Below are 72089 nucleotides of genomic sequence, written 5' to 3'. Positions count from 1 at the left end.
ACAAAGCAAGTATCACAGGAGGATGAGGTTATGCTCGTATGCAGTTTGTGGAAAAAAAAAAAAACTACAACTTTGAAGTGAACTCACATTTACCTTTGTTGCATGATATTTTTTAGCATCATAAGATCAAGTCACCACTGTTTCAATTAAATGAAACCGTGCTACAAAAGCTATTGCATCAAAGTTTTATAGCAGTTACGCACGCACGCACGCACGGACGCGCGCACATACACACACACACAAACAAACAAACAAGCAAACACGGCGAGAAGTTCGAATATGCAGCGAATAAATACGTATTAAACGTGTTTCAACGTCTGAGTAGCAAAGGAAAGAAACACTAAATTCTAGAGTTTCACGAGCCAAAATCATGATCTGGATATCAGGCATGTTCGGGCCGGGTGCATTAGATTGATTTTGATCAGCTGATCTTACTTACCCTTCAAATATATATCGGTGCAACGTTGCTCTACGTGTCACCACACTCGACTTGCAACCGAGATTTCAACTCGCAATTTCATGTTTTTCTGGCATGTATGGAATAAGGAAACACGATATTGGCGCGCACCACTCCGTTTTACCCGCTACTGGATAGTCCAGTGCGGTTTTCGTCGTTGCCAAGCCATTGAAACACGATAGCAAAATCCGTGCAACTGGAACATCAGAAAGACAAGTGGCAAAGCTACGTGTGAAGCGAATAAAAGAGTTGTAGGCAGAAGCCGGCAGAACTCACCTGAAATCTATAACGACCGTAGGAGCGTCGTCCACAGGCTTCGTCTGTCGGTGCCACTGGGATCCGTCATGCGCTGCCATTCTGCTCAGGCAAGTTCACGACGAAACGAAGCTTACTGCAGGGACTTCTCCGTCCGGAGGCTGCTTTTCCCAAACACTGAGTGACACTGCTTCAGCCAGTCACGGCAAGCGTGAGCCGACGACACGATACTACGCCACGAATGCATAGCACGGAAGGAAAGTCACGCAAAACGATCAGCCAGACACGGCAAGAGCGAGCCGACGATACGATACTACGCCACGAATGCATAGCACGAAGAAAGTCACGCAAAACAATCACTTGCAATCACGCCTGACGACACAGATTATTCTGGCGGACTAAAGAACGACCACAACGAGACGGATCACGAACAATGCCGTCTCACGACGCCAGGCCAAAATGGCTGTCTCGTATTGATGGCTTCGGCTTTGGATTAAAGTAGCCTCCACGAACGCCTAAATGGTTTCGGTTTTGTTTTGGTGCTATAGAACACACATCCATGCATAGTTAAAGCTCTATTGAATAATATCAGGGTGGAGGAGGCGAAGCGTGCCCTGTGTGTGTCTGTAAGGGCTGTACGGTGGGAGGGGGCGCAGGTGAACGTGCATCCCCTGCTCTAGGGGCTAGGGAGAGTGCGGTGAGGCCTTGTGTGCGTGCCTAGCTGTGCTCAACGTTTGCTGAGCGATTTGGTGGCCCGCGCGGATTATCGTGAAGATATAGTTTAGCTGTGGCGGGCAGAAATGATGACCACGCGAGCTATAATTCTGGTAGTATTGTCGCTCCTTAGGAGACGCGGTAAAGCGTCGCCTTGATAACCGGTCTGCGCGGTTATCATGCCAGCTTTGCGGCACATGTTTTTACGGCCGTCGAGTTAGATGTGTTCCCGATCGCCAGTGCGTTCAACACCATGCACGTCCATTTCACTAATAAATGTATGTTTTCTGCCATACATGCTGTCGTAGGAATCTACAAACCTCGCTTGCAAACGTGCGAAGATTCGCAAATTTGTCAGCGCTGCCATTGTTAAACGTTGTCATAACTCTGAATGTTTCGCTTTGGGGCAAGATTTTTTAAGAACCCTGTTTACTTGTAGACGTTTTCGAAGCGCCGTTTCAGCAATATCGTAACTGAAGCCATAACACAATACGTGCGTAATTCCACATTTTACGAATCCATGTTATATATTCTCAACCAAAATTTTTCGGTATACCACAAGCCAAAGCAGCGAACTGTATCTTGGTCGCAGCCAGTGAAGCTTTCTTTTTTTAAAAAACCCACCCTGTATATGCAGAACCATCACTGACTCCCTTGGAGCAAGGGAGTCATCTATTTCATTCAGGAGCGTCGACCAGAGCATTGTGACTCCCCTTAGAAAAAAAGGTGGTCATCGGCTGCCACAAAGAGAGTCAAGCAGACGTGACTCCCTTTTGACTCTCTTTTTTTTAAGAGTGTATCATCTGTGAAAAGGAGTAGCCGGCGCTAGACAACAGTGCCGAAAAATCTCCTATATATATATATATATATATATATATATATATATATATATATATATATATATATATATATGTGTGTGTGTGTGTGTAAGATAGTATACAATCTCACTTACGTTTGAGACACAAGATATCCTCATCACTCATCATCTCTTCGTGCGGCAATCAGGGTTGCCCTGCTAATTATGACCTAACGTTTGTCCATTCCGTGATGATAGTATTTCCTCACTTGTTAGATTATTTCATAGCTTTTTTTTTTCATCATTCCTTGGTACTACTAGGTTGTGTTGCATGCCCGCAGAGGCGACGCAAGTCACGAAAAATAACCTCTTCTTTTTTTCAGAAATGCTTTTTGGAGAAGTTCAAAGCGGAACAGGACAGCGAAGAAAGAGAAATCATGTTTCCAAGGGTACCCATTATAAATGACTGAAGCTTAATTTCGTCCAGTTTCGCGATTTTGTTGAGAATCATCGGAAGTGAACTAAACTGTAACTATTATACACAACAAGTAAAACGTGGCTCTTTAATCGCTAATTGCTTTTCCGGTTGTATGCACAGTTACGTGCAAGCGAAATGCGTATAAGAGGTCACAAAGTGGAATGCGTTTGCCCAGTGGTAACTCGAGAGAACTGTTTCCCACATGCGATGGCCAAATATGGTTTGGTTCTCAACTTGAGCACGCAGGGCAAAATCATGCTGATATGACGCGCACTGGCAAAAGAACGCGCTCTATTTAACCCTAACTAATTGAGGCGGGGTTTTGTCAGGAATATTTGTTGCTCCTGAGGCTCCGACATGATGCCACGTTGGATTGTACAAAACGACATGTGTGGATCGATGCAGTTCGGATAAGACGTACGAAATGAGTTGCTACTACAGTCGGGTACACGCTCAGAAAACGTGTTTGGTTAGAAAAAGAAACAAAAAACAAAGACCCGCCGATATTCGTCTTTAAAGTGCCACTGAAGACAAATATTAAGTCGACGTTGAGTGTTGAAATAGCGTTTCAAAAACCTCGTAGTGCTTGTTTTGTGCCAAGGAAATGCTTATTTTGAACAAAAAAATCACGTTTCAATGGTCCGCACGGCGTTAGCGCACTTCAAATCACCCGCCTTAACGGGCCTTCTGACGTTAACAGTTGCCGTGCCCAACGTTGCCCGTCTTTACTACCCGGCCGCTGACGCTATAGTTTTTTTGCGCAACAGCGGCCATCAATCTTGCCAAGACGCAGCCACGGGCCACTCCGAAACTGTATAGTTCACTGCAACGGCGCTTAGCTTGGCCAGCAGCAGAAGTAGAGTATCAACAGTGCGAAAATAGCGAGAGCCAAGCACACGCAGCAGTACGCGATACCAAAACTGCCACTGAGACGCGACCGCGTGAGCGAAGCGCAACTCGACGAAAGCGAAGCGTTTGAACCACTCACGCCGCTCCCCATGGTAACTCCAAGATCAAACAGAAACGAACAAGAAGCATTTTGTTACGTCTTGTGATGGCCGGAAGGTTCTTTTTTTTATGGCAACTAATTTGATTACTAGTGGTTAATTGTACTTGGGACTCTTGACGTCATCGGGAGCATTTATGAAATGCCCCACTCGTGGCGGACATCGTGTCCTACATTTACCTTAACTTCTCAATTAGTGGAGCACTGCTGTGGATAATATTGACGTTTTAGACATCCTCGCACATTCACCTCACTCTGACATAATCTGTTATTTGTCTTTAGTGTCCCTTTAAAGTCCGCGCTCTCTGCGATAGTTTCAAGCAATCTCCGACAGATGGCGGAAGCAGTGCGGAAAGAACAAGCAGGCCGACATTTACGGCAGCCGCGTTCTATCGCTGGTGTATTGCCACGTTCGGCTTCAAACAATAAACGGTTCACACGAGTATCGACTGCAATTTAGTATACTCTTCACACATCAACAATCCTACCTGGGAAACCAATGTTGGTCTCGTGGATTGAAATACGATCGAATTATTGGGCTTCGTAAACACGGTGTGTCGCACGCGGAAAGTGAGAGCGAATGCTATGTACCTCATTTTCTTGGTTAATTCACTTCGGCAGATGAAGAAGATTGAGTGCCAAAAAAAATAATTAAAAGGCAAGAAAACAAAAAGAAACGCTGAGGGGGCACCCGGGTTTGAACCGGGGACCTCTCGATCTGCAGTCGAATGCTCTACCACTGAGCTATACCCCCGCGGTGACTCGTCCGCACTAATCCGCAGTGAGAACAGGGAGCAATTAGCGAAGCACTACGACACACAAAGACAAGTGTGCGTTGAACAAGAACATCCTCTCTAGTCCTTGCTCTTTGGAATCCTACATACAGCGTACTTCACGGCAAGTTTACTTTGTAATAGTCCGATGCCTACAGTAGGCATCGGACTGCCACCGAAAGATGTAGAGTGGGGCTTTTCCGTTAACCCTTTGAGACACTTTGTACACAGTCGTGTGCACCAATGGTTTTCGCTAGTTGTGTCGACTAATTGCTAAGAAAGCGCAAGAGACATTGAACTTTTGATTAATTTGAACATCCCGCATAATAAATTTTCTTAATTTACCTTCATTTTGCAGTGCTGTGTTGAACATAGACGCTTTGCTGAAGGCACTACTATGTTCGAAGTGCCGCCTCCGGCGAGCCACGAAAAAAAGAATAATTTTTCTTTGCTCGAAATGAACACAACCGAAAACGAATTTGCACTGTATTTCAAGCCTGAGATTTGATTCTATTTATGCAAAAAGAGAGCATGAACGACTTCAGGATAAATAGATGTTTAATTACAGTGCAATTAGATTTAATTATTAAAACACGCATAAATCAAATTATTATGACATTATTTTTATTAAGGAAGAATACCGAGTGCCTTCTAATAGCGTTGCGTCAAATTGACGTATCTACAGGCAAGTTCTACAGACAAGCGTCTGAAACGGTTATATCAGGGACAGCTCCAACTTTTAATTGAAAGCCTCCAGTTGCGACTTGAATCTATCGAAACGGCTTTATTATGCTAGAGTTTTTAGGGGTCCCGACAGTGAGCGAATTGTTCCAGGTAATATATCAAACAAGACAAGAATATCCAATCGATGCAGGGCCCTCATTTTTTTTAAGCATAGAAAACGCGTAGAGCCCTCCTCAGCCCCCCATCCCTGACTATGCCAATGGCCAGTATTGTCCCCACCAAGAAAAAAAGACATCCTTTTTAAAAGTGGATGGCAGTGTTCTGGACACGTCAAGTGATGTTACAAAATTATAAAAGCCGCATGTTGGCCAAGTGACCAAGCTGTCGCGCTTTTGAGCTAAGGGACGCGGGTTCGATTCCCGGTCTTGGCGGCCGCACTTCAGCCATGGCTATAGGAAGAAAAAAAAAAGAAAAAAGAAGCCCTCGCACGTGACAGATTTCCGTGCGCGTTAAGGAAGCGCACGTGATCAGGATTATTCCGGAGCCTCCGCTCCAGACGCGCCTCAAAATGATATCCTGGTTTTCGCAAGCAAGACCACTCAATTTATTTATTTATATGAAAAACAAGACATCTAAGAGGAAAAAAGCTTCTTTTTCGTCAAAGGACCATGCACGTACTGTAGTGACGCAGTTCAATCACGTTTATAGGCATAATCTCTAACGCTATAGTCTCTTTTTTCTCTTTGCTGTTTTTTTTATATCTACATATATAAGTTATATAACTCCTGAAAGTGCATGCGTGCTGTAGTGTAAAAACAGGCAGCAATTTCTGAAAAATGGCACCCACACGCTTTCGAAAGCCCCCGCGCTTTGGATACCTGGGCTGTTTCCGGTAGCCGCCGCTAGATGGCGACACGACTCCCGACAGAGCAGGCACTGAACGTTGTAGTTCACGATTATAACGTCCGCTTTCATATAAAGCGATATTTCTATACATTGTACAATAACCACTTGATATCAGTTCGTGCTGCTACGCATATCTGTCGGCCGAATTAAGCTGTATTCGTGGCTCGAAACGTTGAGCGACGCGGATTGTTTAGTGACATGTCGGTACGTGGAAATTAGTATCGGCGAATGTATTCGTTCTCGGTACTTCTTCGTTGTTACGGGCAATCGAGTGTTGAGTAACTCATACAAGAAATAACATTAAACAAGAAAGAAAACATTAAGAAAGAAAGAAAGAAAAAAAAGGGGACACCCGGGTTTGAACCGGGGACCTCTCGATCTGCAGTCGAATGCTCTACCACTGAGCTATACCCCCGCGCTTTGTACGCGCCAATCCACAGCGAGCAGAGGAAGCAATTAGCGAAGCACGAAAATACACAGAGAAAAGTGCGTCGATCGAGAACATCCTTTCTGGCGCTTGCTCTCTGGGCGCCTGCACACTATGAATTTTTTTTTTTTTTTTTTTTTGCGGGCATTGCTTAACTTGTAGGCCTATATTGATAAGATAGCTATATTGGAGTTTTCAAGAATTCTGGAAATCACCGAATTGCGCCAGGCAATGCATGGAATACGGGAATACGATATGTACGTCACATGGTTGCAGATAACTCACGGTTTTTAAAAGGCAGAAAAATTAACATGACACACACACACGCACACACACGTGCATATATTATATATATATATATATATATATATATATATATATATATATATATCTATATATATATATATATATTATATCTAATATATATATATATATATATATATAATTATGTGTGTGTGTGTGTGTGTGTGTGTGTGTGTGTGTGTGGTACCGCTAACAATTCTTGTGTGAACAGCACTAGTTGTGTCGACTAGGGGCTACGAAAGAGCACTATACGTATCATAGTGGTCGTGTCCTGTGCGCAAATTTTAGTGTCCCTGATTCGTTCCGCTATAAGATGTATTCAAGTTTTGATTCGATTTGTCCAAAAACAGAGCACGGGTGCCTCCAGAATAAAGAGATGTTTAATTACAGTTTGATTAGAATTAATTACTATAACAGGCATAAATTAGCGTGTTAAGACATTAGTTTTGTTGCAGTAGAACATCGAGTTCCTTGAAATAACGTCGTATCGATTTGACGCATTCATACGGACAGTTCTTCATAGGTGGCGTCTGAAAGGGTGGAGTGTCCTATCTGACGGTTCGCCAGTCGAGCAGCTAAAACGGCTCATCCGGTGTTGACTGACCAGCAGCGATAACGCGCCCTCAGCCGAGCCCGAAGAGGATCCCGATAGTACGAGGAGAGATAAGGCCGATATTGCCAGGGGCAAGAAACATGGCCCTTCTATCTTTTTTTGTTTGAAAGGAAATGTCAGTTTTCCTGGCCCGTCATATGATGTGAGTGTCAAATGATAATCTTAAAGAGCCACCGTGGTGGCCACGTGACTACGCCCTGCGCGGTTAAGCCTAGGGAAAGCTGCTTCGATTGGTGGCCGTGGCCGCATTTCGATGGGGGCGAAACACAAAAACAAAACACTCGTGAAATAATGTATGCGCGTGTTAAAGAAACCAAGATGGTCCGAATCAATCCGAAGCCCCCGACTACGGCTTGGCTCATGACAATATACTGCTTTTCGCACGTAAAATCCGATAATTTTTATTATTAAGGTGAGAGCCTTATAGGTGCCTCATCAACCGCGAAAATTCACCGTCGGCGTGATTTAAAATGATCATCAAGCGATGACGCCAGAGGTCGCCAGAATTGTATGTATGATCCCCATTCCTGCAATAGCACCAACGGGGCTGGAGTATGAAAAAAATTATAAAACTGATAAAGAAAGAAATGTACAGCTTTCGCAGCGTTTCGGCATCTTGATTGGCTCTAGATGCGGGCTGATTCGAGGAACCGCTTCTATCGCTTTCATCTTTTTCTGGAATTCGCAGAAGCACTGTTCAAGAAACACAACGTGGAGTAGGTCTATTGAGCCATGCTTTCTTTCATAAGAAGCGACAGTGGTCTCAGCGAGAATCGAGAAAGTGGTAAAAAAATGCAAATTTGTCTCGAGAAAATCTATAACGAATGAAAAGGAATTGAAATTCCTTTTCCACTTCTTAGCAAATAGATGGTCAATAAAGAACTTGAGATTCAACAGCTTGCATTGTCTGAAGGATTGCTTGATTGGTCGAGAGGCTCAGATGACGTCGCAGTTGAATGAATGAATGAATGAATGAATGAATGAATGAATGAATGAATGAATGAATGAATGAATGAATGAATGAACAGACGGGTGGGTGGATGGCCGGACGGCTTGGATTCTTCGTTCCGTATCATCGCATGAGCTCTCAATGACATCGCATAACGGGAATGAAAACCCATAATATTTCTGATCCTCCGGACTTCTTTTTCACTCATGAAAAATTGAAATAGCTTCGGAAAACATATAGTCACATATTTTTAGCCTATCTTCAGACAACATCACGTATGCTGTCCGTGCGATAATCATTTAAAATTCTTACGTACCACCGAGGCATCAAGACAAAATTAAACAGAACATACCTTATCGTAACGTAGATTACATGCAATTTTTCAAGAAAACGAAGCCGAATCGCTCTGTAGCCTCGGTTTCGGAACACGATGACGTTCTTTCTTTTTAGCGTCGATTTGGCTGCGCTTACACCTTATTAGGATGGACTCTCGTAACGCTACACGACTTCATACAGACGTTTCGCAATCTAGAAATGAGAGCAGTGTTCCGACGGCCTTCAAAGATACAGAAGGAACAGTATGAACAGGGATGAAAATTGACAGGGTCTATGAGGTGAGAACTTCAGCGCAAACCAGGACAGACTAACTACAGAGATGGGACAAGCACTGACAGCGTCAGTGCTTATCTCGTCTTTGTAATTTCATCTTTGTGTCTCATCTTTGTGATCTGTCCTGGTTTGCAGTGAAGTTCTCACCTTAAATGTTATGGACGAACTAGGTCCAATAAATCTTTTATATTGAGATGGCTGTTCATTATATCAGAGTTCTCATTAGACGAGAGCAATTTTGCAACGCCGCCTTTTCCGCCTTGTCGCAGCGAGCACCGCGAGCACGTTTATATCAAGTGAAATAACGAATCGAGCCCAAGTATCCCGAGAAAGAGATAACTAGATGAAAGAAAGAAAGAAAAAAAAAACTCCCGGGGTCCCTTATGCATCAGCCTAAAACGACTCGAACGCGAAAGCCATTTTCTTCTTTTTCTTCTCAGTCAATGCATTGTGATCCTCTGCTGCCCCCACCCGAAAGCTTTCAGCACCTAGCGTGGTTTTGCACGGCCTCCAGGACGGACCGCATTGCAAGCTTCCGCACCTCTCCTGGTTTTGCTGTGCCTTCGTAATCGGCCCACCTTTGACCATGCGACGATGTCAGGCGATGACATCATCCTGTGACGTCACTATGGCGTCATGAATATGTCGCAAATATTGGCGATCTGTGACGTCATCATGACGTCATATGGTAACGTCACCACGGGTTGATTATTTTTTGCCGCACTGGTGTCGACTCCGCCGACGCCGAATGCCGAAGCCGACGGTAGACTTTCGCGTTTCATGAGGCATCTAAGGCTTTCGCCTTAAACAAAAAAAAACGCCAGGCCTGCGCTGAAACCGCAGCACAGTCACAGCGAAAGCTGGAAGAGCGGCGTTTCTAGAGCTCGTTGTAAGCTCTCTTGGGGCTACAATACAAGTAGACTAGAAAGGTGCCCACTACGCCATAAATCACAATTTTGTGAAGTTGGGAAGCGCCTACTAAGCCATTATTAGGTCATTCTGCGGAGAAGCGAGGCACCAGCTACACGTCTGTAAGGCATTATGTGCACTTTGTTGACGCGACGACTGATGACGATGAAGAATTATGGCTCAGCCCTTTGTAATGGGTTGGAAGCTTTAAACGGCCCACCAGTTATGTAATTTGCATTGCGTGACGCCCCATCGCTATTTCCCTCTCCCGTCATGCTGTATAACATACGTTGACGTGGGAGAGAGACGGGGGTGGGGGGGCGAAGAACTTTACTGAGACCCCGAGGGAAATGGATCATGCGCTCATGGGCTTCCTTGGCAACCAATCAAGTGCACTTGCGAGGAACCACTACGCTATAAAGCATTGTAATTGTTACTGAGACCCGGAGGAAATGGATCTGCGCTTATAGGCTTCCTTGGCAACCAATACAAGTGCACTTGCGAGGAACTCACTACGCTCTAAATCATTCTAATTTTGAAAAGTAGGGCAGCAGGCACTGTGCCATTTTTCGTCATTTTACGGAGATCCGTGGTACCTGCTAAACGCATGTAAGGCATTATGCGCACTTTGTCGATGCTGTGCCTGATGACGACGAAGAATTATAGCAGAGATCTTTGTAATGGGTTGGAAGCATTTCACAAACTACTCGTTGCGGAATTCGCATTGTGTGACGCCTGGTTACAGAATTCGCGTTGTGCGACGCTTGGTGCTTATTTTACTCTTCTACCACGCTATATTGCATATGCTAATGTGGTTCCTTCCCGACATGAAGCCTGTATAGGACCTTTTTGCAAAGCAGTTTCAAGCACGGGCATGGCTCAGAGGTTGAATACTGGGCTCCCACGCAGAGGGCCCAGGTTCGAACCTCGTTCCATCCTGGATTTTTTTCTTATTTAGTTTTTTTCTTATTTCGATCGATACTGGTTACGGACACCGGCGGCGGCGGCGGCGGCGGCGGACAACTACGGCGCCAAAAACAGCCGGTGAAATGATCTCATAACAGCTTTCGCTGTAAAACGACAAGGGTGTTAACCAGCTCAAACGTACATTAACCCCCGCATTCAGAAACGCTCCTTCACTTGAACTTGACTTGCCACCGCCTTCAACGCGTTTCGAATGCGCTGCCTTTATAGGCTGTGCCAAGGCAGCGCAAACGCGTTTCGAACGCGCTGCCCAAGGCGGTGGGAAGTCAAGTTCAAGTCGAGCAGCCTTTCTGAATACGGGGGTAAGGTGCGGGGTAAGCGACTGAAAGGGCAGGAACGCAAGAGACAGTGTTCCCGAAGTGAAATCACCGTGGCCACTTTCGCTGGCGGCCATCACTCGCAAGGGTCGTTAGACCGCGTTCCTTGTGTATGCGTGCTTAATAATAATATCTGGGGTTTAACGTCCCAAAACCACGATATGATTATGAGGGACGCGGTAGTAGTGGAGGGCTCCGGAAATTTCGACAACCAGGGGTTCTTTAACGTGCACCTGAATCTAAGTACACGGGCCTCAAACATTTTCGCCTCCATCGAAAATGTAGGCGCGCCGCGGCCGGGATTTGATCCCGCGACCTTCGGGTCAGCAGTCGAGCGCCATAACCACTAGACCACCGTGGCGGGGCTGTGTATGCATGCTCAGCGACGCAATAAAAAAACGCTAAGAGATGCAAGCATGCTTATAGTCACATGCCGAGTTAACTCCGTATTTCATTTCTTGAGAAGTTATTAACTCGGTTACGCCGTTTGCGGCGGCGTCAGAACAGTTGTTCTGAAACGTGCGTTTCGTAGAAGTTTAATGAAACGGAAATTCGTGACCGCCGCGTCTATACAAGTTTTTCACAGCGCCAACTAAAATAGAAAAAAAGAAACGCTGAAGCAATTTTCTCAATGCGAACGACATCTGGCGTGATCTCGCAAGAAAAAACAGAACAAAAAAAGCATCAGTATTTCAGTTGATTTTCTTCGCCTTCTTAGCGATTATCCCGCGGCGACGGATCCCCTCGACTTTATCGAACATCCTTAAGCAAGTGATTCTTCTCCATTACATAAAGTTAGCTTGCTCACATGAGTACTGAACGTTTTACAGTCACGTGTTTTCCGAGTGCGTCGGTACGCCACGTCCCGATGCGAGTCTAGCCGACTGAGAAGACTACGACCAACGCACTACGCAATTCCACGTGTGAGCGCGGGGTTGCAGATAGTCTATCGGTCTACACAGGTGGGGTCTGAAGCGTTTGTTGAAGGCAGCTGTCCAATAAAGCGACTAAATCAAGTGGTTCCTAAAGGTGACCAATCGGAGTTGCAGGTATATTCTTAGGGGTGCGGTACAAGTGAGAACGTACTGGCTCAGCCTACGCATTCATTCAGTGCCTCAAGACAATCGACCGAAGCAAGAAGTTCCAGCCGAAAGAGCACAAACAAGCGAGTAAATACAGAAAGTGCCAGAGATACGTGGCAACGCGATAGAGTCGTCCCAAGTCTACGAAAGAAGTTGTCACCACCATGGCTGCGAATATTTCTGCTGCACGCCGTCTTAATCGGGTCGCTGCAACCTCTGCCATGAAGTTGGGCCACATGTGATGCAAAGCGACAAGCAGTTTCGCGAAGCGTGCAAAGACGGTAAGTGGTTGTATCTTAGTGTACTGATTACCATCAACAGTACGTAGGGGTTGGGTGGGGGGCTAGAACTCTAATAATAATAATAACTGCTGGAGTTTTACGTCCCAAAACCACGATATGATTATGAGAGATGCCGTAGCGAAGGGCTCCGGAAATTTCGGCCACCAGGGCGGGTTCTTTAACGTGCATTTAAATCTTAAGTGCACGGGTCTTCAGCATTTCGCCTTCATCGAGATGCGGCAGCCGCGGCCGTGACTCGACCCCGCGACCTTGAGGTCAGCCACCATAACCACCAGAGCACCGTGGCGGGTAATGAGTTCAAGCCATAGAGTTTCCTAATAATACACTGGAGGGAAATCTGGCGCTAGTGCCTATGGGAGCTGCAGCGCATGGCGCTTCAGCCAGCATGGGAATGACTGGTAGTACATAAATTTGTCTAAGCTTCATTCTTTCGGCTCCGTTTCGCCTGTTTGTCTCCGTGTGGCCTGCAGCCGCTTCTTCGCAAGACGAAGTTCACAAACATTCAGCAGTTCCACTTTACCACCTTGATCTTTTTAGACTCACCAAATCAAATATATGCTCACGAAGTTCACAACAGTCCATTCTTTATCCGAAACAAAAGCCAAAACACAACAATAAACAAAGCCACAAGTGCGTTTGAAGCCGCAAGCACGAATATTAGGCAAATCCATGTACTACATACACATCATCCAATAGTGGCTGAACGTTCGCAGCAACCAGAGATCCCTATAGTAATATTGCAGGGCACTATGCGGTTTTAAACCCTCCTGCCCTCCCCCTCCCCCTCCCCCCTGAAATTTTTCACTTGTGCATGTGCATATATTGGTCACGTTGTTGTGACGGGGAAGAAGGCTGCAGTAAAACTGGGAAATACGGAACTCTTTATTTGGGCGAACTTGTGCCCTCAAAATCCAAGACAAAGCTGCAGGCAATTAAAGCTGCACACTGATGGCGGCGAGAACAGCGTCGGCCGTGGAGTAATCTGACCATCGGGGGAACGCGTCGTCGTTTTGTACACGTATCGAACTCCCAGCGTTATCGCTGGTGCTCGCGTAAGCTCTCGATTAAACTTGACTATTGGCCTCCTGCGCGTAATGTTAACAGAACGATCTCAAACAATCGCGACGCTTCTCAAGCAGTGCTGCGCGGTTTGCGCCGAGCGTTGCCAGCACTCTGCTAACAACCACGTGACAATATAGACGCACACATATAAACACATGCACGAACATACATAAAGGATGGTTGAGCCCCTTCACCGAGCCCCCCAAAATTCCTGGCGACGCCCCGGAATCGTGCTGCCGCATAAGGAGTAGCGATCATTTCTTAGCGAACTTATGCCACTTTCAGCGTATCTATCTATCTATCTATCTATCTATCTATCTATCTATCTATCTATCTATCTATCTATCTATCTATCTATCTATCTATCTATCTATCTATCTATCTATCTATCTATCTATCTATCTATCTATCTATCTATCTATCTATCTATCTATCTGTCTGTCTGTCTGTCTGTCTGTCTGTCTGTCTGTCTGTCTGTCTGTCTGTCTATGGTAACAGGTCTGCTAACAGTGTCATAGGCGACGAAGGTTGGGAATTTCGGCAGGTAATGTAAATTATAAAACGAACACGTACGTACCCACCCGCCCACCCCACACACACACACACACACACACACACCTACATCGACTATTTCTTCCGTCGACTTCGCGTACCATCGTTCTGTCCCATAAATTATGTGACCCCGGCGGGCCTCTGACGTTGGGCGCAACCACGTTTTGGATGCGAATCGCGCGTGTACTGCGCGTCGGTTTGGTAATGTTGGGTTAAAGGGGTTTTCATCCCTGCAACACCTGCGCGCCTTTCTTATCGGTTTCGGTTATACCGCCTCGTAAGACGGCACTGGCAGACGACCCCGAAGCGCCGTAATACGCTGCGCCCGTGCCTCGGTCGGTCGTCTTATTATTGACGTATCAACGGACTCAAAAGCACAGAAATATTCACGAGTGGCGAAGAAAACGGAACCACGCATACGAGCAGACGAGCTGTCGGTGCCGCAAAAATTTTTCGAATACGTCAAGAACTCAAAATTCGAAAGTAATAATAAGTGATTATAACATCAGTGTTGCCGACAACATATTTTGCAAATTATCGAGAGAAGAGGGAGAGCTGACTTTGAGAATTTATTGTAAATTCCAGGCCGTGCGCATCGCTATAATATTTGGCTCGCGTGTTCTCGGGAGCCTCGACTACCGATTCGGCAGCGCTTTTTGAGCATGCTCGAAAGTTTTGCAGGGCCCCTTTAGGCGGAGCTCATCCGGTGGTGGTGGTGGTGGTGAGTGTGCGGCGTGACCACCCTTACGCGCATGCGCATACCCTCTCCACACACCTCCTCTCCACTCACCCTCTCCCCTCCTCTCTCCACCTTCCCTCTCCCCTCTTCTCTCCACTCCCCCCCCCTTTCCACTCTTCCTCTGAAACCGAGGGCTAGACATGCCGAATTCTCATCCTGCGCAACGCCGCGATGAGCTCGAGCGCATGCGCGTCCCCTCCGCTTCTCTCTCCTCTCCCACGCTGCCCCCCTCTGGCCTGCCTGTCGACCGCGTTCCCCGCTCGCCCTGTGAGAATTAACGGCCAGGCTAGATGGAAGATACGACGCGCGTAGCGTCCCTCTTCACGTTCCACGACGCGAGGTCGGTAGCATGCCCAACGAACGCCAACGGAACGCGATCGTGCAAGTGCGCCAGCTTCGCATCGCCTCATGGTCCCCTTTAGCGGGAGATGGTGTAATTGTTCTATTTATCGTCAACTACACTTATAGAAAGCAAAGTGGTTTGTGACCTTTTCAACGTATAGCAAACCGTAACTCGCGTGACAAGACAGATGCTCAAAAACATCACACGCGCGCAACTTTCGGGCAACTTGCTTGATATATATATAATGAAGGAAAGAAGATGACTCTTAAAGGCTTGTTTTTCTTTGTTAGACACATATTAATGAGAAACTAACAGACAATAACGCCAAGGAAAGTATAGGGGGTGTTATCTGTAGTATTAGATATAAATGTGAAGAAAGTAAAGTGGACGAAAGGATTCGGACGGCAGGTTCGGTCCCCATGGCTGCGAATGGCGCTGACTAACACTCCAAAGTTTAAATGCACATATATACCCCATAAGTGGACGGGAGCATGACCGCCGCCGTAGCTCAGTGGTAGAGCATCGGACGCGTTTATTCGAAGGTCGCAGGTTCGGTCCCTACCGGCGGCAAGTTATCCTTTCGTCCACTTACTTTCTTCACATTTATATTCTAAATACTACAGATAACACCCCCTATACTTTCCTTGGCGTTATTGTCTGTTAGTTCTTATATATATATATATATATATATATATATATATATATATATATATATATATATATCATCATCATCATCATCAGCCTGTCTACGCCCACCGCAGGCAAGGCCTCTCCCATGTTCCGCCAATCAACCCGGGTCCTGTGCTTTCTGCTGCCACGTTATACCTGCAAACTTCCTAATCTCATCTACCCACCTAATTTTTTGTCTCCCCCTCACGCGCTTGCCATCTCTTGGAATCCAGTCAGTTACCCTTAATGACCACCGGTTATCCTGCCGACGTGCTACGTGGCCGGCCCATATCCATTTCTTCTTCTTAATTTCAACTATGATATCCTTAACCCCCGTTTGTTCCCTGACCCACTCTGCTCTCTTCCTGTCTCTTAAGGTTACACCTATCATTTTCCTTTCCATCGCTCGCTGCGTCGTCCTCAATTTAAGTTGAACCCTCTTTGTAAGTCTCCAGGTTTCTGCTCCGTAGGTAAGTACCGGTATATATATATATATATATATATATTTCGATCCCTTCTTTCCTGCAGTGATTGAGTACGCCGCAACATGTGACGATGCAGTCGGGGACACAGAGACGTTCAAGATGAACAAAATGAAGTACGCTCCTCTAGTGGTAAGTGCTCGGGACTGTAGGGAGTTGTGCGTAGTTAAGTGCACGGATAGTCGCGAGCAATACGAAAGCGAACACTCAAATTACCTTTGAAAGGTCATAGCGGGTACACGTAGTTGGCAATCGTAAAACCGTTCATACACTAAATTGGTCAAGCGGAAAGGAAGTCTTGCTATTCAATACGTCATATTTATGTCGGTACATTACAAGTTATCCTTGATGAAACACGATTTCGATGTTCCTCTAATATTGCTCAGGGACAGTACTTCCTAGCCGAACATACTAAGGGAAGGTTTCGTCAGAATAAAGTGCGCGCATTTTTGAAAGCAAGCACACTGTAAGCGCTACCTTTTCATATTTTAGCCGGGCTTTTTAGCCTTAAAAAACGCGGCCCCTTGAGCAAAAACACAGAAGGCGAATGAACTGGTACAGAAACTCACGTGAGCAGCGTCACTGATCACATAATTATGCGAGGTCACCAAGATGTCATCACATGTAGTCATATGATGACTCCTTAAGGCTCTTTAAGTTATCACTTATAGTTTAAGTTATAGGGGCTCCTTAAGTTATCATCGCACGATGACGTCACCATATGACGTCATCATGACGTCACATCGCCCAACTTTGTGACGCCGCTATGACGTCATCATATGACATCGTCGTTTCGTCACAGGTGGGCCGATCACGGAGGCAGTGCAAAACCACGTTAGGTGCAGAAAGCTTCAGGAGGGGTGTCGGGGCAGGATGAATACATCGACTGACAAGAAAAAGAAAAAAAAAGGATGCTTTCGCCTTCGAGGTCGTCTAGGCGAAAGCATACGGGACCCTGTCAGTTGATTCAAAGTGCGTAGCACTTTCGGGGCCCGGCTTGTCGTCCATACAGCGTCTCGGTCGCGTGGTCACGCACTGGTCAATGCGGTCTAAACAAGGCCAACAATGCTAAAAAAACAGTGCAGAATAAACTAACAAGGTCTAAACTAACGGTACCTAGAGAAATACCAAGAGTAAGCGCAATAGTTACCTAAAAACGCGAAAAGCGCCTCTGAAACATGGAGCTGATATCCGCGCCGCGCAAGAGAGGGCGCCACCGCCGCGGCAAGGCCCGATGATTAGGCGGTGGCATGCGCCGAAGGAATCGCTGGGTTTGTCGTGCTACGCGCTTCCTCACGTTTCACGGTATGGAGCTGCGTTAAGCTCAGGATTTAGAAGTATACACCAAGACCCTACACAGGAACGGCATTAGCGCAAGGTTTCTTTTCCAAATAAGTGAATGAATGAATAAATATCTCAATAAATAATTTAGTAATTTAAATAATTATTAGCCGTGGTCGAGGGGGAGGAGTGAGTGAAAGTATAAGGCAAGGTTGGCAGCCACCACCTCTTAGAACTCTCAAAGCAGCAAGGGACACCTTCGCAAGAAGAACCCCAAATTTCCCTCTCCACCCTAACGTCTATATCCACTAATTAGATGTTATTCAATTATTTATATTGTTGCCTTAAATGAATATCTGTAGTCATCTGACGATATGTGTCGCTGCAGGAAAAAATAATTATGAAGGCAGCGAGTGACTATTCCATTTTCCTTACCGTCGAGCATATTCGGACACAATCAATCAATCAATCAATCAATCAATCAATCAATCAATCAATCAATCAATCAATCAATCAATCAATCAATCAATCAATCAAAATCTTTTATTTTCACCAATTCATACATAAGGTGAGAACCTTATTACCTTTATTAAACACATATGAAACATATGAAACACATATGAAAACCTTTATTAAAACACATATTTTCACACATGGGTTCAGGAAAAAAGTCACACTATCCTTATGCATTCGCCTAAAATGACGCGAAAGTGAAAGCCACCTTCCTCTTCTCAGTCGATATTATTGTTCCATTAAATCCCCCCCTCCCCCCAAAGCTTTCTTCACCCAACGTGGCTTTGCACTGCCTCCGAGATCAGAGGTCATTGCAGGCTTTCTGTATCTCACGCGCTTTCGCAGTGTATCTGGGATCGGCCCACCTTTGACCATGCGATGATGACGTCATCATGTGACGCCGCAAATTTTGGCAACCTGCGACATCATGATGATTTTGCATCACTCGTGTTGGCACCGACGCCCCCAACGGTCAATTTTCACGTTTGATGAGGCATCTAAGACCTCCGCCATATAAAGATGATTGTAATATACCCGTGCCAACGGGCACAGAAAATGGCATTAACAGAAAATGCCTTTAAGATTTATTGCCGTTGGCGCGGTGTCGTATGGACGCATCAAATGGCATTCGCCACCTAATGTCTTCGCTATAGAACTCATTCGAATGAGAAATGCGTACTCTCGACATCAAAGCTTGCTCACTGCAGTACACATAAAACATTAGAAATAGCGTCTATCGTGTCAAAAATACTTTATACACGGCTTTCAACAATTCTCGTGTCATTTCCTATAGTTTAACTTTAGTGAAATTCACGTCAGAATTGCAACGGTTTAGACATAAAAGACGCCATGTCGAATTCTAAGCTTCGGATTCAACATATATACAATGGCCGAAGTTGCTGTGCTCGGTTGCACTGCTGTTAAAAAAAAGAAAATAAAACAGCAACAAAGTCAAGCTAATGGCACCATAGTATGCTTACTTCTACATTGCACTAGCCTTGAATACAGATTAGCTTCGTTAAAATGCGTGTTCATATTTTATTGTTACAATGAAACTGCGTACTTCAAAAGTCGCTGTTATCGACATCATCAGGTCAAACGTCATTAAATTTAGACGTGTGGCAGCTCCGACGAAAGGCCGTTCATGAACCTAATGCCTTAAACAGCGTCGGCGGTCACTTTTGACATACGACAATGCAACTAAAGGCTTCGCCACGAATAGGTTATTGTCTAACAATATTAAACGCCCTCCCAGGGACCAGACCATGGGTGCGCACGGAGCCAAACGCATGTACGCGTTGAAACCGTGGGCTATCTGTATGGCCAGCATGGTTTCTCTGGTTGTCCTGCCATATGCTTCTAAATATTGCATTGTAATTTTGGGCATTCGCAACGTAAACAAGCGCTCCTAAAACACTCATCCACGCTTTCTTGCAGACCTTTAGCCAGGCATTACCAAATAAATAGAACACGAGTACTTGTAGATGCCACGTCGACGTACTTACTACTCTTACTTCCATAAGCGCGGTCATTCTAATGCATGGATATTTCGGCTAACAAACACAAACAAACAAACAAACGAACGAACGAACAAACAAACAAACAAACAAACAAACAAACAAACAAACAAACAAACAGGAGACTGTATCCCGTTGGCAAACGTCTGATAATGCGCAGGACTCATCGTGTTTTCCAGGCGATATATCATAATGATTATGTATATCCGGAGCCCTCCGCTACGGCGTCTCTCATAATCATATCGTGGTTTTGAGACGTTAAACCCCCGATATTATTATATTATTGTTATAATGGTTATATATACGCATACATGTTATTATATAGAAGCAGACGTACGAGACGCATACATATGATGATTATATAGACGCGTTATACGTGCGAACGAAGATGTATTTCATTCAATGTTATAACCCCCAATGTTATAACCCCTTTGGGCGCTGCCCGGCATCTGATGCATAAAAAATAAATAATAAATACGCTAATAGATAGATAGATAGATAGATAGATAGATAGATAGATAGATAGATAGATAGATAGATAGATAGATAGATAGATAGATAGATAGATAGATAGATAGATAGATAGATAGATAGATAGATAGATAGGAACGTTATATCCGTATTTTACTTTTATTTCCAGCCCATGAGCGTATTCCCGCAAGCCGTGGCTGATTGCGTAGAAAACTCGTTATCCGTGTTAGAGATGGCGAAAGTTTGCAGGGACGCACAGACGGTAAGAATTTCAAGGTTGTTTTATAGTTGAAGTTCGTACCGCCAGAGGGAGACACGAAACGGACCGCTATTGTGTATACGTCTCCTACAGCAATAACCCTGTTTCCTGCTCCTACAGCAGGCCGATTTTCGCAAAGTACGTTATTTTGAGGTTGATGTTAAAACTTCCTAATGTCGAGCGCATCCAGAGTGCATATATGGGTTACATATTGACCTCGAGATTCAATATGACCGTTGCCAACCGCTCTATCGGCTGCCCGGAGATAATGAAACCGAACAAACTTGAAGGGCCCCTAAACCTCATATGATAACTTTTTAACATTTCAAACAAACGCGCGCATCGAGCTCAGAATGACGTCACGATCAACAATGCCAAACGCGGCAGCGCCACGAGCCGCACCACAAGTTACAAGAAACAATCCCTCCTCCTCTCCGGGCGTTTTGGTAATACCCAGCGTTGGCCGTGACGTCAACATTCGCGTCTGGTCATGTCATCCACAAAAAGAACCCGTTTGTCTGCTCGCAGATACACGCGCTCGCTGCTTTTCCTCCTCGCACGGCGAGGAGGATCACTCGGCCAGGAGGAGAGACGAGCCCACGAACGGGGAGCATAGAGAAGGAATGAGCGAGACGAGCGAGAGCCTATTTTTGATAATCGAACTCGTGTAACTCCGGTATTACGGCACCATTTCGAAAACATTAAGGCGGCTTCGCGCTAGGCAGCCTTCTTTGTTTATCTTTGGTTTTCTGTTTCTTTCCTCCTCTCTTTCTTTCCTTTTCTCTTTTCCAGTTTCTTTAGTCTTTTTTCTCTCTTTAATTCTATTCATTGTTATTTTTGTCCCTATTGTTTCCCTTCCTTCCTCTTTTTATTTCTCGCTTGCTTCCCCTTTTTTTTCTCTTTTTGATACGTGGTTTTGCCTGCGTTACGCCAAGCTACGACAGCATACAACAGTCCCGGTCCCTAAGGTGCTCCGCACTAAATATCATCATCAAGGCGCTCGAAGATCAAGAGGAACTCCTCCTTGGCGCAAGCGCGCGCTCAATATGCTACAGTGGTTTTGCCTGCGTTACACCATGACAGCATACTACAGTTGAATACGAGCTACCCGTCATTTAATATTATCAACAAACTTACTTCTCAATATATGTGACGCGTCCTTTTGAAATAAATTAAGTTAGAAGATAGTCCTCCTGTATTTTTGCGACTGTATTTTTATACCGAGGCTCGATGATTTTAAGTTGATATCTACTCTTTTTTTTTCCAGTCGTTGTCCTCCCCATTGTGTTGTGAAAGAAATAAAATAACTGATTGACAGAAATTTCATAAAATCTCAAAGTAACTCTAATTACTGCTTACTTGTGGTGATAGGACATTGTGTCTAACACGTACATTATTAATTCTAAAACTATGCCCCTGATACGAAAACTAAGTTGCATAGCTTCAAACCTAAGAGCCCACGCTATGTGGGATCGCTGTCTTTATCAGATTTATGTCTATGTTCTTCTATTTTCCCGTTCTTTTTTTGTCTACTTTCAGCTTAAGAAGGCTATGCAATGTTATAGGAGAACTATGATGCTCATCACGGTAAGAGAATGTCCTGTGTGGTTGGTTCAAACGTTGTTTAGAACACATTACGCTTCAAACTCGCCATGAACGGAATGTAGCGCACGAGGAAAAAATTTTGACGTTACATATTAACCTTGGTGCTAGATAATGTGTTTTTTTTATTTACAGTATTTCGCATGCAGAGTCCTTCTTTTTGTCGGGGCTTAAACTAGATGGAAAGCAGGAACAAAAATTCTTTGAGATACCACCTTATCGTATTGCCAATAACCTCCTTTTACTACTGCTAATGGTAGTTGCGCTACTGATACTGATACTGATACTGAACGTGCTACTGATGATTGACACAATTACACAAGGCGCTTATTTCTCTGCATCTGACGAGAAATGTACGTAACAGCGCATTTATGAGATCCACTCTGTCACAAATTTTACCCACTTAGATACAAAATACACGCGATGCGCCGATCCACAGAAGCAATGTCATTCATTCACTTATTACCACCCATCTTTTTCCGCAGCCTCCAGATGGCAAGAAAGCTATTGACGAACTGGTCAGCGTATATGAGGTGAGCCTCATCCCGAGAGACAGCTTAAGTTATTGGCATTATTTCTGTGTCAACGTTCTCGAATTGCGCACATATGAATGCAGAAGCTATCTCTTCTGCATCCAAGCCTTATATGTATAATTGCGTACTGAAGCAAAACGGAAAGGCGAGCTAGTTGGTACAAGTTCATACTTATGTAACAGAAGGGTTTATTCAGAAGCGGGCACATGCAGGGAGGTGCCCCGCCACGGTGGTCTAGTGGTTATGGCGCTCGACTGCTGACCCGAAGGTCGCGGGATCGAATCCCGACCGCAGTGGCTGCCTTTTCGATGGAGGCCAAAATGTTACCCCAGGTGGTCGAAATTTCCGGAGCCCTCCACTACGGCATCTCTCATAATCATATCGTGGTTTTGGGACGTTAAATCCCAGATATTATTACATGCAGTGAGGTGTCACCTTTCGATGGAGGCGAAAATGTTTGAGGCCCGTGTACTTAGATTTAGGTGCACGTTAAAGAACCCCAGGTGGTCAAAATTTCCGGAGCCCTCCACTACGGCGTCTCTCATAATCATATCGTGGTTTTGGGACGTTAAACCCCAGATATTATTATTAGTGAGGTGTCACCAAAACGCAATTCCTGTTTGGTAACCTGCATTCGGAGACAAGTAAAAGGGCGAGGGAGAGAAGGAAAGAAAGATGGCGCTCATCTCGCGCACACTGAATATGCACACAATGCCTGTAAGGTGTAGTGCAGCCGTCTACGTAAGCGATGTGTCAACACCCCGAGTGCCATATCCTCAGCGACGAGCATACGACCGTGGTGAAAGCGTCTTTCTGTTTGGGAAGTTGCCTCGAGTCTGGCAATATCCAGCATATGCTAAAGAAATTAAAAGTGTGTGCAACCAGTTACAGCGCATACAACCCATGTGACTGGTCAATGCATGTTCGCGTAATTGCGTGGCTTTCGTTAGTGCTGTTAGCATGCGCTTGCTGTGAGTCTACGCAAGCAGTATCGTCATCAACAAAGATGCCTCCGTGATTGCAATTGTTTTAACAAACTAGAAACGAATGGCTTAACGTTGTTCTATGGGACAGTTCCACAATAAAGAAAATTACATAAGTTCGCATTTATGTTTGCCCACGAATAGTATACGTTTCGTTAAAGAAGGCAATGAAACGTTAATTGATTAACACGATAACTTGTGTCATTAAAAATAATTCGTACTTAGGTAAAGCTCACTCCACCATATCCGAAGTGCTACACTAGACGCAATGCATTAACTTTCGCAGGCTTAAATAAGAATATTTAGGCGTCACAGCCAGCGTGCCTTGAGCATTACAACGCCAATTTCGTGATAGGTCAAGTGAACTTTTGTTACGCAAAATTATATACTAACTGCTTAGGCGAACGTGCTTCCTTTTTCATATACGCGGGTGTCACGCTGGCACTTTCGATTACGATCGAGTTCCAAGTGGGATCGAATTTCTCGACCCGAATTGCCTCACTTCTACATCTATCGCAGTTAAGTCATTCGCGATCAGGCAAACGCCATCCCGATCGATCGCGATCGAAATTACACCGCATGGCTGCCTCATCTGAATATTGCGTCGCAGCAGATTCGGGCTGGCACAGTTGAGACAAACAAAAGAGAACGGATGGCAAGGTATGAATAAATATTACCTAAATACACACACAATTTTTGATCGAACGTATTGGCTTGGTGATGCGCTTACGGTAGGGTGATATTACAGAGTACACAGGACACAGTGTTAACAGGACGAGCGCTCGTCCTGTAAGCACTGTGTTCTGTGTACTTTGTGGCGTCTCCCTACCGTAAGCGCATCACCAAGCCAACATGAACGAACTGGCCCCTTTCGTAGCATTGAGAACGTATTCATCGTGAGTATTTTGTTTTGTTCTTTTTTGGTCGCATTTCAGAACTGCATGGTCGGCATGCTCAATGCTTCGATGACAACTACGGCACCAACCATGGCACCAACCACGGCATCAACGCAGAAAAAATAACAAGAATATCAATAATAAAGATCTAGTATAACATGTAGTTCGGAACATAGAGTTTCCTACAATACATACTAGAGGGAACTCTGGCGCTAGTGTCTATGGAAGCTGCAATGCATCGCGCTTCAGCCAGCATGGGAATCATGGGTAACGGATTTCTCTAAACTTCGTTCTTTCGGCTCCGTTTGGCTCCGCGTCGCCTGCATCCGCTTTGTCGCAAAACGAAGTTCAGCAAAAATCAGCAGTTTCACTTCACCACCTTAACTTCTTTAGGCTCACCGATTCAAATCTGGTCACGAAGTTCACAACGGTCCATTCTTTTATCCGAAAGAAAACCAAAACATAGCAATAAACAAAGCCACAAGTGCGTTCGAAGCCCACAAGCACGAAGACTAGGCAAATCCGTGTACTACCCATCATTTCCATGGTGGCTGAACGATTGCAGCGCCAGAGTTCCCTCTAGGTCATTTTAGGAAACTCTATGGTTCGGAAGCTTTGTCACTGCAACATCTCCGGAACGTGACTAGGAGGGGCACCACAGGCACCATTCATACCTAGTTCATGCTCTAAAGCAGCGCAAGGAAACGCATGAGATGCGAGTTTTTCCGAATAAACATGCATAATCGATAATAGCGATGTCTTCGCATTGTGTTGCTGTTCATGTTAACTTGTCACATCGGCAGCGTCTATTTCTCCACATGTTAATCTTGATAATTTGGTCTCCGACTTCATGTCTGTACTGCTGTGAAAATGGGGCTACGGACTCGCCCAAGTCGTCTGCTTCGTCTGTTGGACGAAACAGACGAGATTGATTGATTGATTGATTGATTGAATGAATGAATGAATGAATGAATGAATGATTGATTGATTGATTGATTGATTGATTGATTGATTGATTGATTGATTGATTGATTGATTGGACTTCAATTGGTAGTCAGCGTGCGTTTCGTGTCTTCCCTGTGTGCCGTTTCTATGCGCTGCTCGATAATGTGAATACGCTCCAGCTCTCTAAGTGCAGCTCGTTTCTTTAACTGATATCTGAATTACACAGCAGAGATTTCGGCAGACGAAAAAGCGATATGTCTGATGTTCATGTGCCTCTGCTCTGGTGACCTAAGTATGGCGAATGAAGCCTCTCCTTGTAGACTTTGGACTAGTGTTATATCCAGAATTTCTTCTTGGGGGCTGGGGGGGGGGGGGGGGGGGCGGGGCTCTGTAATATAGGAGGGGTGGTGAGATGATGGGTTGGTGTGGAATAACTTGAATTTAGTGAGGAGAGGCGGGAATGTTGTTTTGGTACAGCCCGTGCAGCAATCTAGAGACACTGTAAAAAATGTATTGCGCTCGCATCTGCTGAGAATGCAAATGTACGCAGGGTTCTCCATTTCGGGGCAGGTGGGCGTTGGAGGGGGCGAAGTTTCACCCAACCCCCTCCCATGAGCCCCGTACGATCAGAACGCAGTGCAAAGACGGGGTATTAGCCACCCCACCCTCCGTGCGCACGCCTTAAGGCTGTGGCCATAGGTCGGCAAAAAGTGTGGAGCTCACTCAGATTCACTCATGGAATATATTTTGCCCTCAGGGCTCACTCGGACTCAGACTCGGCAAAATTTTCCTCAACCGGACTCACTCGGACTCAGGCTCGCTAAAATTTGTTTCAACTGAACTCACTCGGACTCCAACTCGCCAAAATATTACTCACCCGGACTCACTCAGACTCGTCATGGCTCGATCTGAGTCTGAGTGAGTCGACTCATGAGTGAGTTAGCCGACCTATGGCTGTGGCTGTGTCTGTTAAGGCCCGAACACACGTACCCGTTGCAGCGCGTCAACGCCTGACTTTCTGACGCGGCGCCGCGCCCTCTCCCTATGGAGAGGGAAAGCGCGCAGCTTCGCGTAGCCGCGCGCCCTCTCTCCCCATAGGGAGAGGGCGCGGTGCCGCGTCAAAAAGTCACGCGTTGACGCGCTGCAACGCGTACGTGTGTTCGGGCCTTTATGTGTGTGTGTGTTGAGCGTATACGTACAATAATGTAGAAATTTGGAAGGTCGAGGGGGGAGGTCGCACCCCCTCCCCCCATACAGTTGGGCGAGTGCGAGAGAAAGCATGCTTCGCAATCAATGCAAAATTGAAAATGAAGCGATGATGCGCTCCTCACAATGGCCTGCCTTTGGTCCAGGGGTGTAGCCAAGGGATGGGGGGGGGGGGCGGTTTGTGGAGGCTGAACCCACCCACCCCTCGAAAGTTTTCAATTTTGCTTGCGTATTTATAGACGCACACATACAAACGCACGCACGGACATACGTGCAGTGTGGTTGAACCCCCCCCCCCCCCTCCCCGAAAAAATTTCTGGCTACGCCCCTGCTTTGTTCCCTGGCGTTCCGGAAACAAATGTAGGAAATAAACTGGCGTCAATAAAAAAAAAGGAAATAAACGGTTAGTAAAACGCGATATCAGGGGCCTTCGGCTGCTGATATATTGTAAACCTGCCATGCCCTAACCCATGCACTGTAAACAATGAAGGGACAGTTCCCACTGAGAAAAGTGTGGGAGAGACCTAGCGTCCCCCTTCTGGTCGTTACAAGGGACGCCCCCCTCCAGTAGCAAGCCATAATTTTTTTTTCTTGGGGGGGGGTCGTTCAAACATAGCTTATTATGTTCGTGCGTGTGTTTTTTTGTGCGTGTATCAGGCCCGTACCCGGGGGGGGGGGGGGGGCTAGGGGCCTGGGTTTCCCCCGAAATTTTGGTGAAGTAGGTGTTTTTACCAAAAATAAATGTTTTTCTCAAACAGTCAAGGTTTTCAGCAAGTCCCCCCCCCCACCCCGAAAAGAATTCCTGGAGACGGGCCTGGCGTGTATATATACATAAGTAAAATTGAAAAATTTTCGGGGGGTTTCAACCCCCCCCCCCGCCCTCCACCTTCTTGTCTACACCACTGCCTCCCCCTTCCCTCCTTTACACACGCCTATGTGCGCAAGCGCTACGGCCGCATCCATTGCGGAACATCAATTCAGGCAGTCCCCCTCAGAGTTGATCCTGCCGCGTTCTCGCTTCGGTCGCACAATGAACGCACGTCGTGTGATGATCAATAAGTGTATCTATTTTGGACATTTCATGTGTGTTGTTCTATGTTCGCGTCAGTGTCGTAGCAAGGGGGGGGGGCATACCGGGCCTGTGCCCCCCCCCTCCCGAATTTTTTTTTTTTTTTTTGCCATGGCACACAGCTCAAAATGACACTCGATAAGATTTGCCTGCCCCCGACTCCCACTTCAAATCAAGGAGGTGCCCCCTCCCCCAACCCCCCCCCCCCCCCGAAAAGCTTTCTGGCTACGCCACCGGTGCGAGTTCGACAGAAGATAACGCGCGCGCCTACAGTAACACTGTACGCGCGCCGAACGTCTCGACGCAGTTTTGAAAGCCGCCAAAGTACATCTGCGGCGTTTAAGGCTGCCAAATACAGCTGGGGGTATAGCTCAGTGGTAGAGCATTCGACTGCAGATCGAGAGGTCCCCGGTTCAAACCCGGGTGCCCCCTCTTTTTTTTTTCTACTCCAGCTTTTTTTTTTAATACTATGTCTTGTATGAGTTGCTCAACACACAATTACCCCTAATAGCGAAGAAATACCGAGCACAAATACATTTGTCAATGCTGCTTGCCACGTACCAGCATGCAGCGTCACCAACCAATCCGCGTCGCTCAACATTTCGAGGCACGAGTACAGCTTAATTTTGCCCACAAATATGCCTAGTAGCACGAACTGGATAACAAAGGGTTATTTCATAATAGACAGAAGTGTTTCTTTATATGAAAGCGGATGCTAACCTTGGGAACGGCAATGTGCAATGCCGGCTCTCTTCTTGGAGTCGTGTCGCCATCTAGCAGCGACCGCAGGGAACAGCCGCGGTTAGAGAGCGCGGGGGATTTTGAAAGCGTACTGACACCAGTTTTCATAGTATGCGTGCACTATTAGGAGTTTTATAACGCATGTAGATAAGAAAAATACAACAAAACAAGAGACTAAAGCATCAAAGGTTATGCTCACACTTGTACCACGTCAGTACGTGCACAGCCCTTCGACAAAAAAGCTTTTTTTTTTTTGCTGTCCTATATATGTCTTGTTACATATCCGAATGAAGATATTGAGTGTCTGTTAGTTCTCATTAATAACGTGGCTAGATAAAGTTTATCACAAAAAACAATGTCGAAAGTTGATACGTCCATTGATGTTCGTTGACAAGGTAAACCCGCGGATGCGTTAAAATGTGTGACATCTTGTAATGGTAATTTAAAAAAAATCACAGCATATCCACGGGGTGAATAATGATGAGTGGGGCGAAGCTACGGAGGGAATCATCTGTAAACCGTGAAACTCTTCCGTGAAATGCGCCCAGTACATAATATAAAGAGTGTGAAACATCGTGTATATATTAAACATCAAACTTTTATTGTACTGTTGGTTTACGTGGTCCCTTCATTATCACTTGTGATCGGTGAAATGCAAGGAAGAAGTCCGCTCCCGAGCGAAAGAGCGCCAAGAGCGACCGCATTCCCCGCTCGCCCTGTGCGAATTAAAGGCAAGGCTAGAGGGAAGACAGGACGCGCGTTCCACGACGCGAGGTCGGTAGCATGCCCAACGAAAGCCAACGGAACGCGATCGTGCAAGTGCTCCGGCTTCGCATCGCCTCATGGTTCCATTTAGCGTCCCAAAACCAAACATATTGCTCAAGGTGTGCCTTGCGTTTTTCGTAGAAATAATTTCTTTATCATGTACATTAAGACGAAAAGTTGAAAGCTCACTAGAGTGTATCGCCCGCAAAGTATGTCTTTTAGTGTGATTTAACTCTCGTACGGCAGGGTCCTCGCGCCGTTGCCGGTCCACCTCGCCCGTTGACGATCGGGCGAGGTGGCTACATGCAACTACTACTACTACACTTTAAGAAAAACATCTGGCGTTCTTTCGTTCTGCTTTTACAAAACATCTGGCGTCTTTCGTTGGTTTATTTCATCAATCAACGGCGTTTTGAACAAAATTTTTATTGTTTAATCACGCACAGGAGAAATCTCACCAGGCACTACCTTGGAGGTAAACAATGGCTGCTAATGGCAATGAGAGACAGAAGAAGTCGGCTTTTAGCTAACACTTACACTTCTACTTCTACTAACGTTTCCTACTGGAACATGCCAATGGCTGCTAATGGGGAATGAGAGACAGAAGAATTCGGCTTTTAGTTAACGCGCACGCTGCGAATTTTTTATTGTTCAACAACGCACAGGAGAAATCTCCCACCGGCACCACCTTGGAGGTCAAAGCGTAAGACTTGTTACTCACTACTACGACCACGACGACTACGAGGGACGAACGGGTGCCGCCTTAAGGAGCTTCGCCCCTAAAACTCGTATGCATACAAGTGAAATTAGCATATTTTCTATACCCTTAAAACGCCACGAGGGCCCTGCGTCAATGGGGTATTATTACCTCGTTTTATATATTCCGTGGAATAATTCGGTCACTATAAATTTCTGAAAGCTCTAGTATCATAAGGCCGTTTCGACTTAGTCAAGTAACTAGGGGCGTTCAGTCTGAACTTGGGTCTGTCCCAGGTTTGACGGAACAGCCTACTGAAACATTCGGAATGGCATCCCAATAATTCCATACGTTTCCTCACGGAATCCGTACATTTTCCATAATTTTCCAATTGTTTCTATAAGAGTCTTACGGACACATATTGAATTATTGGAATAGCGTACGGAACATTTCACCAGTGAGTCCCAACTTGAATCTTTAGCTAGCAGTCCTATGCGTACCAGTGTTGTGGAATGGGTGCCTCCATTCCATCCCAATTCCATTCCGGGGAATTAGAACTTACCACAATTCCATTCCTTTCAATTCCTCGGAATGAAATAACTTAGCCCATTCCCACTCCGGGAATGGCCGGGCAGCTCAATTCCGTTCCTGTAATTCCTCCATGTAGGAAAGGCACCTTGATACTTTTATCGAGTTAAGAATGAACATAAAGCTGATCTCATCCGATGCATTAAGAACTGAAAAAGTACGCAAAACACGTTACAGAGGTCAACTGATAGTAGCTTGGTGACGTATCTCCTGCAGGGCAACCGCCCTACAAATTCCCATAGGGGCAGTTCTTCCGCTACCTATTGCATTTGCATGGTCAGCAAGTTTGAACGAATAGTGATATTAACATTGTTTAAGCTTAAATGTGTGAATGCTAAAATGACGAAGAAGCGTATTTTTATGCTGACAAAAGTAGTGTTCAAGAAGACTAAGCAGTTTTGCCATGCGTCTGTAGCACCTAGACAGGGGCACAGTATTGCAAAAGGGTGGGGCGGAGTATTAGGCGAGACGGCGGGCAAGCTGGTATATGAAAGCTCGCAGTCAACACAAGCATTGCGCCAGCGTCAATACACATCACAACTTAGAGAAGTGCTTTTTCGAATATGCGCCCGAGTCGCCAACGGCGACACAAGCAAAATCAATGAAGTGAAGGGTGGGTAGTCAGCAGGCACTTGAGGCGCCGCCGAGTGAGTGAGTGAAACAACTTTATTGGGTCCACAAGGGAAAAAATATAACAATTAAGCGTAAGGGAGGGGGGGGGGGTATACCGCCGCCGTAGTTCCGCAGGATGGATATCAACGGCGCAGAACCGCAGTTACGCGAAGAATAGAGACAAACTTCGGAGCAACACAGTCTATATAAGGACAGGATTGTGGTAGGCGCGTTGCTTATAAATGTACGGTACTTGTAATCAGCCAAGCCATTTTGAAAATACTGCTTTATTGTAAAATTCGAGGCTCTCAATTACTAATGTTTGAAGTTTGAAAAACAGCCCATAGACGAAAACGTGCGCTATTTTCGGAAAAAGACCTAACCCATTCCCATTCCATTCCGTGCAAAAGGCGCTTAATTCCATTCCAATTCTATTCCTCCAAGCGTTGTTCCCATTCCATTCAGGTGTCTCGAAAATGTGGAATGATTCCGGAGTCATTCCGATTCCGGAGTGGCAACTCCGCAACACTGATGCCTACCCGGTAAGATTCCCGTCAAAATGTACAACGTGGTATGTAGGCATCCAAATAGCCAGAACCAGGCGCGACGTTCTGGTTGGACTAGCACTTTTCTCGGCGAATGTCAGTGCTTCGCTAATTGCTCCCTGTTCTCACTGCGGATTAGTGCAGGACAGCAGTCGCGGGGGTATAGCTCAGTGGTAGAGCATTCGACTGCAGATCGAGAGGTCCCCGGTTCAAACCCGGGTGCCCCCTCAGCGTTTACTTTTGCTTTTTCGTCATTTGCCTTTTCATTTCCTTTTTTTTTTTTTGCACATAATATTTCTGATCAACCGAACGACATTGAAGTTCAAAAATGAGGTACACAACATTCACGCTCAATTGCCACGTACCGATACGCCGTGTTATGCCCAGCCCAATAATTCGTCTCGCATTTTACTTCACGAGTCCAACGTAAGTATGACCTATAATTTTTACGAATTGCCAACAAGTACGGTAAATGACATTACCGCAGTAGTAACATTCCCCATTTCTTGTTTGACATAAACGTGGCATGAGCCGCGAGATAGGGCGCGGCTACCGTAAATGTCGGCCTGCTTGTTCTTGCTGGACTGCTCCCGCCATCTTTCGGCGATCGCTCGAAACTACGGCGGAGGGCGCGGGGCTTTTGAATGCATGGAGGAAGGAAAAAACCTACGAGGGTGCGTCACGTGATTCTGCTAGCCTCGGTAAGGCAACCTTTTCTGACGCCGCTCTTCTGGAAGAGTGCGCGGTGCCTCCTGGGTAGGATTAGACCCCAGCAGCGCCTGCAGCAGACGCAACCAAAGCAATCCTACCAACTTTAGCGCTTGCTTATCACGTGTCCAGGGCGTATTTCCGCCTTCAATTTTTAAATGCGAAGCATTTCTTAGCGAACTTCTGCGACTTGAGCGTATCTATCTATCTATCTATCTATCTATCTATCTATCTATCTATCTATCTATCTATCTATCTATCTATCTATCTATCTATCTATCTATCTATCTATCTATCTAGCCGCCTACGACTTTGTGCTCTCCTGGTCGCTTGGTTAATCGAATGTACACCAAAGTTGCTTTGGTGTAACATGACTGTATGACGAACATAAATGACAAGTCATAACATGAAAATCATGACACGCATGTCATGTACAGCATGATTTACATGCCACGCTCATGGTGCGCTGGCGGCCGTTTCGCTAGCTTGATATACACCAAAATTGGTATCTTGCGACGTGACTGTGTAACGAACATAAAAACACGAGTTAACATGAATATCATGACACGCATGTCATGTACAGCATGACTTACGTGCCACGCTCATGGGGCGCTGGCGGCCGTTTCGCTAGCTTGATCTACCCCGAAATTGGTATTGCGCGACGTGACTGTGTGACGAACATAAATAACATGAGTTAACACAAAAATCATGACACGCACGTCATGTACAGCATGACTTACGTGCCACGCTCATGGGGCGCTGGCGGCCGTTTCGCTAGCTTGATCTACCCCGAAATTGGTATTGCGCGTCATGACTGTGTGACGAACATAACAACACGAGTTAACATGACTATCATGACACGCATGTCATGTACAGCATGACTTACGTGCCACGCTCATGGGGCGCTGGCGCCCGTTTCGCTAGCTTGATCTACCCCGAAATTGGTATTGCGCGACGTGACTGTGTGACGAACATAAATATCACGAGTTAACACGAAAATCGTGACACACATGTCATGTACAGCATGACTTACGTGCCACGCTCATGGGGCGCTGGCGGTCGTTTCGCTAACTTGATTTACCCCGAAATTGGTATTGCACGACGTGACTGTGTGGCGAACATAAATAACACGAGTTAAAACGAAAATCATGACACGCATGTCATGTACAGCATGACTTACGTGCCAGGCTCATGGTGCGCTGGCGGTCGTTTCGCTAGCTTGATCTACCCCGAAGTTGGTATTGCGCGACGTTACTGTGTGACGAGTATAAATAATAGGAGTTAACATGAAAACCATGACACGCATTTTGCTAAACGACATACAAGACGATGTATGCAGCTCTTTGCTGGCTGCTTCGCATTACATCGATTCCCACAATGCGTGGGATCTGCCGGCTTTTTTTAAATGCGAAGCATTTCTTAGCGAACTTCTGCGACTTTGAGCGTATCTATCTATCTATCTATCTATCTATCTATCTATCTATCTATCTATCTATCTATCTATCTATCTATCTATCTATCTATCTATCTATCTATCTATCTATCTATCTATCTATCTATCTATCTATCTATCTATCTATCTATCTATCTATCTATCTATCTATCTATCTATCTATCTATCTATCTATCTATCTATCTATCTATCTATCTATCTATCTATCTATCTAGCCGCCTACGACTTTGTGCTCTCCTGGCCGTTTCGTTAATCGGATGTATATTATGATTGCGTTTCAAGATTGTCACGTGACGTCCCCTCGTAGTGTTTTCGTTCCTTCATGTATCAATGCCACACTGCAGGCGTGTTTCAATGGTAATACTTGGGTTACAGGGACGGGTCGGCTGTTCGTATAATCTATCGTATTGTCGGACACTGAGATTCAGGCCCGTAGCCAGGGGGGCGGGGGGGGGGGGCTCCGAACTTTTTATTATACATGGTGCCTAACCGAAAATAAACAATGAAAATAGGCGTTTTTCTCAAATACTCAAGCCTTTCAGCAAGTGCCCCCTCCCCGAAAAAAATTCCTGGCTATGGACCTGCTGAGATTGCTTATCTCAAAAGATTTATTTCAATGCGTCGTCGTTTTTTTTTTTTTTTTCATTCACGAATCTCGGATTTTGATGTCTTACTTTTTCATCGTATTTATGCCTTTTTACGCAAAGCGTCCATCAGTTGTTACGTTTTTGTTTATGTTTACCCCAAGTGCTCTTTCATTCCTGCACGCACGCTCCATGTAAATCCCTCTGCTAGCTGAAAAAATTTCCCAAAGATTGTTGTCATCGCTGTTGGTCAGTTCTGGAAAAACGTGATTTGTCACAACGATTTTTTGAGCGATTATGGCACATATATTTGCACTGGTGATGGCAATAAAGATGAGTTGAGATGGCAATAAAGATGAGTCTCTCTGATGTTTTATGCGATCGAAATGCCCCCTTGAAGTCGAGCGCTAGAATATCACTATAGTTACGACGATGCAGTGGGTGAATTACTGAATTTTAAAAATTGTTTTATAAGTAGGAAGACGTTGCGTATTCATAAGTGTGCCGTGAGCCCAAGCATGGCATAGGGGATGGACCACTTTCCTCTACACCGCTTCATAGCCTTATTTGAACTGCGTTTTCCATGAGTTAGCATGTGCAAGATGTGAGTAAAATTGGTCCTAAGTTATTGATACTGACTTCTTTGCCCACATTTCGCATGAAATTAACTTCCACAGTCTTCCAGACCATGCTTCCTTCCCGCTAATATATTGAAGTAATCCGTATTACTTCCGTGAGGTGCTCCGGCATATTAGAGCTCAGGTTGAACAATAGACCCGTGGTAACTTGGTTCACCTCGTACCGTGCCTGTTCTCATAGTCTTCATAGACATAATGGCGGCCGGGATATCCACTGGTTCGAAGTACTTGAAGAACATACATACGTACATAACGAGTACATACTCTCTGGGCGAGTTCTTGTAGGTCTAGGGAAGTGTGCAGGTGCTCTCGAGTCCTGGCGACGTTGTACCTGATAGTAACAGAAACGCAGAGGCCGTGCGTCCGGTCATCACGTCATGGTGATTCATCTTGAAGCACGCTCTGAAGGCTGACGTCATCAACCCAATGCCCTTCGCAACAAGTACGCGGAAATGGATGTATCTCGAAAGTGATCGATCACGCATACAGTCATGAGGGAACTAAATGCAGGAGCGTGAGCGCTGAGCCCGCGTTCTGCTACACGTAAACATACACAAACAGTGTGAATACGCTCAGATTGCGTGTTGTTCCTACTATTTTACTGATAAGCAAAGAACGGTAACATCGATGATGGAGCACAAGATAAATAACGCTCTTCCAATTGCTTGTCTGTTTTGTGACCGCTGACATTAGTGAAGCGTTAGGACTCCTAAACTTACACGCGATGATGACTATAATGCAAGTTCTGTGCGTCCGTATCTAACTACAATGAAAACGGTGGATGCCAACAGGCCAGAGTGCACCATCGTGTATGGCACTTCTCCCGCAATCTTATCTTAAACAAACAGATCTAATTTTGTCTTTGTCATGTAAGTAGGAGTAGCGGCTGTCATTAAAAGTGAAACCAAACAATAAAATCATGTCGATTAACTCTATTCGGAGCCCTAATCCATCTCTAAGACTTAAAAAAAACAGCATCCAGACTGTATTTTGAGTTGGTTATCGCACCGATACATGCAGGGCCCGTGTTCACAAAACCGCCTGGCGCTAGAGATGTTCACGATAGAATATTTCAGCCAAGCCAACACTGGGAGCCAGTGGCAAGAAGAACTTACGAAATAGAGGTTTTGTGAATTTGTTTTCTGATCCCGCTCGTCACGCTTAGTTTCCATATATATATATATATATATATATATATATATATATAGGTCACACCGGTTTATGTTGTGCTCGAAAGCTTCTCCTACTCACTGACTCAACTAAAACCGCAGAACCAGATGGCATTCCTAACATGTGTTTCTAAATCGTAGCTCGGAATGGTGATCTCGCCATGTAGTTTTAGTATTTCAAAAAACACTCAAGTCCACTGTGCCTTGTATTTCGAGAACGCACATGTTATTCCAGTGTTGAAGGCCGGCAATAGGCAACTGACTATCAACGATAGACCGAATTACTTGGCATTAGACATATTTGTTGCAAACTCCTCCTATGCACAACACGCACAAGCACCCCAGTCATATTTAACTGAGAATATAATAATATCGCGGATGCAGCGTGGTTTCAGAGCATGTTTTCTAATCTACTGCTTAATGAACTGAATTCACCGATGACATCGATTCTGCTCTACACAATTATGGTCACAGTGACGCAGTACGTGTCGACCACGCGAAGGCCTTTGATGCAATGTACCATAACAAGCCCCTACCCGAACTCAAGGTCAATTCAGTGGTCACTTGAATCACACATTACCAACATCTAAGATATATCAGCTTGCTTGGTTTAAATCTATTATAGCGGGCTCAGTTCGGGTAACATAACGCCTGCCTCAAGGGTTAGTTGGGGGGGAGTGTTTTTGTTTATTCTTTACAATAATGATGCCGTCCTTTGTGTCCTTTATTCGAGAATCGCAGGTTATCATGGCCAAGACGAACCTAGTGCTATGGCTGTTTTGGGAGACAGGAATGTGTATGGATAAGTGCCGGTAAAAAAAAAATCACCATCATTTCCCATTTCGGGAAAATGGGGGCAAGTGAAGTTTTCTTTCTTGCTTTCTTTTTTTCTATCGCATTGCGCTAAGCTCCCTCTTAATTCTTTCCCTTCGTCCATGCCGGGAATTGGACCTTCTCTGTCACAGGCAACACTTCAGCTGCAACAGGCAACAACGACGCGGGCCGCGTTCACATTCAGTCAACAATGAAATGTGGCAACGTGAAAGACACGTGACCTCGATAAAAGATCAGACTGCCGTATCACAAACGGCTGATCGCCGACTGGCCCACGACGACCGAGAGAGCATGAATTATTGGAACACGGCGCATACAAATAAGCACGAGACCGGCGCACCCACGAAGGCCGCATACCTGTACACTCGCCGGCGCCGGATTTTTCGCGCACAACGCCGCCGCCTTCAAAATCTGTCTCATAACAAGCCTCGCTTGAAGATATATATATATATATATATATATATATATATATATATATATATATATATATATATATAAATATATATATATATATATAACATGGACGAGAAAGGGCTAGCGAAGAAGAAGGCCGAGAGAACAGACTTTTGGGCCAGTTGCTTTGTTACGGTCGTTGAAGCCATAGCGCTGATAAGACAGGGACCACAGAAAGAGGACGGGACGTGCGCTAAAGCTGTAAGAAAAAGTTCCGTTGACAGGAGTCGAACCAATGACCTCTCGGTCCGCGACGATGGCTGGCGGGCGTTTAGCCCGCTGAGCTATACCGCCACACACAAAGTGTTCGTTATAGATTCCCATTTCGTGCGGCAAGGGTGCAGATGCCTGAATGATAGTCTCAGACCCTTATAAAAATGTGTTTAGACAGTCTATAGACTGTCTAAACCCATTTTTAGACAGTCCATAGACTGTCTAAATAGATTTTTGTAAAAGAGAGCACAAACAGAAGCTTAACTGTTACCGCGACGGGCATGTATCAGTACATTGTCATGACTGTGGCTGCCGACCTTTGTTCAATGAGTGTGTAGTTATGTATAGGAACTTCGATAAGGATACGCGGGAGATTGTCGAGGCCTGGTCGGACTGCTAGAGAAAATACCAATTGTGTCAGTGCGCCCTCGATTGCTCTTAGAGCGAAAGAAATCGCGTATCTGGATGATGCAGGCTCGCGCTTGTGATACGGTTTTGTGGTGATGGTTGCTGTCTGTTCATTGCTGTATAAATAGAACATGTTTTCCGAACTAAAAGAAGAATGACTTTAAAAAGCAGGTGAAACGCGTGAAGACACCGCGAGGTACACGACCGACTGCAAGCGTGGCACAATGCAAGGCGCTTCGGTGTGCGCCCTTGCATAAAGTCGCTAAAACGGACACGTGCTCGCACGCCACGGGTGTTGCACGCAGGCCGCTTCCGGAAAGCCAGGGGGAAGGAGTTAATTTGTTGCGTCGCCGGAAGGAAGGAAGGAAAAGTCGAAAAAAAGAAAGGAAGGAGTCGTTTCCGGTCCTCCTCGTGTTCCCGGCGTGCGGGCAGCGTCAAAAGGCCAGATGTCCTCGTAGGCGCGCTATTCGCGGACCGCGGAACAGGTGTAAACAAGCTGCATGGAGGCACACACGGTGAAACGCGACGCAGCTGGAATTTTGCACGCTCCGTCTCACTTAGTGCTACAATTATCAAAAGTTGCCGCAGCCTTTGTCGCCGCTAGGCGAGAGAAAGTGTGAACAGGCGCTTTCCCCAGGCGTCCACAATAAGCAAATGTTTTGTTTAGTTTTTTTTTTTCTAGCAGGAAGTTGTTGGATACAGGTGCTTCATCTGAGCAGCGTTGCGCAAGGATTGTCGCAAACTCTTGAGGTGCGATTCGGGTTATCTCGTTTCGCAGCCAAGAACAATTCGCGGAGCAAAAAGTGAGTGAGTAAGTTCGCGCGTTAAACTTCTGACACGTGCGCTAATTAGGCGTCTGCTATGCCATTTCTTCCGCCACTTCCTGTCGGCCGACGCAATCAGCAAGTAGGCCAGCCCATAATGCGCCGGAAGAAGAGAAGCCTCACACGACATTGCTGTGTTTGTTATTATTCATTCATTTTTTGAAGGCCAGGGCCTTAGATGCCTCACCAAACACGGAAATTTGACCGTCGGCGGCGGCTTGTAGAGTTGGCCAGAACTGAGAATACATCGTGAGACCGGCGTCCGCGTCGACACGAATGATGAAAAAAATATAAATGTAATAAAAGTCGGTCAAAAACTCGCATTATTACTCAAGTGAATGTGTGTGTGCAGTCGGCGTATACCAAAAGTCCCGTGACCTCAGTGCATCATGACGCCACCAATGACGTCACAGATCACCAGAATTTGTGACGTCATGATGACGTCACATGACGACGTCATTGCGCGCCATCGTCGCTTGGTGAAAAGCAGCCGATGCTGTGCCACCACGGAGGATGTGATATGAGCAAAGCTTTCATGGGGGGGGGGGGGGAATCAATACATTCACTGAGAAGAAAATGAAGAAGATGGCTTTCGCCTCCGATTCGTCTTAGAACGATTGCATGAGAGACACTGTGTTTTTTTTTTCTTTACTTCTTACAGCAAGTGGTAAGATGTTTGGACAATGGCTAAACCCTCTTAGAATAAATCGGCTATGAAATTACTAGTAGTGGGGCATATCAAGCGACGTCTGCACTTGAGGCCTGTTGACCCTTTCTCGTTCTCTGTGCACGACGAAGCCGTTCGTATCATTCGGCAGTACACTCCAAACGTGGTAACCGATAAATGAGATCTTGTGCCCCGATAGTAAGGGTTACCAAGTTTAGAATGTATGCACTCTATACTAATGTAGCCCTTACTACATAGCTGCACAAAATCACATTTATCGGTTACCACGTTTAGAGTGTATTGAAGTGCGTCGGCGCATCTTCGGACGCCGCAAAGTCAACGAGGCGAGGTTCGCTACCCTGCATCTGGTGTACAGGAAAGATGCAAACCTAAAAATACCGGCTGTAGCATTGCAAGGCTTTCACCGATTAAAGCAACAGGCAATTAAGCCAAGGAAAGCATGGAGAACAGAACATTTTTAACTGCAATATGTATTGATTTTGACGTAATCTTTTTCGAATTACGTCAAAAAGCTTCGAATTACGCGGCCGATGCTCCACCAATTGTGCTACGACGGAGGGCGCTCCCTCGTCCACTTTGTAGGGTATTTATGCGTTAGGCAGAGCCAATGGCCGCCAAGGCGGCGAGTGTGGAACAATCTTTAACGTCCCCTATGCTTTCCTTGGCTTAATTGTCTGTTAGTTTCATTAGTTGTGTCTAAAGAAGAAACGAACCGCTCGAACAAGTCCCCTTCTTTCAAAACTACAACTAGTTAACTCATCTGTAATGTTTGCTGCGATCGCGGTAGATCTGATACAATTTATTTCTGCTGGACAGGTTGCTTTCCGACGCTTCGTACAACGCGAAAACGTTTCGAGGACACGTCAGTTAATCAGAGCTTCGGAAGATGTCACCAGCAGCACTGATTTAACCGAGTAGGTATACAGCTTCACCGTGGTCTGCTCTTCGCAAAAGCTTGTGTTGACTGAGCGGTGTGAGTCCCGCGTCCGGCGCGGGGTTCATCGAACTTGATTATGCCATCGCACGTATACAGGAAAGAGAAACCACCGCCGATGCACGGCTAAAAAAAAAAAAGAAAGGATGTAACAGAGAAGTACAAGCTAAAACGAAAATAGAGTAACACCACCACGACAAACGCGGACGTCCTGGAAGCGCGTCCTTGTCCGTGAACGGCGGGAAAACGATTATCGCGCCGGCAGCCGCCTCAGCGCGCACGTCTCCTTCCCCGACGAGCGAGCGAGTCAATACACTTTACGCGGACGACACCTTGGGTAGGGGAGAAAGGAAGAACACGGTTTCTCTTTACGCGCTTTTGTCGTCTTCGTTAAGGGCAGCGTCCTCTTCTCCGACCAGAGCGCGCGCGACGTGCGGACCGGTGCCGTGGGAGGCACGCTACGCGGAGGTGGACGACGAACCCGCAGTCCTTCCTCGTTATCCCAGCGGCGAGCGGTGGGAGAAGACACTTCCGAACGCCGAGTTTGGCGGCCCACCGGGGTTAGAACCGTGCATCCCCATTAATCCTGCTTACACCGTGGCACGGTCCAGTGACGCTCATTCGTCAACGTCACGACGCTCGAAGAAGGAGCGCCTGACGTCTGTTGAGGGCACCCCCCCCCCCCCCCCCCACACACACCACTCAATGGCCCGGTCGCTTCGAGCCACTTAGGACACGGAAGTGTAGTTACAGCGTGGGCCTACTACGGTCGCGTCTTCCAAAGTCTCGTTCTAAGAGGTCCTCGTCTCCTCTCACTCTCTCTCTCGTCCTCATTGCTGTGCTCATCTCACCCGGGACGCTGCTTCCCTATACTGTTCGGAAAACAGTGACGTCCCCGAACCACCCACCCCCGCAGCGCTTGACTCGCTCGGTTAGCCGTAAGTACACCGGACGTGCCCGCTACCCAGCCACTCCCAGCGTGGTCGTATAGTCATTAGGGGCTCCATCAGTTATTCATCGAACACGACGCCATGCCAGGGAAGGAGCAGTGGGGAGAGCGATTTCCCGACGCGAGCTGTGTATGAAAGGAAAACAGCTGGGCGGGGGCGGGGGGGATATTATGGGCGGGGCCAGTGCCGCGTGAAGTGTCTTGTCGTGTACTACTACTGCTACTACACGCTGAACCATTCGCGAGTGCGCCTGTGTTTAGGCAGTGGCGCGGCTTCGCGGTGTATTAAAACGAGCGCTCGCACGAAATGCCCTGAATGTCACTGCGCGCAGGCGCTTTTCCTAACAGTGGGAAGCGTTCGTGGGAGGAACTTCTACTCTGAACATGTGTACTGAACTCAACATAACCAGGGAAAATACACAGGCCATATAATTTGACACGATCCTTCCGAATTCAAAACCTACGCGACCTATTGCATGAAATAACAGAGCACACCCACTAGATTTCCCCCTTCGATTTTTTTTTTGAATTGGCTTTTTTTGTTTCAAGGAGGAAGTAAAGATAGGAAAGGCAGGGAGGTAAACCAGACGCGCGTCCGGTTTGCTACCCTACACTGGGGGAGAGGGATGAATGCGAAGAAATAAAGAAGAATTATATAGGGCTACATCCGCTATTTATTCATATTAAATTGGCTTAAGCCCGTTATACCTCGAGGTAGTGCGGGCTACTCCCGTTGTCCTTTTAGTTGTTTTTGCACACAGGGGAAGGAAAAAAAAAAGCACACACACGCACACAAGGCACACAATCGCAGACACACACGAATACTGTCCCTCATCTCTCAATTGATCTCAGGGAATGCACGCCTGTAGCATCTTTCGCATGGTCAATATACCGCTACTGAGCCCTTTTAAAGTAGAGCCATGAAACTATATGCATGTCATGGTCAACATATGCCTCTACTGAGCCCTTTTAATGTGTAGCCATGAAAATATAGAAGAAGGAAGAAACAAGCGGAAAGACAGGGAGGTTAGCCAGTTCTTAGACCGGCTGGCTACCCTGCGCTAGGGGAAGGGGTAAGGGGGATAAAAGGTGATAGAAAATACAGGCATGCACGTGAGTCGGGCGCTGTTAAACTCTGCACCAAACCCGTGAAAACTCAACTGATTAAGATTAAGAAGCATCGTCGTGAGCGGCAATGGCTCAGAGCTAAAACGAGTGCTGACAACAAGGCGAGCTGCTCCTCAACATGCCTGTTTTTTAGTACGAAGTATTCGGAAGGAACCGCTGTACACAAAGCCTCGCGAGTCTCTCAAGCTCTCGCTGTTTCAGAGCGCAGCTCTTAGGCGACCGTTCCTGCGTTGAACGGCGTCGCCGTTGGCGTTGTCGGCGTAACCGATAGAGCGAACGAGGACGAAAGACAGCGACCGCGGAGTCTGTCGATATCATGAGCCACTGGCCTCTAACCTCGCTTTCTTCCTCCGTCACGCGCGCTGGCAGGCGGAGCTCGTGCGCATGCAGGGCTGGCCCGTGCACTGCGGCTGGCTTCGCGTGTCGTAACGGGGCTCTTAAGGCCCGAACACACGTACGCGTTGCAGCGCGTGAACGCGTGACTTTTCGACGCGGCGCCGCGCCCTCTCCCTGTAGAGAGGGAGGGCGCGCAGCTTCGCGTAGGCGCGCGCCCTCTCTCCCCATAGGGAGAGGGCGCGGCGCCGCGTCAAAAAGCCACGCGTTGCCGCGCTGCAACGCGTACGTGTGTTCGGGCCTTTAGCGTTTCGCTTGGTTCGTGACGCCTGCAATGCGCAGAGTAATGTGCGTAGCACTCGAGCGCTTGCAGCTTCTGTGGTAATGTTGTCACGTGGCCGTGACGTTGAAGAAGGCAGCAGTCGGCGGATTTAAACGAAACATTTTATTTGGGCGAACCTTGTGCCCGACAGGCACAAGGCACCGGAATCAAGGCATCGACGAAGCCTATATAAACATAATGGAAGAAATCTACAGCGGATCCTCAGCCACTATAGTCCTCCATAAAGAAAGCGACAGGATCCCAATAAAGAAGGGCGTACAGCAGGGAGACACGATCTCTCCAATGTTATTCACCGCGTGTTTACAGGAGGTTTTCAGGGCCCTAGATTGGGAAGAGTTAGGAATAAGAGTTAATGGAGAGTATCTCAGTAACCTACGATTCGCTGATGACATTGCATTGATGAGTAACGCGGGAGACGATTTGCAGCTCATGATTACTGAACTGGATACGGAAAGTAGAAGAGTAGGTCTGAAAATTAATATGCATAAAACTAAAGTAATGTGGAACAATCTTGGCAGAGAACAGCGCTTTGCGATAGGTGGCGAGACACTGGAAGTTGTAAAGGAGTACGTCTACTTAGGACAGGTAGTAACCGCGGAGCCGAACCATGAGAGTGAAATAACTAGAAGAATAAGGATGGGTTGGGGCTCATTCGGCAAGCATTATCAAATCATGAATGGTAATCTACCACTATCCCTCAAGAGGAAGGTATATAACAGCTGCATCTTACCGGTACTTACCTGCGGAGCAGAAACCTGGAGACTTACAAAGAGGGTTCAACTTAAATTGAGGACGACGCAGCGAGTGATGGAAAGGAAAATGATAGGTGTAACCTTAAGAGACAGGAAGAGAGCAGAGTGGGTCAGGGAACAAACGGGGGTTAAGGACATCATAGTTGAAATCAAGAAGAAGAAATGGATATGGGCCGGGCACGTAGCACGTCGGCAGGATAACAGGTGGTCATTAAGGGTAACTGACTGGATTCCAAGAGATGGCAAACGCGTGAGGGGGAGACAGAAAATTAGGTGGGTAGATGAGATTAAGAAGTTTGCAGGTATTACGTGGCAGCAGAAAGCACAGGACCGGGTTGATTGGCGGAACATGGGAGAGGCCTTTGCCCTGCAGTGGGCGTAGACAGGCTGATGATGATGATGATGATGATGTGCCCGACAAACGGAAAGTCGAACTACAGTCACACTCTACACTGACAGAGGTGAACAGAACGTCGGCCATCGACAATCTGATCTGCAGTTAGGCGTGCTGGCATTTATACATGTGGCATCGAACATTCGAGTCTTAACGCTGGTGGCCGCGCCATAGCTCCAGAATAAACTCAACTGTTCGCGTTTACGTTCTAAACCCTATGAGAGGTTTCTAAAATAATCTGGAAGCTTCCCAGAAATTCTGGCGCGGTTTGCGAAATGCAGTGGCTACGCGTGTACCGGACCAGTTACATAGAAATACACAAAGGAGCAGGCGTATCAATATTTAACGAACGTCACATTGCTACTACGACTGCGGATAGATAAAACTTGAAACACAGTTACCGTTGCCCCAACACGAAGCGACGAAGCTGTGCTCAGAATTCTGATTAGGGATTATTGTAATCATTGGCGATTTTTTTAGGTATGCCTCTTAAAACCAATCTTATGCCTAAAAATTGGGCAACGCTATTATACAGCTTTAAGGCAGACTATAGAATGCACTGTTTAGAAAACATTTCACCATCTCCCACTAAAGGGAACCATGTGGGGATGCGAAGGAGCGCATGGGTCGACTTAAAGTTCCGTTCATCACGCGCACCTTGCCCAATGTTAACGCGTTCTCGCATGTGGAGCACACCATGAATTCGCTGTAGTTGCTGTTGCTGTTATTCATCCCCAACTCTTGTTGGAGCACGCCACGCGGGTTCATCGCGCGTCTGCAGAATCGCGTTCGCCGACGCCATCACGTGATTGCTGAGAGAGTGTAAGGGGGAGAGGCCACAGTGTCTTACCCAGCCCCTTACACAGGCACGAACGCGCTAGCGCGTGCCAGCACACGTGGTTTTGTCTGCGTTACGCCAAGCTAGGACAGCATACGGCAGCCCGGGCCCCTAAAGTGCTCTGCACGTATCATCATCAAGGCGGTCGAAGAACAAGACGAAGAAGACTTCTCCTTGGTGCGAGCGCGCGCTGAATATGTTACAGATGGCTATGGTAGGTTTTAGAAAGCGGACGGTCGCCAATGGAACTACGGACAAAGCCCAGCTCAAAAGCTGCTTCGCATCTAAATATTTATTTACACTATTTACAGAGAATACATTATGCGTGACATATCATTGTTCAGGGATACATTCACGTTTTCACAATCATGCACCACAAACACCAACACTTTCGCATAGGGCGAACTTGCGCCGAGCAGCTCCAGGCAGGCTAGTGCAACGTTTATAGAACCAGGTTCTATAAACGTTGGGCTAGTGAAAGAAACCCACGTGACTGGTATGGCAAATTGAGGCGCCATCCATGAACTGGGATCAGAGTTAAAATCTGCGTTCCGTCTCTTTTCTCCCAACTCTCTTCAACCCCCTCTCTGGCGGGATCAAGTCCCTCTCCTCCGGGAGGCGCGCTTTCCGCCGTCTTGCTGGCGCCGCCAACTTTGAAAACCGTTAGAAAGTTTCGTGTCTGTCGTTGGTAAGGCGTGTGTTAGCCGTCGTCGCTCGTCCGTTTCATGGTGTTCGCTCGCTGTGTGCTTGTGCGACGCGATGTTTTACGACTCGTGCTGTTCGTGCATAGTGCTTTGGTGCTCGAATACTTCCAGTGCAAGTCCCGGAATATATGTGCCGGCCCCCAAAAGAACGACAGGTGAGCGTGCCCTTTGAGTCGCGGTTTTCATTGTGTCACTTTGAATTCACGTCCATACCGAGTAGCTGTTCTCTGCAGTGGGGCTACAGTTTATTGTTTTCAAAAATGACTCATTCGAAAAGAGCACGATGCTGCGTTTAAATCATTATACGAACAAGCAGCGGACATGAAGCCCATGTGACGTAACTATAGTTACAGGTTTACAACTCTCACAGAATCGCGTGCTTGAATATGTGTTTTGCATTTGTCTCCGGTTAATTACTCGCCATCGCCTATAACCGCGTTTCTAAGGCTCTAGCTAAATGTATGAAAACTTGTGCTGCTCTGAGACGAACAAACGAATTCACTTTTGCACGAGTCGACGGCGCTCTTTATCTGATTGGAACTTGTCCCTTTTCTTCAGGGCGGAAGCGTTTTTAAAGTATTCCGGAACGCCACACAGCTGATCGGTGCGCCCAGAGAAAAGCTGAAGAATTGCAGAATCGGCGCATTTCAAAAAGAGATGCCATGAATCCTCCGATATCATCCGTTCATTTTCTCCGCGTTTATCATCACTATAGTTTTATGAAAATCAACGTTTTTGGAAATGTAGTCAATTAAGTGCGGCCAATACTACTTGTGTTATATGTGGAGTTCATTTTGACATCTTTAAAATGATATTTACATTATTATTCTATTTTTAGGTATTCAACTGCTTTCATTGTTTTTGCATTGCAATGAATGTTCAATTTTGTTAGTTATGATAATTTTGTGCAGCATCGTGCGCATATATCAAAAGCTCTTCTGCACTTTTGTCAGTATAAAAATTGTGTTTTTTATTATGTGCCATAATGTTATGTTCTGTTTTTTTTATTCCACTGTTCTTTAAGTTCTTAACTTTGCCGATACCTTTTGTGTTGTTTAGTGGTCATGAACACGTGTATGTTAATCTCCTGTTCATCACTTCTGTTAATCTCCTGAACCTCTATCGCACCACATTTGATGAAAATGTTGATTTTCGGAAACGAGGACAATAAAACGAGACCAAAGATATTTTGTGTTGTGAGTGCAATTCATTCTTTTTTTGCGTTCTGGCACATGCTGCACGACTGCAGTGTGTGCAGAAAGGGACACTGAAGCACTTTTTAAAAAAAATGACTTTGGAATGTGTAATCATAGTTTGATCCTTGCTGAATACGAAAACCAATGTAAGAGTTCACAGAAGTGAACGCAAATGGCATTTCTTGGCAAAAAAAGAGCGGCTTCAGCTGCAGGGCTTTTTGAACTGCTGAGCGAAGGCGGTGACGTCACCTTCGGTATGCCGCGTCATCGGCGCCATCAGCTCTGTAAAAGCATGGCCTTCGCGATCAGTTCCACCAACGCGCGCAGTCAGAAGTAGTCACGGAGGCCACGGCTCCGCCAAAACCACGGTGGTAGAATAAAACAGGTGGCCCATCGAGCGCCGCGAGCGCGTCGCCGTACTGCTCGAGTTGCTCGCGGCCGCCGCTAGGTACGCGACGAGTTTTGGGGCCGAAAGACGCGCACCGCAAGCTCTCGCTGTGCTGTAAAAACCGGTTTCTCTGGCTAATTTTGTGGCTTTAAACGGTTGTTTGTGCTTTTACTAGCTTGTAGTGGCTGTCTGCCAGCTTCGACCGCAAAAGTGAGAGCGCCAGGCTTTATGAAGCTTAAAATTTTTTAATCGGCGCGGGTAGTCCCGATATGACTGTCACAGGGTGCCGATTGCAAGAGACGCGCGCGTATTTTTTTTTTTTTTCGAAAGCGTGCAAAATTCTACCGGCGAGTGTATAGAGTAAAAAGAAAGAACATTTGGTTTTCACGCTATCGTATGTATGTCGGAAAACAGTAGCTGGCAGTCTTTCCGTGGAATTGCATTTCTTCACAACTGCAGTCGCTTTTCGTCTTTCGGCGCGGAGAGAAGGCACAGCTTTTCTTTGCACATTTTGTAGCCAGATTTGCAATTTCGAGCGAAGCATTTTCGTCCCATGGTGGCCGCCGCATCAGCGGTTCCAGCTTACAGCTTACATCAGCGGTTCCAGCTTACAAAGTGAGCGGAAACACCGATGCGGTCGCGCGCGTTCGTTTGACAGAGCGCAACAAACGCGACGCATCAGAGCGGATCTCAAGCCGTGGGATCACCTAATCACGACCACAGTGATCTGGCCGCGTTCATGACTCGAAGGCTGATTGCGACTTTGCGACGCTGGTTGCGTCACATAGGGACGCTCTTGCTCTTCGGACGCTTGCATCCACGGACGCCTCCGCATTTATCGAAGATGACCAAGCAGAAAGGAAGAGACGCGGCTGCAACGCTGGTTGCGTTGCATGCTTTGCACGACGCACACTGGTCACATGCTTTGAAATGCGCCGGAGCGGAGATATCGGCCCAGAATGTACCTTCTGCCACCTTGCGGAAAAGCGGCGGCAACTCGAGCACCTCCGTGACACGCGCGGCGCATTGGCGGAGCGCCACGTCGGGCCACCTGTTATTCTACCACCGTGGCCAAAACTACCGACGATGACGTAGTTGCGGTCACGCCCACACTTTCGGCGCGTTCGCGTGGGCGGAGCAAGACGGACTTTTCTTTCGCGTATTTTAAAGCTCCTGCTGCCACAACAGCGAAAAAAAATACGCCATCGTCGACAATAATGTTGGTCCTTGTTAACAACAAAGTTTTACCGAATTGTAAAACCACTTCAGTATCCCTTTAACACGTGTATGTTAATCTCCTGTTCATCACTTCTGTTAATCTCCTGAACCTCTATCGCACCACATTTGATGAAAATGTTGATTTTCGGAAACGAGGACAATAAAACGAGACCAAAGATATTTTGTGTTGTGAGTGCAATTCATTCTTTTTTTGCGTTCTGGCACATGCTGCACGACTGCAGTGTGTGCAGAATGCTTGATTGCAAACTGCGTACATTCAAACGCGCAACGAACGCGCGGCGCAGCACGCGCAAGTGGATGCAAAAAAGAAAAAAAGCGCCGGCGCAGCACGTGCGAGCGGGGGAGGAGGCTGCGCAGCACGCGCATGCAAACAAAAAAAAAAGAATAAAAAACGGCGCGTGCGAGAGAGCTAGAAGAGGATGTGCGAGGCGCGACTGGGTTGCCATGACGACGCATACCGTGTGCGCCGCCATTCTGCAGTTTGAGTTTCTGAATCCCAGCCGCCAGGATAGTAACTAAAGGGACGTTTGGAGCTGCCAGCGCTGACGTCATGAATAAAGGCGTCCTATAGCCTGAGTAACCTTCCGATCTTCCAGGCGTCTATTGATATTGACCACAACCTCTAAGTGCTTCAAAGGTATAGCCCTATTTTAGCTACCTCCGCAGGTGCGCTGGTCGTCGACTGCACTGTCTGCACGACTACACAGTATAACACAAAATAACGGCTAAATATTCTCAGTGCAACTGATGGGTTTGATGAGAAGCATAATTCCTTTAATTAAGCAAAGCCTTTCTATGCCCACTTTCCCAGTGTTTATCGTTTGCAGCGGCTGCCTAGACGGTTCACCAGTACCGCTCACTTCAGTGCATGGGTTAAAATGATTAACCCATGCACTGACAAAGCATGGACAAAGGAAAAAATCACAGCATATCCACGGAGTGAATGATGATGAGTGGGCGAAGCTGCGGACGTTCATCGGTAAACCGTGAATCTTCCGTGAATTCTGCCCAGTACATCATCACCGACGTGAGATCGGGCGCGTTTATACTAAAGGTTCGATGAGTTATGACGACTTGCAGCTCACTTTATTTTACATGTACAGTACGGTCCACTCTTACAGGGAACACGCGAGCGCGTGGCTGACAGCCCGCGCGGCGCTGACTAGCGGCGAGATTTGTAAATGCGGCGCATGCGCATACACTTGTAAGAGCTGCGCGCACCCGAACGCCGTAATGAATCTATAAGCTTGCGCTGCATTTACAAATCTCGCCAGCAGTTAGCGCTCCGCGGACAGCCGGCCACGCGCTCGCGTGTTCCCTCTAAGAGTGGACCATACTGTACGTTGTGAATTTTCATTGTTTAGAAAACCATTGCTTTAGAAAACATCTGGCGTCTTTCGTTAAGCAGCTGGCGTCTTTTCATTTTGCTTTAGAAACATCTGGCGTTCTTTCGTTTTGCTTTTACAAAACATCTGGCGTCTTTCGTTGGTTTATTTCATCAATCAACGGCGTTTTGAACAAAATTTTTATTGTTTAATCACGCACAGGAGAAATCTCACCAGGCACTACCTTGGAGGTAAACAATGGCTGCTAATGGGAATGAGAGACAGAAGAAGTCGACTTTTAGCTAACACTTACACTTCTACTTCTACTAACGTTTCCTACTGGAACATGCCAATGGCTGCTAATGGGGAATGAGAGACAGAAGAATTCGGCTTTTAGTTAACGCGCACGCTGCGAATTTTTTATTGTTCAACAACGCACAGGAAAAATCTCCCACCGGCACCACCTTGGAGGTCAAAGCGTAAGACTGGTTACGCACTACGACTACGACTACGAGGGACGAACGGGTGCCGCCTTAAGGAGCTTCGCCCCTAAAACGAATCTAGGAGGTAGAGTCAGGTGATAATCTTGAAGCCCAGTCACAAAATATTTAAGGGTGAAAGAGGCTCTGGTCACGCGATAAGCAAGCACTGCTGTTGGTAGGGTCGCTTTGGTTGCGTCTGCTGCTGGCGCTGCGGGGGCATAATCCTACCCAGGAAGCACCGTGCACTGGTCGGAGGGGCGGCGTCAGAGGAGGTTGGCTTGCCCAGTCTATAGCGGAATCACGTGACGCTCCTTACTAGTTTTAAAGACGATAGCCCTTCTTGGAGAACTTAAACGAAGAAATTTTGGTCTGTCTTTCTGTCTGTCTTTCTGTTTGTCGGCACGTCCCTCGATGCAGCCACTCGGCCAAAGTTGAACCACTTGCCCAAGGGCCAGCCATCGTGAACGCCTGACTAGGTTCATACTTGTGTACATTGTTGATGAAAAAGCAAACATTACGCATATCTGAGGTGCAACATCACTAGGTAAGTATTAGGTGGTGTGTTCCTTTAATAGAAAGTACATAGATACGTAATTCTAGAGACCCTAGTTTCTTAAGCTGCGCTGAAAATGCGACTGCGCCGAAACTTGGCTTCCTCCGTGCCCTCTGCACGAGCTCATTGTTGTGTTTCGGTTTCGGTTCAGTATTGCACTGTACGAGTGCCATGGGGCGCCGCTCTGGCATTCCTGCTTTACCCAGGCGACGTGAATATTAAAGAGTGTGTGGAGAGTACTCGTTGAGTGCGGACGTTTCTTCTGCTTCGGCGCTTCGCGCCAAACCGCGTGTTCGGGCTGGCTGGCGTCCCCGCCGGTCGCGTTGGTCACCGCCGGTCTTCGCCTGCTGCTGCGCCGGGACTACCAGCCCGCAACAGAGCATTCACGTTTCCCGACGTATTGCCAGATGGCGTTCATATCTCACGCAACGCCTCTTCTATCGTCTTTAGACGACATTTGCAGCGAAGCACGTAGATACGCGGCCAATTTTTTCCCCTTCCTCTATGACACAAAAAAAACTTACCTGCCCAACTTTGCAGTACTTCAGTATTGTACAATCCCCAGGATCGGCCCACACCGTTGCGGTCGTCTCAAATGACCGTGCCGCGAGCATATAAAGGTCCATCCACGTATGCGATGAGACACTGCACGATAGTAGCAGAAACGCAGCTAACACCTGTACTGTAGAAGCGTGTAGATGTGGGCTAGTTGGTGTCCGTTAATTTTTACAGCGCAAGAAAGGGCAGGGCAAAAAGAGAGGAGCTACAAGATAAGCGGTACAAGACAAACATTTGCTACTGCAGCGCTTGTCTTGTAGCTTCTTCTCGTCCCACCTTTTCTTGTTATGTAAAAATGCCTCTACTTTCACGTATTTCAGTAGCTTTGTCACGCATACCTCACCACTCTTTTATTTTTGATGTGAACTTTCATTTGTCCCCGTACTCTCGTCTTCTCTACCCTTATTTTTCATTATCTTTCTCTCCTCCCTCACAGCAGATTAACAAACCGAAATTTTCGATAGCGATGACTCCCCTGCTTTCACTTTAAAACGATTTTAAACTCATGATGCTACGTTATGGCAAGCTCCCGGTAGCCTGAAGGTGCCGTTATTTGGTTGTATGAACCACGCTTTGACGAATGCGGCATATAGAAACAAGGCGTGTTACCTTGCATCATCGTAATTCACCAATACGTAACTGTTGTTTGCGTATACGTGCACCTTGGTCACCAGGAAAATGGTGCCGACCAGCGTGACATATGAATCTGTATGTACGCTAGCAAATGCGACACCACTGCTGCATCGTGAAATCGACACCCAGGATTCACGCCAGAAAGATTGAGAAGTGGACATTCGAAGACGGGCGGGGTCCGTTGCCCCATACCTCGTAGAGGAAATGTACTTGAGGCACTCCTGAAATTTCGAACGATGAAACTTCGGTATCCGATTCCTAGCACATTCTGCAGTTTATGCTCCGATTTCAGCTCCGAAGCGAGATCGTCCGTAGTCGCGGCCGCTGCCGTGTTAATTATCTGCCTCGAGTCAGCGCTCTCGTGCGCCAATTCCATTTGCTGCCGTAACGGTTGCGTTCCCAAAAACTAGGTTTCGTCGCAATGTGAATGTGCCACGCAGTGAAGCAACCAAGACTTGGAATGGCTACTGTCGCGTAACACTTGCACACAAGCGCTCGCCTCGCTGTGTCCTGTCACAAAAGCATAATTTATACGTACCCGTTTTAACGGTACTATCGGTTAAAACGTAGATGCAACTCATCTCTGACGCCGTCTACATAAAGCGTAATGCCTTAGTGTTTTTCGGGCTACTTGATTTTTTTGATGATTTCGCGGTCTCGACGGAGTTCGAAAAATCACACGTCGACGGTACTCGGGGCAACAGTAATTTGTCCTCGAGTACTACAAGCTTCCAGAGGTGAGCGTTGGTGGGCGCGTACTCATAGACGTACTCATAGAGGTGGGTGGTCATCCACAGTAGTGAGCGCCAAAACAGCTACAGAACAACTACAGAAGCCAGCGGATGCCGTAAGCTAGTAAAATTGGAACTTAACAGCCCTGGTTTAGCCCGTCGCTGGCATACTTCCTCAATTGCTTCCCTTAAACAAACTGATGTTTCCACTGTTCACGGAAATCCATCTAGGGCGTATCGATGTCCCTTATAAGCAGTATTAGAATGGCTCTTGCATTACCTTCATTTTGATTTACTCTGATTGCCCACGGGGGCATTAAATAGGGAGTATGTACAATAAGTTGTTGAGAGATTGAACAACCCAAGAAGTTACAAATGTGAAAATACAGTATTCATGAAAGGATAAAAATAAAAATAAAAATATACCGTATGAATTTTTATCAGAAATAGCCACTTCACATGAAATTATTTTTATGTCTGACGCAAAATACTTCCAAATAATGAGAACATTATCCAAGAAACACAATACAGGCAATTCAGATGAATACTGCTTAATCTGGATCAAATGAGAGAAGCCACCCCAGTGTTTGTATTTCATGTGTTTCCCTCATAAATCGTTTATTTAGGATTTCCTTGTCGTTAGTATGCATCCTTAGGTTTCGTGTGGCAGCGGTTGCTACCTCACCTCCCTTTCGGTCGTTCCCGCTCACCCTTCGAAAGTGTTGTGATCCTCAATATCAGCCTACTCCTCCCCACTTCCCTCCAATCCTCGCAGCCACCGCCCACCCGCAAGAGTGCTGCCATCATTACCACGTCAATGGGTGGTGCGCGTTACCCGGACAATGACGAGGCTCAACAAAGCGGCCGGACCTCTTACAAACCGCCAGCACCTCCCGGACAACCACAACAACAAGATGGCAGAAGAAGAATGAAGCACACCCACCGAATGGTCTCGAGAAACAAATCTCTCTCGGCCCCCGCATCATCCCCACCTACCTCCCCGGGCCCTGCGGACGAGCAAAAGATTCTCTTTCAGGCCTCGCAACCATCACGCCCATCCATGCCGGTTCCACGCCTCGGGCGCTCTGGTGTCGCTGCCGTTTCATACTTTTCCTCCGCTGAAGGGAAGGATGGAAACGGAACACTACTTGATGGAGGTGCCTGCGCAAGACGTACTGGGACCACCACGTTAGGCCTACGTATGTCGGGGTCTTCGGGAAAAACCTGAGAGTGGATGTTCAATCACTGCTGAAAGTCGGGTGGGACTTTCGTACTGACGTGACAGTTGCACGCAAAACTCGTCTTGAAAAAGCTTTTCAAGTCCAGAAGTAGTAAGAAAACAAAAAATTATTCTTGTATACCTTCCAGATTCAAATTGAGGCTTGGGTTTCTGTGAGCGACAACCGTAATGCAGTTTTTGTCTACAATGCTACGAAACTGTCTTAAAGCATATCGACACGACCTTATCGAGCGAAAATGTTTGCAGAGGGCTGTACACACAGTGCGAATGTGAAGCTTCGGTGTAAATGACGTAAAATGTTCGTTGTTAAGAAGAAAACCTTAACTAAAGTGAGAGAACGCAGAAACGAAAGTCCTTTTTTTTTGTAATCGTGAATATTCGACAGATAAATTCTTGGATGTGTTCGTCGCAGTCCTTTCAAAGCGTTTCTGAAGATCATTTATGATGAGATATCAATACGAAGAAAGAAAATACGAAGACACACCGAGTCTGCAGGCTCGACAGTTTGCTGAACACAAATGTCAAGTTGAGCTTCATCAAGCAATTACACGAAATACGGGCTTCATCAAGCAATTACACGAAATGCCGTCTCGCATTCCTTCTGAATATTATTTAGCTGAAGGCAAGCCCAGGAATGAAAAATATCCGAATCACTGTCTTAATGTTATTACGTATACCCGCCACTATACGATGGTCTAGTGGTTACGATGCTCGACTGCTGGCCCGAAGGTCGCGGGATAGAATCCCGCGACCAAAATCACCTTGCTTACCGCGAGAGGACTCCTGGTAAGCGAGAAAACGCGCAAAAACAAAATGCGCGTGGCGACGCCACCTTGAAATTCTCGCACCAATCGCCATGACGTTGTAGATTTTGACGGCGTTTACTAGGGCCCACGCAGTTACTAATCGGTAAAAATTAAGTACATTGGGCTCAGAAGGTGTCAGAGATTAATATACCAAGTTTCAATAGATTCACATGAGCCAATGTCGCCTAAATACGAAAAATTCGGCGCAAGATTTAAAAAAGAAACCTTGACCTCGACATTCTCCGCTATTAATATGCATATGATGCTGAAATTATCTGCTATAACGTCTTCAGAGTACGATTTATCAATCTAAACCAATCCATTGTTCCACTTTAGTGTCCCTTGAATAGCTGTCGCTTCTTAAACGCGCTCTCCATATCACGATTGGCAGGATGGTCAGACGCGGGCAATTAACTCCAACCACTCATGCAGAATGCTCGGCAGCCGCATCGCTGGTATTTTCCCTCCCGGTTAATTTACCTGACCGTACGTTTACGACTGGTACAATGCGCCGAACGAGCCAGTTGCTATGATCTCCGCACTCCTAAGAAACGCTGCTCGATCGTCTTTTGAGCGTAGTAGGAAAATTAATTTCCCGCAACGAAGACGTGACTGCCCGATGTGACAACGTGATTGCCCGATGAAACCTCGGCGCGCTTGTAGGTAGAGGCGAAGCACACCTGAGCCGCCAAGATGCCACAGCGGGTATCGCCCTGCGCTTGCTTGCTTAAGCGGGTGTGCGTATGTTTAACTTCTTGACTACCAGCGTTCAGGTTCGTGGACATTACTTTTTAAGCAAACTACACAACAGCAAACTACTCCGTGTCGTTGAAAACTCGCGCCTTCGTCGCGCAGAGTGTCGTTCACCCATACGCTAAGAGTGAGCAGCAGAAGTGAACCTTGGCAACTAATGCAAAAAAAAATTCGGCAGATCCCACGTACCGTGGGAGTCGATGTTATGCGAAGCATGCGGCGGGTTGGTGACTGTGGCGTAACTTTTTTTACTGAGCGACACGTTACAAAATGACGCTAAAGATTTGTATAAATTTTATACGCAGACATATATATGTTGAAGCTTCCGCATATGCGTTATATAACCAATTGTTTACAGTTGGGCAACGCTGCCAATGGCAACGTGGGTATTACCAACACCCGAAACCTTCAGCTGATATGTAGTGCTTATACTTGGCCCTTGTGATGGAGAACGCACACACGTTTCACGAACCCGTGTGCTTGTGTGGAATAAGTTGTTGACAGTTCTTGAACAAGGCCATCATCACCGTGATCAGTGAGCACCAGCAGCTGGTCATGACTTGTTACAGGATCCGGTCGTGATCGTAGTGACGAGGGGTCCATGTGTCGGGAAGTATGTGGTATAGTAGAGCTGTCGGAATTCGTGGATGCCTCGGTCATTTCGTCGACAAATTGTCTGTGGACAGAGCCGGCGACATGTCGGAACCTGAAGCCACCCTTCGCGTTGGTGAGGTATAGGCCTTCGAGGTTGGTAGGCCTGGATAGTGCTACGTAGACCAACATCAGTGGATGGTGTTTGTCGTATTCGTAGACTACCTGGACGTATGTGGCCTACGTAGCCTAGTCTACAAAGCGGCTGTCAATCAATCTGGCATCATCCTCGGTCAGCATGAGGCCATCGCCCAGCCTCGTAAGAAATGAAGAGGACACCGCGTCGTTCTGGTGGACGAAGTGCACTTACGGTGCGGTGATGTGGATATCACAAGTAACTTTCGTTATTGTATTCCTCCGGGGTCGAGCAATATAGCTTGCTGAATCATAGGAATACAAACGTAATGTTTATTAGACTGCTATAAAAGCGGAGCCAACACTGAAACTACAGACGTCAATCTGATATGACGCCTGTATCTTAGGAGTATCATGTAGTGTTTACTGCTTTATTGTAAAATTAGATAGCCAGCACCACAACCACAATTGACGTTGCACCGTTATTACGCCTGCGTAGGCTATTTTTCCAAACCAGTTTATAGACCTGGCGTGGCTCAGTGGTAGAATACCTGATTGCCACGCATAATGCTTGAGTTCGATTCCTGCTGGGATCCTAATTTTCATTCTTTCCGTTCGTTGAGTCAACGCTGCCGATCTTGGTTTTTCTTAACGCTCTAGCATTTAAGTTACCAATGTCTGTTCTCGCCGTTCCTGGGTAGATATAAACTGTCAGTCACCTGTGGCGCATACCCGTACACCGCGGCCCGTGGTAAACGGGTATGTGCCACACGTGTTTAGTGGAAAAGGGTCTGACGACGTACGCGACAGGATTTTATTGTTATTCATGTCATGACCCGGCAATAATATTCGTCAAATCCTCTTACCCTCCCATGCAAATTTTGGTCTACACCAAGCTAAGGAGGCGATCATGAGAGCACCCAGACGTAGGCGGCTAGATAGATAGATAGATAGATAGATAGATACGTAGATAGAAACGCTCAAAGTGCCAGAGGTTCGCTAAGAAATGCTTCGCATTAAAAAAAAAAAAGCAACGGCGGCGATCAGTTGGGACAGCGCCTGGCTGCTTAGGCCTAACTGCTTAACCCATATATTGTTGTTGGACGCTTGTTTGATGCACTCCAACATCGCTATTTCTTTAGCTGATGACTAGCGCCACCTACGTCACATCAAGCAGGCCTCATTCTCAACGGTGCAAGCCTAGACATTGCTTGCTTTTCATGCTGCCACGTGCCGACCGCTTTTCTCCGGGCAAACGCGTGCTTTGTATGAGACGTCGTCATGGGGAGGAAGAAGTGCAATGTCGGCGTGTACGTGAAATGTTTCAAGGCTTACCACACCCGCACGTAGCACCCCTAATGCCCAGTGTCCTACACGTAGGACAGCTTGTAAAACAGTGTTGCGTATATGTGGCAGTAAATAAAAAAAAATGTGCTTTCTTTTGAGGGTAGAAGTGAACTTTTTGTGAAAAAAATATTTGTTTTGTCATTTTTTTAGTTTAGGCATATATGGGTAAAAGTTTTGAAATGACTCTTTTGTTTGCATTGTCAAGACGTTTATTAACGGGCACTCAGCGACGGCGCACGGCAGCGACAGTCAAAGCGGGGCCGACTCTCTGCACGAGGGGCGTGCTCTCAGAGAAGAGAACGACCCACTGGAAGACGCTCCAGAGGACGACCCATTACTGAGTAGGAACGCTTCGCTACAATTACCCCGGCTACGAAAAGGGAGCCGCCTGGTGACCTAGCAGCTTGTCACTATGAGCGGATCATGGTAGGGCTTCAGGCGCGCCGCGTTGACAATGTCGCGCCCTCGACGGCGCATGTCCGAAGATGGGTCGATGGGTTCGATCAGGTAGTTGACCGGGGATGTGCGTTCGACGACACGGTAAGGGCCTTCGTATTTGGGCAGTAGTTTGGAAGAGAGGCCAGGTGCAGTGGTTGGGACCGAGAGCCATACGAGCGCTCCAGGAAGGAACGTGAGCACAGAACTGGTGGTGTCACCGCGAATGCTTTTCTGCCGCTCTTGGCTATGCGTAGTAAAGGTCTTGGAGAGCTCGCGACACTCCTCAGCAAGTCTGGCTGTGGCAGAAATAGGCGCACATTCAGATCGATCCGGCTTGTAGGGAAGGATTGTGTCAATGGTGTGCGACGGGTGCCTGCCATACAATAAGAAAAATGGTGAGAAACCAGTAGTTCTCTGAGTAGCGGTATTGTAGGCGTACGTGACGAAGGGCAGAATGACATCCCAATTCGTGTGGTCGGCGGCGACGTACATCGAGAGCATGTCGCCTAGCGTGCGGTTGAAGCGTTCGGTGAGGCCATTCGTCTGCGGGTGGTAAGCAGTAGTTTTGCGGTGAACAACGTTGCACTCTTTGAGAATGGCTTCCACGACTTCCGACAAGAAGACACGGCCTCGATCACTGAGCAGCTCCTGGGGTGGACCGTGACGCAGCATGAATCGGTGGAGCAGGAAGGAGGCCACATCGCTCGCTGTAGCCGCAGGGAGGGCAGCAGTTTCAGCGTATCGCGTGAGGTGGTCTACAGCGACTATGGCCCAGCGGTTACCAGCGGACGTCAGGGGAAGTGGCCCATATAAATCGATGCCAACGCGCCAAAACAGTCGGTCAGGGCAAGGTAGAGGTTGCAGACCTGCCGGCGACAGGTGCGTTGAAGTTTTGCGGCGCTGACAATCGATGCAGGAGCGAACGAACTTCTCCACGTAGCGCTACATCCCTCGCCAAAAGCAACGTTGGCGAATGCGGTGGTAGGTTTTCGACACCCCCGATTGTGCACAATGCGGATCAGAGTGGAACGACTCGCATATATCATAACGCAGACTGCGGGGTATTACTAGTAGCCACTGGCGGCCGTCGCCGTTGTAATTGCGTCGGTGGAGCAGGTCGTCGCGAACGGCGAAATGGTGGGCTTGACGACGCAACAAGCGAGTGGATGGTGTGGCCGATGGATCAGTCAGCAAGTCTATCAGTGAGGCAATCCATTGATCCTTGAGCTGCTCGGTAGAGATGGTGTGAATATCGATGGAAGAAACGACAAAGTGAGTTATGGGCATTGTCGTCAGGCAAGGGAGAGCGCGACAGGGCGTCGGCGTCAGCATGCTGACGTCCGTTGCGGTACAGCACGCGGATGTCGTAGTCTGGCAGGCGAAGTGCCCAACGGGCAAGACGGCCTGAGGGATCCTTCAATGACGACAACCAGCACAGTGCATGATGGTCGGTGACGACATCAAATGGGCGACCATACAAATAAGGTCGGAACTTTGTAAGGGCCCAAATGATTGCCAGACATTCTTTCTCCGTGACGGTGTAGTTGGTCTCGGCTTTAGTAAGCGCACGACTTGCATATACGACGACATATTCCGGGAACCCAGGTTTGGGCTGCGGAAGGACAGCACCGAGGCCAACACCGCTGGCGTCCGTGTGTACCTCTGTAGGGGCCGTAGGGTCGTAGTGTCGTAGAATGGGAGGAGACGTCAACAAACGACGGAGCTTTGCGAATGCGTCGTCCACTCTGACGACCACGAACTGAGGGGCCCGTTACTTCCAAGGAGCTTCGTCAGTGGTGATATGATAGTCGCGAAGTTTCGGATGAAGCGCCGAAAGTAGGAGCATAGTCCTACGAAACTGCGCAGTTCTTTGACAAACGTAGGTTTGGGGAACTCTGTCACAGCCCGAAGCTTGGCTGGATCTGGGAAGATGCCGTCCTTGGACACCACGTATCCCAGTATCGTCAGCTGCCGTGCTGAAAATCGGCACTTCTTGAGATTCAGTTGTAGCCCGGCGTCGCTCAAGCGCGTCAAAACCTGCCGCAGGCGTTGAAGGTGTGTTAAGAAGTCCGGGGCGAAAACGACGACGTCGTCGAGGTAGCATAGGCACGTGTGCCATTTCAAGTTGCGCAGAACGGTATCCATCATGCGCTCAAAGGTCGCGGGCGCATTGCACTGCCCAAACGGCATGACGTTGAATTCGTACAAGCCGTCGGGTGTGACAAAGGCTGTCTTCGGTCGAGCGTCATCAGCCATGGGGACTTGCCAGTACCCTGAGCGCAAATCGAGCGACGAAAAGAATTCTGCTCCTTGCAGGCTGTCAATGGCGTCGTCTATTCGAGGTAGGGGATAAACGTCCTTACGGGTGATCTTATTGAGTCGTCGGTAGTCCACGCAGAACCGCACAGAGCCGTCCTTCTTCGCAACAAGAACGACAGGAGACGCCCACGGACTGTTTGAGGGTCGAATAACATCGCGGCGAAGCATGTCTTCTACTTGCTCGTTAATTACACGACGCTCTGCTGGAGATACGCGATATGGACGTTGCCGCAGTGGTGGTTGGGCGCCAGTGTCGATGCAATGGGTGACAGCAGACGTGCGGCCGAGAGAAGTTTGCGCTACATCGAACGAAGAACGAAATTCTTCCAACAGGCCTAGAAGCTGGGAACGCTCGACCGACGTAAGGTGTTCAGCAATCGAGGAACCAAATACATCAGCGGGTGACGAATCAGATGTGGAAACAGCACTGAGCGAATGGGAGCTGGCGCAGTGCGTGTCACCCGGTGCGTCCATAAGTTGTGCGTCTTCGAGGGGTTCCGCTCTGCCGAGACATTCGCCTCGCACCAACCTAACAATGTACGGGGATGGGTTCGTAACAAAATATCGGTGTCGCCCTGAATGACTTGCACGGTCGCAAATGGCACCAACAAGCCTTTTCTATATAGTGAAGACGCGGTCAGATGGAGAGAGGAGTGCAAGGGCGTCGGCGAGACCGGTGCAGCAGTCTGACACAGCCGTTGACGAGTTTGCAGGAAGTGTGGTGTCGTCTTTGACGAGTACCTTGGTCGCAGCCGGTGGACTGTCCGCCGGCGTCAAATCTGAGAATGGTGACAGCTCTATTTCGGCTGGTGCGCAACGAATTACGGCGGCGTGACGGGCGACAAAATCCCATCCCAGGATGACGTCGTGAGAGCATGAGGAAATTATGATGAATTCGACGGCGTACAGAGCGCCCTGAATCATGACACGGGCTGTGTACACCGCTGTCGGGTGAATACTGTGAGCGCTGGCTATGGAGGGAGAGCCCGGAAAATGGCGTCGTCGCTTTTCGTAGCAGTCGGCTAAATTTAGCGTCCATAACGGAAACGGCAGCTCCAGTGTCTACAAGGGCCGATGTGCGCACACCATCTACAAACACGTCTACTTCGTTCGATGGGCTTTGCTGAGGGCTTTGGCAGTTCGATAGCGTCGCAGCCCTTGCCTCTTGGACTGCGACGACTAGTTTTCCTCGTCTCGTGCGGTCTCGTGTCTCGTGTCGGTCTCGTGCGGTCTCGTGTGGTACCCAGCACCTCCACCAAATTGTCAAGACGTTTATTAACGGGCACTCAGCGACGGCGCACGGAAGCGACAGTCAAAGCGGGCCCGACTCTCTGCACGAGGGGCGTGCTCTCACAGAAGAGAACGACCCACTGGAAGGCGCTCGAGAGGACGACCCATTACTGAGTAGGAACGCTTCGCTACAGCATACAAAGTAGTGTGAACAAAGTTACGCAATTGCTCTTGTTAAATCATCTACAGAGAGAGAGAGAGAGAGAGAGAGAAATGTTTTAATGAAAAGCTGGAGTTGTTTGCCTGGCTATTCGCCTGACATACTACTCCAGGTTCTCCAGGGTGATGATTATGATATATACACTGATAACCACACATACATACATAGACTACACTGTTTACAAAGTTTCGGTCAGGCTTGTGGCCCGCAAGAAAGTCAGCAGCGCTTTCGTTGCACGTAACGCACAGGTGCTGCTTTGCCATGGGCCCAGAATGTGCCGCAGTTCTAAACACGAGTCCTGTTGAAGGTGCAAGACCGCCTTCAGAGATCGTCTTTCTGTTGCATATCGCCTGCATTCGCAGAGAACGTGTTTTAGGTCTTCTAGGACGTTACATTGAACGCACAACGGTGAGTCCGACAACTCGATTTTGTTCTTGAAGTAATGAGTGTAGGCGACGTTTAGTCTGATGCGGTGCAAGCATGTTTCCTCTTGTCTGTTGAGGTCTCGCGGCATATCGAAGGCACACGATGGATCAATTTTGTAAAGAGGCCCATACTGGTGACTGGCATATTTAAAGCACCTAAATGCAGAATTCGCATTTATCAGGGGTGTTTATACCGCGTTCGGAACTAATAGCCCCATTGGTGAACACCCATTTTAACTGCGAATCTGTTTAGCAAATCGTTCCGTGTGAGTCAATCCAGAAAAATATCATCACAAACGGGTATATGCCACAGAAATTGCGTAAATACCGCTACTCACCACTGGTGCACTAAAAAAGAAGAAGGCAACAGTAAGCCCAACAAATTGCTGCGAAGCGACGGCGCGAGCCGAAGACCCCGAGTACGTACAACGAGAGAATATTAGGTAACGGGAAAGGCAGCGGCCGGCTGCGAGAAGGCCCCGAAGTGATGAAAGGCCTAAGCCAATGACAACGTGCCCGTAGATCTATGAGAGGTGCGAACGCTTGGTTTCAGCGCGAGTTTGTGTCTCTCGAGTTTGGACACCCGCGTCGTGTCTGTGACTGTCCGTGGTTTAACTCGAACCACTCAGCGCTGAGAATGAGCGTAGAAACAACCTAGCATCACCTAGATAAAGCCTAGCAATAACCTAGAAGCAACCTAGAAACAACCTGCATCACCTAGCTAATGCCTAGAAACAACCTAGAAGCTAGCATATTAGTATTCAGAGTCGTCTAGTTTCGCTGGTTAAAGACTTGCGTGGTTTAGTGCAAGCTCCACCAATTTTTTACGCCTTGAAAATGGTATTTTTGTCGCACTGATTTTTTTAACTCGTGCAATCAATTCAACCAATGTTTTGCAAACTGCAACATCTTTTTTTCCCCAACCTTTTCTTCGGTAGTGAAGAGGCAGTGAAGAGGTACACAGTGCACGTAAATGTTTCCGAGAGAGGGTCGGCTGAAACACCCCCTCCCCGATGTCTATGCCAATGGTATCTAAGCCTCTTGCAGCGTGTTTGGGATATGTATGCCAACACGCGATATGCAAATCACTGTCCCTTAGGACACCTTTATACACATGGAGCTTTCTTGTTGGCTACGACGTATTCACAAGGCAGGGAAGGCGGAGAGGTCAACTAGAGCATGGACGCCTGACTAACGTACACGCGAAAAGAAAAATGAGAGCGAGAAAGTTAAGTTCTCATTGATCACGTGCGCTATAGATAAAACATGGCCAGACGCAATAAATAAAACAGACGCGAAAAGAAGGAAAAGAAACTGAGTGCACGTTCGCACAAAAGGAGCGAAAGCTTCGTTCTCACCTGAAGATCTGAGTCTATTATCCCCTGAGGGTGATCCCGCCGTCTATAGCAATATCCGACCATCCCGGTTCTATACGGTTGGAACGACGGATTGGCCGATATCGCGGGCGATGCGGGGTCCTCGTGCTAGCGCGCTGTACGACCTGCTGCGTCTGCTCTGGTAGACGTATTCGAAGAATGGTTTCCGTTAGCTCCAGGAGGTTTGGTGCAGTGAATGTCGTATACGTGTCGAGTCAAGCTGTGTCGCGTGGGAAGCGCAGTATGCTCTCAGAAAAAGCATCGTACGGATACGCAGTCTGCCGCTGTAATACAGCTGCTGACCCGAAGGTCGTGGGTTCGATCCCGACCGCGGCAGTCGCATTTCGATGGAGGCAAAATGCTAGAGGCCCGTGTACTGTGCGATGTCAGTGCATATTAAAGAGCACCAGATGGTCGAAATTTCCGGAGCCCTCCACCGCGTACCTCATAATCATGCCATGGTTTTATCAAAACCCAATATATTAGTACTGTCATCGTACGGATACGCATACTTAGGTTGTATCAAAAAGTATTTGTGTGTATGTTCGTCTCGCTATTTCAGTATTTAACCAAGGTTGAAGGCGCGAAACGGCGAACACTGAATCTTAGGAAGAAATATTGGAAACACAGTTGGTGCGTATAACAATGCTGTTCACCTGCTGTGCGTTGTAGAAACTATTGAAGAAAATTCAACTACCTGTACACGAGACCATTTCCAGGAGCGAAGGTTCTACATAAATGCTGGTCGACATCTCTATGCTACTGCTTTATATTTGGTGTGTATCTTCAATTCAGCGCGTGACTAGCGCCATAATATACCACAACACAACATCACAACATTACGTTGCATAACACTGAAATAAAGCTAACATATAAGTAAATAAAAATAACAAGAGACAACCAATTCGGCGAATACAGTCATGAGCGTTTCCTTCGCCGAACCGCGCCACTATTGCATAAAACAGCGGTGGCTTGCAATTCATTCACTGCGTGCTCATTTCCGCGGAATCATTTATCTTCCTATACCTCACAACTCCCCATTCGCAGGCGCCTAGCAATGTGTAGCTTATGCCTCAGCGTAGTCATACTGTTTCGGTCACCTGCCGTATACGTGTTGCCAAAGCGTGCTTACAAAACCCGTGTACCCAACAAACCCTACCAACACGTAGGTCTTCGGTGTATACCATATAATCTACGCTACACTGCACGTAACTTTCAAAGAACGCGCGTGCCGCTTCTCACTTTAGATGAGAGGAGGGGATTGCCCTTTATATACGCGGCGCACTTCTTTATGGCCTTCGAGAAGGGAAGGCCAGAGATTACGCGTACATCGTGCTTCCCCGCGCGTCTCTCCATTTCCTGGACGCATATATCCCCGTTGCACGGAGAAGACGGCCATACTATAGTGTAGTAGTGTGTACAGCCTCGTCCGCCAGGACACTGTGTCGGCGAGAGCGGCATTTTTTTTTTTTTCCCGCCGGCACGTTTATGGGGTGCGGTGCAGCCTCTCCCTGTGGCCATTGTGGCAGCGTCACAATTATGCCATGGCTCCCACGCACCCTATGAGCGTAGCGTGTTGCGGAGGAGCCTCCGGGGTTTGTGGGGAGCGCGTCATCCATCCTGGTACAACTCAGCCATTTCGCTGCACCCGGCTCGCTTGACACACTGTGCATTCCCTGCTGCTACCCGGCTTCTCTACATGAAAGCGTCGAATGGCGCCTTCGGTGCTCGTAAAGAGACCACCAAGCTCGCTGAGAGGGCGCTACCGCACGGCGTGTGCACGGTGTCCACGAAGTTAAACCGGCTATCAACCAGTGGGCTGCTGTGTGTCGGCACGTTGAAGATAAAATAAAGAAAGTACCATAGCATCCAATTAATGCCGAATTGCGCGCTGGCCCGCACGATTACTTCGCGCCCGTAATTGACACTATTTGTTGCAGTTTGCGTGGAGATGAATCTGACGAGGGACGTCGATTCCCCATCTGAAAGACCCGTTTGACCTTTATGTATAGTGCATAAGAATGATATATGATTAAATGCATAGCGTGTGAAAACCCGTGTGCTCTCATATAAACGAATGCAAACGTATATAAGTGCATCTATACGATTATGGTTTATGCGATATGGGTCTCTTCCAACAGGGGGTTCGGCACTTTTATCGTTATGCTCACTGTAGCAACTGTGTCATACTACGACGACAGTTTAACTCTTTATGCCACTTATTGTAACACTTAGCCCCAAGGAGCACAAATGCTGGAGCGTCTTTTCAAGATGGGAACGTACCGGAACCTGTTAGGGTGTTGAAGGCAGAACAGCGTGCTTTGAAAAGATAACAGGACAACAACAACAACAACAACAACAACAACAACAGCAGCAGCAGCAGCAACAACAACAACAACAAAACAGACCGGCCTATGAAGTCGAGAGTACTATTTATGAATGGCAAAGCGACTAGAACGCATAAATTTGCTCGCTTTTCAGTCTGCAGAAAATGGTATACAGGGAAAAGATGCCTTACAGGAATGTGGACAGAAGAATGTGTAAACTAAAAACGCAGGTCATGTAACAGTGTAATGAAGGCATGCAGCCCTGATGTGAGCTCCTGTAGAGTTCTTCTTATTCCCAAGCCTTAAGAGAAGCCAGAAATGGGACTGTTTCGACGGTGTTCCCGCCATCCAACGCGCTGTCACAGAATCTCTGATAGAGGTGTCATGGAAGGTCACCTGCGCAGCTTTGTAATGTGTGGACAGCTTTAAACCACCCACTCGTTGCGCAATTCCCATGTTTTCACGCCTGGGGCGATTCTACGATTATGCCACGCAATATTACATGCGTTAAGGAGACTCCTCCCACTACATGGCATTTTTACAGCGTTTTTTTTTTTTTACGAAGTAGCTTCATGCACTGGCGTGACACCGAGGTAGAACACCTGCTTGCCACTCAGAAGGCCTGGGTTCGATTCTCACTCCATCTGACAATTTTCTATCATTCATTTATTTGCATCTATCGTGAATTTTCGCTGACGGACAACGCCGATTTTTTGCTCGCAACCAACGACAACGACGCCGAGACCGGAATTTCTGCGAAGCGAGCTCTTTAACGGTATCGCGTTAAAACAACAAATAACGTCTGCAATCGATGGGTACGAGATTGACTGTAACGCTGCAATTTACGGCGCGTGCAGAGCGTCCGAAGTAGCACACCACCGCAGACGGCCGCACCACGGGACCATCTCAGCCGGCTCCCAACACCCGCGATGAGCAGGTTCAGCAAACAGTTTCCATTAATCCCCGCTGAAATCCGTCAGGATCAGTGTCGCCGACCGTTAATCCTTTACGGTAATCCTACGAACTAATCCGCAACTTATCCCTTTGCTGGCCGGGAGTCCTGCCAGAGCCCGGATCATGACACGTCCACGTAGCTCGTGTCCAGAGCCGGGGCGTTTTAACGAACCGGCCTGGCACTGGTCGGTGATAGAAAATCACTGCCACAGGCGGCGCCTGAGGCACAGTGATGTCACGACAAGGAGACAGAGCTCTGGATAATCAAATACAATAAAATCGCGAGCAGCAGGAGGAGGAGGCTACCTTGCACAAGAAAATGGGGAAGGGGAAGAGAAGAAGACAGACACATCACGCTACCCTCAAAGCTGCAGAGTAAAAAAAGAAAATGATCTGCATTTTTCTGTGGCAAAACGAAGACGCGATTATGAAGCTCGCCATGATGTGGAGGTTTAATGATTGAATTATTTAAGGCCTGGGGTACTAAAGTGAATTTAAATCTAAGTACACAAATCTACATTGAAAATCTTTTAACTTCTCACATTACATTATGGCTGAAAGCTTTCGCGCCAGCAAGCGCAAACAAACATAAGATACCTTGGTGTGCCTGTCTCTCTAAAGGATATATATATATATATATATATATATATATATATATATATATGAGAAGGCTTACGGACGGCCTCCGGCAGACGAAGGCCGTGGCACGGCCGATACGTTAGGCATAAAGGAATTGCTTTCTCGTATGTGTACACGTTTGTTTGTTCTTATACATATGTGCGTGTGTGTCTGTCTGAGCTGAATATATGATCTTGGCAAGAAAGCAAGCACCGGGGCTGCATTCCTTATCGCACCACTGCCCTACATTATACCTTGGCTGAAAAAAAAATGCGCGCCTCACTTTGATAAGAGCCCGCGCATGAGCCGAAAGATCCACCCCGTTAAAGTTCGATCACTTTCGCATAGCAACACGTAAGCCTCGGCTGGGCCGCTGTAAAAGTTCTCGCTTGAGAGCTCAACCCCTTTCAAAGTTGCTGTGGCATGCGTCGGTTTTCGTGCCCTGCGAAGCTTCTCGAACTTTTCATTACACGCCCTTTCAACGCTGTTCTTTTTTTAACGTCCCCGAAAGACTGTCCGCAAGCGTTCACTGGAGCAAAAAAAAATTTTTAAAAATTAAGAAAGGAAGCGTAATAAAATACAGAAGAAATAAAGTGAAGTAATGCTAAAACGATTAGGACTGAGTGATATGCAAGTAGAGAGACAACAAAATATAAATATATACGTTGACGACAAACATATTTCGAGAACGTATACATAATAGCGACTAGCTTTGCACACACGCATGAGTGTGCGCGTTTGTGTGTGCCTGCTGTGCGAACGGTACATTTTGCACGCAAGACCGGTGACTGATTATGCTAATGACCTCTGAATGTCCACTGCTCCAAGTCCAAAGAAAAAAAATAAGAAAAATAAGCAGAAAATAGCATAGGCCCCCCCCCCCATTACACAGCAGTTTCATCCGCCCACCATCCTTCCTGAAATGCCCTTTAATGAGTTCTCTTTTTAATAAGAACCCGATTCAGCTGAGGGGTACTCTGACGACGCGCATTTTTTTACGAGCTCATTTGAAAGTCCTGCCAAAAGGTTTACAGTCGCGTCCGTGCCTTCACTTCTCTCGTTCCCTCTCCTTTAGCTGTTTAGTTGGTTTTGCTTTGAGTCGTGCAGTTCAAGTGAAATGTAAAAAAAAAAAAGAAATTGCCTTGACTGTAGCTCAGTTGCTAACGTTATGCGAAAATCTTTACCTGGGCTGTATGAGAGCTGTAGCACCAACTTTGTTTCGTTTTTTTCCCTAGAGAAATGCTTAGCTAGTTCAGTTTTCGTTTTTTTTTTTTCAAGTGCTGCATATTATTCGTACGTATACATGAAGGTGACAACAGCTTATCTTGTTCTACCGCTTAAAAAAAAGAAAAGACGACGCTAAGGAAGATAAGAAATACAGAAAAGGAATCAGAACAGTTAAAGAAAGAGGCGACAGTGTATATGAACTCGCCCAACGTCACACTCTGCTATAATGTATTTGAATATTGTGCATGCTAATTCGATGCAGATTATAATTCCAACTCTCTTGTGAACACTACGTCACCAAGGGGCACAGGAAACATTTGTGAATGTCCGAACAGCCTTCTACAATGAATACACAGCTACCCCGCTGCTCCACAAGAAAACAAATAAGATGGCGGTTAAAGAAAGACGTGAGACGAGCCAGATACAATATCTAATGCTATTTGTATCCAGAAGTATTTAAAGGGACACTAAAGAGAAACAATGAATCGGTTTAGATCGATAAATTGTGCTCCGAGAACTCTAATGTCGTTAATTTCGCCATTATAGGTTTATTAATAGAGGAGAAAATCAAGTTCAAAGCTTCATTTTTAAATTTCGCGCCGAAATCTCCCCGCGTAACGTCACGGATTTCAAATTGTATTTATCGTATTTTGGCACCATTGGCTCAACAAAATTACCCCAAACTTGGTATGTTAAGTCTATGGCCCCCTCAGAGGACAATGTACTTCATTTGTACCGATTAGGAACTACGTAGTCCCTAGTAGGTGCCGTCAAAACGTGTGACGTCACGGCGAATGGTGCGGAAACTTCAAGGTGGCGTCGCCATCCACATTTTGTTTTTGCGCGTTTTCTCGCTTACTAAGCGTCTTCTCGCGGCAAGCGTGGTGTTTTTGGTATCGTCAATGAGTACTTTACTAATATGCGAAAAATCGTTTTGCTCTTTAGTGTCCCTTTAAACGACCGGACTTGGAAGAAAAAGGAATAAAGATTCAAGGGATAATATCTCAGAAATCTATGATTTGCAGAGACATAGTGCTCTTCAGCAATGATGGCGACGAACTGCAAGAAAGTAAAAAAAAATTAATTATTTAAACCGTGAAAGTATTAAAGTAGGGCTAAAAATGAATATGCTCACGGCGAAAGTAATGATTAATAGCACGGCAAAAGAAAACGAACTCGTCGTTGACAAGCAAACTTTGCAATCTGCGCAATAGCATATGTACATCGGTTAACTACTAACAGCGGGCGCTCAGTCACGAAAATGAGATCCGCCGAAGGATAAAGATGGGCTGGAGCGCAGACGGCAGGGATTCCCAAACAATGACAGGCACTCTGCCACTTTCCCTAAAGCGGAAAGTGTACATCCTTTGTGTACTGCCAGTGCTAACCCAATGGGGTGGAAACTTGGAAGGTAGCAAAGGAACTGCAGAAGTACGAGTAGTTAAGGACCACATAACGTGCGATGGAAAGAGAGATGTCAGGCATGACATTAAGAGAGATGAGTGGATTAGAACATAGAGTTTCCTACAATACCTACTAGCGGGAACTCTGCCGCTAGGGTCTATGGGAGCTGCAACGCATGGCGCTTCATCCAGCATGGGAATGATGGGGAGTACACGGATTTGTCTAAACTTCGTTCTTTCGGCTCCGTTTGGCTCCGCGTCGCCTGCATCCGCTTTGTCGCAAAACGAAGTTCAGCAAAAGTCAGCATTTCCACTACACCACTTTAACTTTTAGGGGCGAAGCTCCTTGGGGTGTGGGTCGTTCCCTCCTCTGTAGTAGTAGTAGTAGTAGTAGTAGTAGTGTGTAGCCAGCTCTAGTTTAATGAATTGCTCACCAGATGGCGTTTCATGTATTTCTTAGAGCTCTAGTTTAATGAATTGCTCACTAGATGGCGTTTCATGTATTTCTTAGGGTTGCTGTTTAAAGATGACAGATGACGCTTGTATAATGCGAATGGCGCATGTCATTGGATGCCTGCGATCGTAAAAGGCGCTGGCTCTTGGCGCGCTTTCTCTTTCGCTCGGGAGCGGTCACTTTCCCTGCATTTCACCGATCACAAAGCGGTGATAATGAAGGGACCACGTAAACCAACAGTACAATAAAAGTTTGGTGTTTAATATATACACGGTGTTTCACACTTTTTATATGATGTACTGGGCGAATTTCACGGGAGAGTTTCACGGTTTACCGATGATTTCCTCCGGAGCTTCGCCCCACTCATCATCATTCACCCCGTGGATATGCTGTGATTTTTTTAGACTCACCGATTGAAACCTGCTCACGAAGTTTACAACCGTCTATTTATTTATCCGAAACGAACTCCAAAACACAGCAATAAACAGAACCATAAGTGCGTTCGAAGCCCGCAAGCACGAAGACTAGGCAAATCCGTGTGAATGGTGGGCAGTAGACACAGAGTTTCCTAATCATACACTAGAGGGAAATCTGGCGCTAGTGTCTATGGGAGCTGCAACTTATGGCGCTTCAGCCAGCATGGGAATGATGAGTGGCGCATGGATTTGTCTTAAGATTCGTTCTCTCGGCTACGTTTGGCTCCGTGTGGCCTGCAACCACCTTGTCGCAAGACGAAGTTCAGCAAACTTTCATCAGTTCCACTTCGCCACCTTGACCTTCTTAGGCTTACCAATTCAAATCGGCTCCCGAAGTTGACAACGATCCATTCTTTTATCTGAAACAAAAGATAAAGAACAACAATAAACAAAGCCACAAGTGCGTTCGAAGCTGCAAGCACAAAGGCTGGGCAAATCCATGTACTGCTCATCATTCCCATGGTGGCTAGACGATCGCAGCGACAGAGTTCCCTAGTCAATATTTTGTAGGAAACTCTATGGTAGTACCACGGCCGCTGAATGAAAAAGCGCTTTTTCATCCAGCGGCCATGGTAGTACGTACAGTACGGTCCACTGTTAAAGGGAACACTCCAATGAGCACCTTTCATTTTGCTGGCTTTCTAAGAGCAAGTGGACAGGGAAA

The 72089-nt window shown here is 46.9% G+C and overlaps 1 protein-coding gene and 4 non-coding genes across 5 annotated transcripts; 3 read left to right on the top strand and 2 right to left on the bottom strand.

Annotated features, from left to right (window-relative positions):
• Nucleotides 1-4388: 4388 nt before the first annotated feature.
• Trnac-gca (transfer RNA cysteine (anticodon GCA)) lies at nt 4389-4460 on the bottom strand. The gene has a single exon. It is a non-coding gene; the product is annotated as a tRNA-Cys (tRNA).
• A 1952-nt stretch (nt 4461-6412) lies between these two features.
• Nucleotides 6413-6484, bottom strand: Trnac-gca (transfer RNA cysteine (anticodon GCA)). Its single transcript has one exon. It is a non-coding gene; the product is annotated as a tRNA-Cys (tRNA).
• Nucleotides 6485-16470: 9986 nt separating this feature from the next.
• Nucleotides 16471-24631, top strand: LOC119378036 (uncharacterized). Its single transcript, XM_037647288.2, has 5 exons — nt 16471-16543; nt 20363-20455; nt 21992-22039; nt 22540-22587; nt 24506-24631. Exons 1-5 carry the CDS (start codon nt 16514-16516, stop codon nt 24590-24592), a joined length of 306 nt encoding a protein of 101 aa, XP_037503216.1. The 5' UTR covers nt 16471-16513; the 3' UTR covers nt 24593-24631.
• Nucleotides 24632-28046: 3415 nt separating this feature from the next.
• Trnac-gca (transfer RNA cysteine (anticodon GCA)) lies at nt 28047-28118 on the top strand. The gene has a single exon. It is a non-coding gene; the product is annotated as a tRNA-Cys (tRNA).
• Nucleotides 28119-31790: 3672 nt separating this feature from the next.
• Nucleotides 31791-31862, top strand: Trnac-gca (transfer RNA cysteine (anticodon GCA)). The gene has a single exon. It is a non-coding gene; the product is annotated as a tRNA-Cys (tRNA).
• The last annotated feature ends 40227 nt before the right edge of the window (nt 31863-72089 follow it).

The sequence above is a fragment of the Rhipicephalus sanguineus genome, unplaced genomic scaffold, assembly GCF_013339695.2.
Source record: "Rhipicephalus sanguineus isolate Rsan-2018 unplaced genomic scaffold, BIME_Rsan_1.4 Seq6598, whole genome shotgun sequence".
Classification (NCBI taxonomy): domain Eukaryota; kingdom Metazoa; phylum Arthropoda; class Arachnida; order Ixodida; family Ixodidae; genus Rhipicephalus; species Rhipicephalus sanguineus.
Note: the sequence above shows the minus strand (reverse complement) of the source record. Positions and strands in the feature narration are given on the sequence as shown.

Bases quoted from the DNA above. Each gene is read 5' to 3' on its own strand.
- LOC119378036 (XM_037647288.2), top strand. From the start codon at position 16,514: ATGAACAAAATGAAGTACGCTCCTCTAGTG. The intron at 20,456-21,991 runs GTAAGAATTTCA...GTCTACTTTCAG, and splicing joins TTTGCAGGGACGCACAGACG to CTTAAGAAGGCTATGCAATG. The intron at 22,040-22,539 runs GTAAGAGAATGT...CTTTTTCCGCAG, and splicing joins GAACTATGATGCTCATCACG to CCTCCAGATGGCAAGAAAGC.